Below are 72,089 nucleotides of genomic sequence, written 5' to 3'. Positions count from 1 at the left end.
GAAAGTCAAAAGGAGAAGCTGAAGTTCGATCGCATGTTAGAGGATCACAAAACAAAGTTGTACCCCAGTTGTGAAGATGGCAACACAAAGCTGGGTACCGTACTGGAATTGCTGCAGTGGAAGGCAGAGAATGCTGTGCCTAACAAAGGATTTGAGAAGCTACTGAACATATTGAAGAAGAAGCTTCCAAAGGATGATGAATTGCCCGACAGTACGTACGTAGCAAAGAAGGTCGTATGCCCTCTAGGATTGGAGGTGCAGAAGATACATGCATGCCCTAATGACTGCATCCTCTACCGCGGTGCGTACGAGGGTTTGAACGCATGCCCGGTGTGCGGTGCATTGCAGTATAAGTTCAGACGAGATGACCCTGGTGATGTTGACGGCGAGCCCCGTAGGAAGAGATTTCCTGCGAAGGTGATGTGGTATGCTCCTATAATACCATGGTTGAAACGACTATTCAGAAACAAAGAGCATGCCAAGTTGATGCGATGGCACAGTGAGGACCGTAAGAAAGACGGGAAGTTGAGAGCACCCGCTGACGGGTTGCAGTGGAGAAAAATCGAGAGAGAGTACTGGGCTGGGTTTGCACGTGACCCAAGGAATGTATGGTTTGGTTTAAGCGCGGATGACATTAATCCTTTCGGGGAGCAGAGCAGCAATCACAGCACCTAGCCCGTGACTCTATGTATGTATAACCTTCCTCCTTGGATGTGCATGAAGCGAAAGTTCATTATGATGCCAGTTCTCATCCAAGGCCCTAAGCAACCCGGCAACGACATTGATGTGTACCTAAGGCCATTAGTTGAAGAACTTTTACAGTTGTGGAATGGAAACGGTGTATGTGCGTGGGATGAGCACAAACATGAGGTATTTAACCTGCACGCGTTGCTGTTTGTAACCATCAATGATTGGCCCGCTCTCAGTAACCTTTCAGGACAGACAAACAAGGGATAACACGCATGCACGCACTATTTAGCTGACACTGAAAGTATATACCTGGGAAGCTGTAGGAAGAATGTGTACCTGGGCCATCGTCGATTTCTTCCAACCAACCATCAATGTTGAAAGAAAGGCAAGCATTTCAAAGGCGAGGCAGATCACCGGAAGAAGCCCGCCATGCGTACTGGTGATCACGTACTTGCTATGGTCAATGATTTACACGTAATCTTTGGAGAGGGTCCCGACGGACTAGCTGTTCTGAGTGACTCTGGGGGACACGCACCCATGTGGAAGAAGAAATCTATATTTTGGGACCTACCCTACTGGAAATACCTAGAGGTCCTCTCTTCGATCGACGTGATGCACGTGACGAAGAACCTTTGCATCAACCTGCTAGGCTTCTTGGGCGTGTATGGGAAGACAAAAGATACAGGTGAGGCACGGGAGGACCTGCAACATTTGCACAAAAAAGACGGCATGCCTCCAAAGCAGTATGAAGGTCCTGCCAGCTACACTCTTACCAAAGAAGAGAAGGAAATATTCTTTGAATGCCTGCTTACTATGAAGGTCCCGACTGGCTTCTTGTCGAATATAAAGGAAATAATAAATATGGCAGAGAAAAAGTTTCAGAACCTAAAGTCTCATGACTGCCACATGATTATGACACAACTACTTCCAGTTGCATTGAGGGGGCTTCTACCGAAAAACGTCCGATTAGCCATTGTGAATCTATGTGCATTCCTCAATGCAATCTCTCAAAAGGTGATCGATCCAGAAATCATACCAAGGCTAAGAAGTGATGTGGTGCAATGTCTTGTCAGTTTCGAGCTGGTGTTCCCACCATCCTTCTTCGACATCTTGACGCGTGTCCTAGTTCATCTAGTTGACGAGATTGTCATTCTGGGCCCCGTATTTCTACACAATATGTACCCCTTTGAGAGGTTCATGGGAGTCCTAAAGAAATATGTCCGTAACTGTGCTAGGCCAGAAGGAAGCATCTCCATGGGCCATCAAACAAAGGATGTCATTGGGTTTTGTGTTGACTTCATTCCTGACCTTAAGAAGATAGGTCTCCCTAAATCGCGGTATGAGGGGAGACTGACTGGAAAAGGCACGCTTGGAGGGGAGACAATAATATACAGGGATGGATATTCTTGGTCTCAAGCACATTGCACAGTTCTATAGAACTCTACCTTGGTGACCCCTTATGTCGATGAACACAAGAACAGTCTGCGCTCCAAACACCCGGAGCAGTGCGATGATTGGATTACATGTGAACACATCAGGACTTTCAGCAGTTGGTTGGAAACACGTCTCAGAGATGAAAACACTGTTTGTGATGAGCTGTACTCGTTGTCCAGGGGACCATCTTCGACTGTTATGATTTGGAAAGGATACGAGATAAATGGGAATACATTTTACACGATCGCCCAAGATCAAAAGAGCACCAACCAAAATAGCGGTGTCTGCTTTGATGCAGCCACCGAGAGGGGAAAGGACACATATTATGGTTACATAGTGGACATATGGGAACTTGACTATGGAGTAGATTTTAAGGTCCCTTTGTTTAAGTGCAAATAGGTCAATCTGTCAGGAGGCGGGGTACAGGTAGACCCATAGTACGGAATGACAACAGTGGATCTGAACAATCTTGGGTACACTGACGAACCGTTCGTCCTAGCCAATGATGTGGCACAAGTTATCTATGTGAAGTACATGTCTACCAAATCGAGAAAAAGAAAAAAATAAGGAAGCGAATACATCATACGATGAGCCAAAGCGCCACATAGTTCTTTCAGGAAAAAGGGACATCGTGGGAGTGGAGGGCAAGACAGACATGTCTGAAGATTATGAAAAGTTTCATGAAATTCCTCCCTTCAAAGTCAAGGCTGACCCAAGCATCCTGATAAATGATGAAGATTATCCATGGTTACGGCGCAATAAGGAAAGGACAAAAGCGAAGAAAAAGTGAAGACTTTCTCCACAACTATTATGATGATACCATGGCAACTTTCAACCTTTTTGTAGTTCATTTGAAATGCATGTTGTAACAGACAAGTTTCCATATGAAATCCTGATACAGTTTCCATATGAAATCCTGATACTTCGAAAAAGATTGTCCGTTTTGCACACGAAGTGCATCCAGTTTTTTTCGTAACCCTCTCAACTTTCTTACATATGCTATGTGGATGAAATGATGATACCATGCCAAAATAAAAGAGAGGCGCAATGCTCACCTGCATGTTGCTTAGCTTCAGACCAACGTGCAGGTGAGCACTGCGCTTCTCCCTTCATCGTCTCTACACTCAGGGCTTATAAACCGCTGCGAGTGCCTCTCGCTTGGCGAGGTGGGACTAAAAAACAGTTGTAGAAAGAATCAACTAAAAAACTCTTTTACCGCTTCATGCCACGAATCGGTACTAAAAGGTGCCCGTGGGGCCCCAGCCTTAAAACCTGTACCAAATGAAATGCCTTTGTACAGCCTTAGAACTGGTACTAAAGGAATCAACTAAAAAGCTTTTATAAACCTCTAGTATTATTGAAACTAAAATTATATAGGATTTTTTTACAAACTTTAATAGCAAAAAGAATTATCAGAAAAGAAAATAAATAAGTAATTAGAATTTTGTTCAAAACATTAAAAGCAAAAAGAATTACCATAAAAGAAAATAAATAAGTATTTAGAATTTTGTTACAAACTTTAATAGAAAAAAGAATTATCGTAAAAGAAAATAAATAAGTAATTAGAAACAAAAAAGAAAGCAAAAAAACTGGGAAAAAATTAAAAAAAGTGCCACCTACACGGCCACCACGGCCTGCATACGACTAGAAACCCATTACTAGGGCCAGGATGCAGGCCCGCAGTAAGTCCACAAGCACAGAGGGTGATTTTAGGCTCGTAAGCCTGCAGTAGAGAGGAGTTCGAAGTGGTTGGTTCAGCAGGGCTTATAAACCACTCCGAGCCCCTCTCGGCTAGCAAGGTGGGACTAAACATAGCACCGCACCGCGCCAGTTCCAGCACACGATCTTTGGTCCCAGTTGGTGCCACCAACCGGGACTAAAGGGGTGCATTGATTGGTCCACCAACCGGTACCAATGCCCCTCTTTTGTCCCGGTTTGTGGCACCAACCGGGACCAAAGGTCTCTGTTTCCCGCCCTTTGGGCTGCTAAAAAGAGGCATTTGGTCCCGGTTGGTGCCACCAACCGGGACTAAAGGGGTGCATCGATCCTGGTTGGTGCCATGAACCGGGACCAACGCTCTGCCTATATAAGCAGCACTCGCGAAAATTTGGTTCAGTTCGTTCTTCCCTGCCGCCCGACGCCGCCAGGCTGCCCGTTCGTCTCCGCCTCGCCGTTGCCGTCGTCGCCCCGCGCCATCCCGCGCTGCCCCGACGCCGTCGCCGCACCCCGCCCCGCGCCCCGTGCCCCGCGACGCCGCCGGCCCCTGCCTGTCGCCGCCCCGCCCCGGCCCCCGCCGCACCGCCTCACCGTCGACCGTCGCCGCCCCGCCCCGCCCCGCGCCGCACCTCGCCGTCGCCGTCGTCGTCCCCGACACGCTCGCCGTGAGCAAAAATTTTGCTAATTTAATTTGATGTTATTAGTAGTTAATTTAGATGTGTAGTATAATTTAGATGTGTAGTTAATTGAGTTAGATTTTGTTAGATTTTTTTTAAAAAAAATTTGTAATTCATAGATTTTTTTGTTAGATGTGTAGTAATTTAGTTGTGTAGTTTATAGATTTTTCTGTTAGATTTTTTTTCATATTGTGTAATTAATTTTTTCATATTGTGTTAGATTTTTTTCTGTTAATAGATTTTTTTGTGATATTATTGTTGAATATGCATGTTTGTATGTTCATATATATGCAAAGATCGAATATGTCAAATTTTTATGATTTTTTTCTGTTCATAGAATTTTTATGATTTTTTTCTGTTGTAATTTTGTTCATAGAATTTTAATGGTTTTTTTGTTCATAGTATTTTCTTTGTCAATTTATGTATATGTTCATATTGTGTATGTATAGGAAAATTGTGAATGATAGAAGTCATTTATGAATATGTTCCTATTTAGAATAGAGGAAAAAGGAAAAAATAAGAAGAGAAAGTGTTTAATATAATTAGTTAGAAAAAATAATAGAACTATAGTTAAACTAGTTTATTTTTAGTAAGTACTACTTTATTTTATTTATAGTAAGTGCTTCATATATAGTTGAACTAGCTAGTTGATTTAATAAACTACTTTATTTTACTATATATAGAAGTAGCTTGTTTTTAGTAAGTACTACTTTATTTATTTATAGTAAGTGCTTAGTAGTTGAACTAGTTGATTTAATTAATAAAACTACTTTATTTAACTATATATAGAAGTAGTTCCCGCATCGACGTCGACGATGCCTATCCCACATCCTCATCGTCGTCGACTCTGCGGTGGAGGCCTGCTTGATCAGGGCCATGTTCGGGACTGGGCTCCACCGGGCTGGTATTGGGAGGTGCTACCTTCCGGGGGACGTAGGTTGGTGAGGAGGCAGCCCGTGGTTGACCCGATCCTTGTTTGGTGGCGGTCGTGTGGGCTAGTGATGGTGCCGAGACTTCCGGACACCGCGGAGGTGGTACAGCACCGTGTCAGCGAGGAGGACGAGCACGTCCGTCGCTACATGGTTGCATTGGAGGGCAGTTTCGACAATACCTGCCAGGTTCTTCAGGGATCTCACTGGAGCTATGATCCTGTGATGGTTCCTTATCTTTGGGTGTCCACCGCCCGCGACGATACCCGTCGGGCGCTACGATTCTAGCTGTATTAATTAGCGATGCTATATGTATGATAGTATTCGAGGAGTATTAGTGATAATATTCGACGATGTACGGACATAAGAGATGATGTACTTTTGATTATAACTGAATGCATGCTAATTTGAATACTACTTTATTTTACGATTTGGTTTTGCTTATTGAATGCTCATATTGGAAAAGTACTCCTACTTTGAATGCTAAAATTGAAGAGCACTCTATGCAGAAATCTAGGAGCCCCCTCCATCATCCACGCCGTCGTGGGATAGCTTCTCCTTCATTCCCGTGAGCTAGACAATTTGGTGTAATAATGCACTCAGGAATGAAAGGAGGAGCTACGTACCATCACCGATAGTCAACCCGTTATTAATAATAATGATCTAATTTAGATTTTTTAGTACATACATTTAATTGTACAAGTTTAATATTTGAATTATGAATTTAGGCCGGAAATGTCGTACTCGGACGACGAAAACCGCCCGGAAGAGTGCGACTGGTGCCATGACGACCGAGGTATGTGCGACAGGTCCATTAAGCTGGATGAAGATCGGCGCTAAATGCCTAAACCACGAATATAACAAACAGTATTTGATTGTTCTACAATTTTTATTATCTACAATCTCTTTAGGACTTGTTGAGCAGCTAATCTTACATTCTTAAGAAGTTGATCCCCACTACTAGCAATTCTCTCTACATACACACTATCCACATCATCATGATGCCACATCAGCGTTCAGTTTTCATTCCACCAATCAGTCTCCAGCCCCTCTCGGTCTCTTTCCCTAGGCCTATCCACCTCATCGGTCCTTCCAAATCAGCAACTCCACATGCATGCAGATCAACAACTCTCCACATGGACGACCACATGCGTTTTGTTTCCAGCCGTAAACACCAATCAACTAATCTGTAACATGCAGCCTTCAATGTGAGCAAATCAATATGTTTTGTTTGCCTCTTCATCTGATGGTTCCTTCCATTTACCATCCACCATATCTTCCTGATTCTTCACCTTCCTTCTTTATTCGTGACACTCTTCATATTGCGATGCCGCTGGTCAAGCCTTCTCTGGTTGCCTTCACCAGAAATCTGCAGGCTTGAAGCGCAATTCGGCTTCCACATACATTCCACACGCTACTGTAGACATCTACATACAAATCATGAACGAATATAGTGCACTATGCCCATCGACCAGAGAAATAGGCTGGATGGCAATCAGTTTTGCAGAGGTAGCAGCAGGGCTTGGTGCCATGATCCGGAGACATCGATCGTCGACTGAACTCGCCAGAGCAGCGAAGGTAAGCCAGAAAATCAATCAAGCTCTTTATCAAAAAATTAGACTCCAAACCAGCAAATCATAGTGCAGATTAGTTTTCGATTGATTTGTTTGGTGATTTGGTTTATCTGATCAGACCATACAGATGATGTAATATTAGCAAAGCTCTACAGCCAGAAAATAAATTAAATTCTTTATCAAAAAATTAAACTCCAAACCAGCAAATCATAGTGCAGATTAGTTTTGGATTGATTTGTTTGGTGATTTGGTTTATCTGATCAAACCATACAGATGGTATAATATTAGCAAAGCTCTACTATTATATAACGCACAAAAAGGGAGGGGGGATATCCAACCGCACCGTACCGCGGGGGCATTACAGGGAGGCCACGGTTGCACGCACAGTAATCGAGGACATGCACTGCCGCTCTCAGGTCTGCGGGGGCATCAATTTATGACGGTAAGGTCCCCGTTGCTTCAAGCCTTGCCTAAGCCTCCATCGATGCCCTATGCTGGCCGGTCCTCAGTGGCGGAGCTAGCCGAAAAACTCTGGGGGGGGGGGGGGGGGGGGGCGAAACACAAATGGTCAGTGTCTGGGGGGGCAAATGCTAAAAATGTTCTAATCTAGGGGGGGGCAGCGCCCCCCCCCCCCCCCCCCCCGGCCCCAACATAGCTCCGCCTCTGCCGGTCCTAATGGCCAAATCTGGCTTATGTGGCTCAGGTGAACACTGTGATGTCCTAGCCACGCTGCACATGCGGCGGCCTGTGGAGGAGTCCGCATATGGCGGCCGTGACAGGTATCTCCTCTTGCCGCCGTTTGACCTGGGTCCCATCCTTATGTTGCGGGATCCAAAGTCACGGGTGCGTGGGTCTCATCTTAATTGGAGTAGTAGCATGGCAACCATCATGATGAGACGTGATCAGATGAGTATTTCTAATGGCCTCGCTAACAAGTAAGGGTTCGTTGAATTTTTTACTTTCATGTTTTGATCCCATCCACAGTTTCTCTGACATAACACATCTTCACTCCCGCTGATATACTAACACAGCTTCACGGTCGCATATATGCTTCTATCATCATCCAAACAGTCAGAAGTCCCAGACACACCGCATGAGCTCCATCAGTGTGTTTACCTCTCCCCTGATGCCTTAGAGTTTTTCTCTCGAGATCGAGTTTGTAAAAAGCATTATTTCATCAACTCACTTGATCACCAAGCAACTTCATTTGAGGAGATGCCATGAAAAAACTCTTATTGGAGGAGATGTTTACCGAATAGTCTCTTTGTTAATCCTTTCATGCAGGTTAGCAAACAAGTATCATTTTTTTCTTATTTTATTTCTGAGAAAAGTATGCTTTTCATCCCTTAACTTTTGACGAAGTCTAGATTTAGTCCCTTAACTACAAAACCGGACAAGTTGCATCCTCAACTATTGAAACCGGACAAGTTTAGTTCCTAGTCTCGGCTCACCCGGTATCGTTGCTGACTCAGGGTGGTTTTGACCGGTCTTGGTCCATGTGACAGCATATCTCTCTCCTTCCTTCTTCCTCCTCACATTGGCTTACTGAGACATTTCATCAAACACCTAGCACGCATTGCCTGTGCCGACCACGACCAAATAGCGGTGGCTAGCTACTCCCACCGGTGCTCACGTTGCTCGTGCAGGTGCAGTACGCAGTGGACGGCTCCTGGCCGACGCCCTGTGCGCCGGCGTGCTGCTTCGCTTAGGCCAAAAGAAAGCCACGCTTGGGGCCAATGCAGCTCAGCATCAACATCTCCGTCATGCTCTCCCCCATGTTGGTCGCAAACTCGCAACTCGCCAGGGAGCAGCGCAGCTCGGCATCGTCTCAGCTGCTGCGGTCCTCGCTGACGGAGCTCTTGCCGCAGCAACCGGGCGATATGGCTGTTTAGCTCGGCACGCGGCGTCCGAGGAAAACACCCGTTGTCCACCAGTCGTTGTCGCCTGATTTGATCGAGACTCCTTCATCAACCACGCCTCCATCCAGCTCCGTTGCACCACACAGCTTCATGCATGGCACTGTGGCACCATGCTATGTGCACAGGTATACACCAATGCACAGATGTGGATGGCTGCTTGCACCTCCTGCGTTGTGATAGGACAATAGTATTCGATCTAGATGTTGCTCTCTGAAGTAGTAGCTTAATACAGATCGATACAAGGAGCGGCGCTCGAATGGGGAACAACAGGAAGAACTAGGGTTCGGTAGGGGAAAGTATCAGCCGCCGATTCGTTCGTGATCCTCTGGATGGTGATGCCGAGTCGCACGCCTCCTTTAGTAGTCGCGCGGGGCGGGCTTCAGTTAGCCCACGTCGGCCCGATGACGAGCGGGTTGGGCCTCCTGGCCCGTGTTGGCCACTGAGCAGGGACGACGTGGCCTTGGCTGTCGCTGCTCGTTGGGTCCTGCTTGCCAGCACCGTTGACATCCCCCCTTCCTTGAAACGAAGCTTGTCCCCAAGCCTCCGCAAGCGGGTACCGATCCTGAAGACCGGCTTTGTCCTCCCAAGTGTCTCCCAGCATCTCCGAATTGGACCAACGAACTTTGACTTGTTCTCGCATCTTCCCCTTTGACATTCTCCACCTTGACTGAATGATCGACACAGGCACTACCAGTTCATCAGTGCAATGTGGAAGGTAAGGTTCGACAGACGTACCGGAGTTCAAAACACGGCGCAGCAGCGAGACATGAAACACAGGTTGAATTGTTGCTTGCGGTGGAAGTTGCAGTTTGTAAGCCACCTCATTGATCTTGGCCACTATCGAAAATGGTCTGTAGTACTTGTACGCTAACTTGTGATTCGCTCTTGGTGCCACCGAGGTTTGTATGTATGGTTGTAGTTTCAAGAACACTTGGTCCCCTACCTCAAACGCCCGAAACGCTCGTTTCTTGTCAGCTTGGCTCTTCATAAGCTGCCTGGCTCTGTTCAAATGCTGCTGAAGCACTTCTTGTACAGTATCTCGCTCCTCGATCCAAGACTTGAGAGCTGGTACAGAACAGATGTTCTCTGCTGTGATCCCCCAGTGCCTAGGTTCATATCCAAACATAGCTTTGAAAGGAGTCATTCCTATGGCCGAATGATGAGAGTTGTTATACCAGAATTGAGCAAGAGGTATCCAGAAACTCCATCGCCTGGGACACGCTTGCGTGAAGCAAAGCAGGAACGTTTCCACACATTGGTTGACCCTCTCGGTCTGGCCATCCGTCTGAGGATGGTTGGCCATGCTGAGTCTGAGTTGCGTGCCTGCTGCCTTGAACATTTCTTGCCAAAAAAGACTAGTGAATACCGGGTCCCGATCTGACACAATAGCTCCCGGGAGACCATGAATTTTGTATACTTGCTGGATGAACAACTGAGCCACTAACGCCGCTGTATATGGGTGAGCTAGGGGAAGAAAGTAACTGAACTTCGTTCTTTTGTCGACTATTACCAGCAGGCAATTGAAACGGCTGGATTGAGGGAGGCCTTCCACAAAGTCCATGGAAATCATGTCCCATGGTTTAGAAGGAATGGGCAGAGGTAGCAGGAGACCTGGTGCAGCCGCTCTGTCTGGTTTGGCTTGTTGGCAGACCGTACATCACTGCATGTAATGCTTGACTTGAGCCTTCATTTTGGGCCACGCGAACAAGCGTCTAATGCAACTGTAAGTCACCGGAAAACCTCAATGACCTCCCATTGGACTGTCATGAAAGGCTTGGATGATGCGCTGTTGAATGTGAGTTCCTCCTCCCAGCCAGATCCTCCCTCTGAACCTGAGAATGCCTTGTTGCAGTTGAAACCTGCCCTTGGGATCGTCACGTACTGCTAACTGCTACAAAAGCTTCTGGGCCTGAGGGTTGTTGTTGTAGCTGCTGAGAACATCTTCCAACCAGCTTGCTTGACATGACGTAACCAACGCCAGTGCTTCTGTTGGATCTGCCCGTGATAGTGCATCTGCACCGCTGTTGTTCGTCCCTTTTTTATACTTGATGCAGTATCTGAGTCCCAGGAGCTTCGTAAACACTTTCTGCTGCCACGGGGTATTCAACCTTTGCTCTTCCAGGTGGGTGAGGCTTTTTTGATCCGTATAGATGACGAATTCTGAATGTTGCAGATAAGGCCGCCACTGCTACAATGATGGCCAGGTATTCTTTTTCGTACATTGATAAACCCTGGTACCTTGGGCTCAGGGCCTTGCTCATGAAAGCTATGGGGTGCCCTTGCTGCTGTAGGATTGCTCCGATGCCACGATCGCATGCGTCAGTTTCCACAACGAACGGTTGTGCAAAGTTGGGCAGCGCCAGAACTGGGGCTGAGATGAGCTGCTTTTTCAACACCTGAAATGTTGTTTCGGTGATGGAAGTCCAGAGGAAGGGAACCCCTTTCTTCAACAAATTGAAGAGTGGCTTTGCAATTACTCCAAAATTTCGGACAAAACAACGATAGTATCCTGCGAGGCCCAAGAAACTGCGGACGCCCTTGACATCTTGCGGAGAGGTCCAGTTAGCCACTGCTGTTATCTTGGTTGGGTCTATGGCTACTCCATTCGCGTTGATGGCATGCCCCAGATAAGAGACCTTGCTTTGCCCAAAAGCACACTTGCTGTATTTTACTTTCCATTGGTCCTTGCACAGCAACTCCAGCACCTGCCTCACATGGCACTTGTGCTCTTCCAAAGAAGTACTGAAGATTAAGATGTCATCGAAGAAACAGAGGACACAGACTCTTGTGACTAGCTTAAGAGTTGTGGTTAACCCTTCAATGAAGGTAGGTGGCCCCCCTGCTAATCCAAAGGATAACACCTTGAACTCAAAATGTCCCTGGTGGGTAGAGAACGCTGTTTTGTACTCCTCCCCCGGCACGAGTCTGATCTGATGGTACCCCGCACGTAAATCCAACTTGGAAAACCAGGCTGCTTCATGTAATTCGTCCAACAGTTCCTCGATAACTGGAATAGGAAACTTGCCCACCACAGTGATGGCATTTAGTTGCCTGTAATCGATGCATAGTCGCCAAGTCCCATCTTTCTTCTTCACCAGAATGACTGGAGAGGAAAAAGGGCTGTTGCTGCGTCGAACAACACCAGATTTCAATAAGGCTTCGACTTGAGCTTCAATTTCTGTTTTCTGTTCTGGCTTGTAACGACACTGTCTGACATTGACTGGCCTTGCTCCTGGAATCAGGGGAATGTGATGATCGCACGCCCTCCTTGGAGGAAGTCCCACTGGTTCTTCGAACACGTCCGGGAATTGATTGACGATTTCCTGAATGCAATCTGGAGTTGGCTCCAGATCTTCTTGTGGAGGGGTAACTACACAGAGGTGTATGATATGAGAAATTGACCCTTTGTTGCGCAGGTTTTGCAGCTGCAAACTATTGATGGAATGGCAATCTGTGGAAGTTGCATCGTGTCCCACTAGCCGAAGCGGCCCTGCTGGTGTTGGGATTTCAATGACGCGCGCACGCCAGTCCACCTGCATCGGGCTGTGCTCCTCCAACCAGTCCATGCCCAAGATGACATCGTAAGTGCCCAGAGCCAGTACCTTCAGATCCGTGTAGAACTCGTGTCCTTGAGCATACCAAGCACATTGCGGGGCAATTTCCTTGCAAAGCAATTCCCCTCCGTCTACCACACGCACTTGGCTGGGCTTGTCCATTGGTTGGGTCCCTGAATGCTTACTTGACAATCTCTCATTGATGAAAGAGTTGGAACTGCCTGAGTCAACCAACATGAGTACCTCATGCCCCTGAAGCCAAGCTCGAAGTTGAAACGCCCTGGCTGACACTCCTCGTGTGACCGCAGAAACTGAAATGGCCATAGCAGTCTCTTGCACCCCCTCTTCTGAACTCACTTGTGTGTCGACGAAACTGTCGATGCCAAACATGTCCAGCAGCTCTTCTACAACATGCAGCTGCACTGAGGTGGGGCACACATGGTCGTGCCCCCACTTCTCACCGCACTTGAAGCATAAACCACGGGCTCTTCGATACTCATGCAGAGTCTTGAGCTTGGAGGCCTCCACGCGCGCTGTGTCAGTGCCACGGCGATCTGTTGCGACCGTGGCTGGGGGATGACACACTGGAGGAGCCGGAAGTGGTAGCGGAACGCCGATACGTTGAGGCAGCTCCTCGATGCGCACTGGTGGGGTACGCGCGCCATCGTCCACTTCTTCCTGCAGCAGCGCCAGAGCGCATGCTGTATCCAGATCAGGAGGGCGTTGCACCATTACCACCGCTCGTATGTCCGTCCGCAGGCCCTCGACAAAACGAGTCAAGAAATAGTAAGGATGCATAGTGTCTGAACAGGAACTCAAATGATTGATAATAATTTCAAACTTCTCAATATAATCTGCTACAGAAGTAGTTTGATGGATGGTAAACAATTGTCTAATGAGCATCTGGTGCCTATCCCTGCCAAAACGCGTACCCAAGAGAGAGGTGAACGCGTCCCAATCGAACTCGTTGAGACGTTTCTGAATAGATTGAAGCCATATGGCCGCAGGCCCCGAGAAATTGAGGGCGGCCATGGGAACCCAGAAGGATTGAGTTATCCCAAACATGCTAAAGTACTGCTCACACAAAGTTTTCCATAGGTTCGGATTTTCGCCTGAAAATTGGGGGAAAACGATGGAGGGATGCGCCTGACCCAAACCCGTGAGCATTTGACTCGCGTGTGTGAACGGCGACAGCGGGGTGGGGGAGTTCAGTAGGGTGGTCTGACCTTTTTGCCGGGGGCGGAGGTGGCGTCTCCAGCGACGCCACCAGATGCCCCCGTTGGAGATTGAACACGTCGTGGCCATCGGGCCCTTGCTGGTTGCTCGTTGCGCCCGCCGAGGTGCCCACGTGGTCCTCCAGCGGCTGCAACGTGGGTGCACGCTGGATCTCCTCCCCTTTGGGTGATGTAGGGGGAGCGGCTTGAAGGGCGGCCACCGCGTCACTGAGATCCGCGACGCGGCGCTCCAGATCTGGACGCCAACTGAGGAGATCATCGATTTTTGTTGATGTCGACTGGTGCACCTTGGTGAGGCCGTCGATGGCGGCCTCGATCTTCGCCTCGAACCGGGTGAGGAAGGCGGAGACTCCTGGATCCATGGCGTCGCGAGCTTGGCGGAGGCCGCGCGTCTCGATGAGATGCGCCAGGACGGAGAGGAGCGGCGAGGAGTGGTTGCCGGCGTCTCTGATACCAGATGATAGGACAATAGTATTCGATCTAGATGTTGCTCTCTGAAGTAGTAGCTTAATACAGATCGATACAAGGAGCGGCGCTCGAATGGGGAACAACAGGAAGAACTAGGGTTCGGTAGGGGAAAGTATCAGCCGCCGATTCGTTCGTGATCCTCTGGATGGTGATGCCGAGTCGCACGCCTCCTTTAGTAGTCGCGCGGGGCGGGCTTCAGTTAGCCCACGTCGGCCCGATGACGAGCGGGTTGGGCCTCCTGGCCCGTGTTGGCCGCTGAGCAGGGACGACGTGGCCTTGGCTGTCGCTGCTCGTTGGGTCCTGCTTGCCAGCACCGTTGACACGTTGGCCTGCTGGCTCACCAATCCGCGTACACCAACATCGTCCACGAGCCAGCTACGCGTACGCGACGCACCAGCCAAGCAGCATATCTACGGCGGATTCTCCTGGCTTCCTACATGGTGGCACGCCATGTGCAGCAGGAGTACGCTCTGGCCAATGCGCGTTCGTGATGCCGTGTGCAACGGAATGATCGCTGCCGTCTACACGCCCTGACTGCACCAGCGAGCGAATTGATCATCTGAGAGCACGGGAGTTCACACGCACGCCGGCACGCCGGCTAGTCCGCCACCAGCCGCACCACGCCCACCACCATCACCTTGGAGAGGCTGTACCGGAGCTCCGCGACCCAGCCCGACATGCCCGTGGTGCTGCCTCGTCCCGCTGCTACAGTGCCGCCCTTGCACTGGGTTCCACGTGCTCCCAGACAGTGGAGAAGAGGAAGTCGAGGATGAGCACGAGGTAGCACCACCGCGCGTGTGGCTTGCCTGCATCCTCCGTGGCCTGGCCGTGGGACGCAGTGCATGCAAGGTGTTCGATGACATACCTCAATAAGCCAATATGAGATGAAAGAAGATAGGAGAGAGAAATACTGCCACATGGACAAAGACCGGTCAAAACCATGCCGAGTCAGCAATGATACCGGGTTTGCGCAGACAATGGCCTGAACTTGTCCGGTTTCAAGAGTTTGAGATGCAAGTTGTCCGGTTTTGAAGTTGAGGGACTAAATGTAGACTTCACGAGGAGTTGAGGGACGAAAAGTATACTTTTCTCTTTCTTTTTTGATGTGCATCTCTCACATATGAGCTGATTGGTACAAAACGACCCGCTGCAACGCGCGGGGAATCAACTAGTTTCATTACCATTCACTGCCCTTGGGTGGAAACCCCACGGCCAAGCATGTGTAAATAAAATTATCTTCACAGTTCAATTTTGAATTGCAAAAACGTCTTATATTTTGGTACACGTAGTAAATGAGTGACCAAGGTTCACATAACAATAGAATCTCTCTCTTTTTTTCAGAGGGAAAGCCATCTTTATTGATTCTCAAATATAGTTTCATTACATCATCTACTACTGGATGAGAAACAATAAAGTCCGGCAGCTATGAAGACTACATCGTCATAGATCGTCGAAGCCTCCATGCAGATGTAGCACCTCTCCCTTCATGCAGTTTGAATCTCTGAATTGATGATCAGCTTTGTACTCCTCGTAGTTGGCCATCTATCCGGCTCTAACTCTCGGCCATGGCGGGCATGCTCCTGACGTCGTGCATGGCGTCGCACATGGTTCGGGAGGGGTCGTCGCGGGGGAAGTTGCCGTTGTAGTCTTGTAGATCACATCGAGGAAGCCGTCGTTATGTGCTGCGTCAGAGACGACGCGGGCGGCGAGCCAGAGCACGAGGCAATGCCCCGTCGGCAGGATCCCGGCGCGCGTGCGCACCTTCACCGTCATACCCTTCTTCACCCGGATCGACGGAGAGCGCGGCAGGGCCGCTGCGGATGGCATCTTCGCAGATAGCTCCAAGAATCGGGATGGTGGCGGAGTGGCAGTGGACTTGCTGGGAACTCCCGTGTTCACCTTGTCGGCGGAAACCTTCATCTTGGACGCGGTCGGGATGAGCGCGGATCGGCGCGGCGGGGCGGTGCACCTCTTTGTAACCTGTCCCTGCGGCGCAGAGGCGGCGATCTCCTTGGCGGCGGCGCTGTCTCCCTTGGCCACGGGGGCAAGCTGCTTGTTGGCGGCCGGCGCGTGCTGCAGGTTCGACGCAGGCGACATCGCGAGTGCAGCTCGCGGGCGTGGCGTCGGCATGGACGGCGGCTTGCTGGTCGCCGGTCCGGCTGGCTCGTCCACAGACGCATTGTGGATCGACGCGGCGGAACTCTGCTGCCCAGATAACTTCTTCACGATCCCTCCACTGGGCGCGGCGGCGAGCTTCCTGCACCGGTGGAGCTCGCGGCGGATCGCGCAGCGCTCCGAGGAAGAGCGCTTCGCCATGAGAGCCGCCATGGCTTGGACTACTCTTTGGTGGTGGTGGTGGTTGCGGAGCAGGAGCTGATCGGCGACAAGATTACGATGAGAAGATGGGAGGCGCTATGCATGAGGCGGTGGCGGGCCGCGGGAGGCAGAGCGAGCTCGCCTCGGCGTCGGAGTGGGAAGGAAGCTTAGGAACTAAGCTGCAGGGTGACACAAACCGAACTGGCGGGGAAGACTAATTAATAACTCCCAATGAAATTTGGATCCGACTGTACGCGGATTGCTTATTGGAGCTCACAATCAACTTGGAAGGCAATTATCATGGATATGATTCAGCATTTAACAATGTTTTCTTAACATCTGTACCAAAGACTATTTAGGAGTCGACTTCCCAGGTGGTTATAGCTAGTCCTTCTGAGACGGGATGTGTGGACCGGTTGCAGAGTCAAATTGCCCCTAAGCGCAAGGGGAAACGGAAGGTCTACCTGATGTCCACGGTGCGTAGGAGTGCTAGGATTCGAACGGCTACTAAATTCCATGATGAACTATGAAGGGAATCTTTTGGAATAGCAGAGGTCTAAAGGACTTGGCTAAAAGAAGATTTCTTGCTGAGGCGACTGTCGAGCATCGATTAGACTTTATTGCTCTATCGGAGACCGGTAGAGACAATTTTGCGCCTCAATTTCTGAATTCTTTGTCGGGAGGGGTTGATTTCGATTGGCTTTGCCTGCCACCGAGAGGGAGATTGGGTGGGATCTTACTCGGGGTTAGATGCGATGCGCTAGAGGTTCGAAGTGTGGTAATGGGTGACTTTGTTGTCAAGTTTCGGGTTCGGTCCAAGGAGGACGGTCTTAATTGGGCTTTGGTTGCGGTATATGGTGCCGCACAGCCTGAACTTAAACCCGAGTTCTTGGTTGATCTCGTTAGGATTTGCGGCTCCGAGCTGCTTCCTATCCCGGTGGGGGTGATTTCAATATCATTAGACAGCGTGAGGATAAGAACAATGATAACTTTGACGGCAGATGGTCGTTCATGTTTAATACTATCATTGAAAGTCTTGATCCAAGGGAGATTGAGCTCTCGGGTAGGAATTTCACCTGGGCTAACGCGCTGCCAAATCCGACGTATGAGAAGTTGGATCGAGTGTTGGCAAGCGTGGAGTGGGAACATAAGTTCCCGTTAGTTACAGTTCAGGCTTTGACCCGTGGTATTTCTGATCACACGCCGCTTTTTGTGGACTCCGGTGAGGCCACCCACCTGGGTAACAAAAATTCCTTCTCCTTTGAGCTGGCTTGGTTTGAACGAGAAGGTTTTTTTGATCTCGTAGCCAGAGAATGGGCTAAGGATTCAGGAGGGAAGACTGCACTTTAGCGCTGGCAGAATAAGATTAGGCACTTGAGAAGTTTCTTGCGTGAGTGGGCTAAGCATCTTAGCGGGATTTATAAGGTCGCAAAGGAAAGGCTTCTCTCCCTTATTCAGTCCCTACATGTCAAGGCCGAAACCACGGTTTTGTCGGCCGCGGAGCTTCATGCCAAGTTTGACGCAGAGATGAGGCTGAAGGAGCTTCTTCGAGAAGAGGAATTGAAGTGGGCGTTGCGGGCAAAGGTCCGGCGGGTAATTGTCACGCCCAATATGCGACCCTATCCAAAAGGAACTCGAAGGTCCCACCAAGGATAGACCCGCATATTGAAACGCTTTTGCAAGGTGGATATCAATTACATCAACATTACAAATAGATGGGGATACATACAAGAGGCATACAATGCCACATGAATACAACATCACAATACATAAGAGCATCATCCGACTATGGATGAAACACAAACTGAAACTCAAACGACATCCACCCTGCTAGCCCAGGCTGCCGACCTGAAACCTATCCCCTGATCAAAGAAGAAGCAGAAGAAGAACTCCAATGCAAGCAAACATCGCTCTCGCTCATGATCATCGCATAACCTGTACCTGCAACTGATGTTGTAGTAATCTGTGAGCCACGAGGACTCAGCAATCCCATTACCATGGGTATCAAGACTAGCAAAGCTAAATGGGAAAGGAAAGGATAAAGTGGTGAGGCTGCAGCAGCGACTAAGCATATATGGTGGCTAACATACGCAAATAAGAGCGAGAAGAGAGCAAGCGGAACGGTCGTGAAGCTAGCAATGATCAAGAAGTGATCCTGAACTCCTACTTACGTCAAACATAACCCAGGAACCGTGTTCACTTTCCGTACTCCGCCGAAAAGAGACCATCACGGCTACACACGCGGTTGATGCGTTTTAATTCGGATCTGGTGTCAAGTTATCTACAACCGGACATTAACAAATTCCCATCTGCCTATAACCGCAGGCACGGCTTTCGAAAGATTATACCCTGTAGGGGTGTCCCAACTTAGCCCATGACAAGCTCTCGCGATCAACGAAGGATATACCTTCTCCCAGGAAGACCCGATCAGACTCGGAATCCCGGTTTACAAGACATTTCGACAATGGTAAAACAAGACCAGCAAAGCCGCCCGATGCGCCGACAAATCCCGATAGGAGCTGCACATATCTCGTTCTCAGGGCAACACCGGATGAGACATCCTACGAGTAAAACCAGACCTCGAGTTGCCCCGAGGTGGCCCCGCAGTCTACTTGGTTCGGACCAACACTTAGACAAGTACTGGCCCGGGGGGGCTAAAATAAAGATGACCCTCGGGTTGGCCGACCCAAGGGAAAGGGATAGGTGGTGGTGAGGCAAATGGTAAAACCAACGTTGGGCCTTGCTGGAGGAGTTTTATTCAAAGCGAACTGTCAAGGGGGTCCCATAAATCACCCGACCGTGTAAGGAACGCAAAATCCGGGAACATAACACCGGTATGACGGAAACTAGGGCGGCAAGAGTGGAACAAAACACTAGGCAAAAGGCCGAGTCTTCCACCCTTTACCAAGTATATAGATGCATTAATAATATAAGAGATATTGTGATATCCCAACAAATCCTGTCCACCATGGAGCAATCTTCAACTTCACCTACAACTAGCAACGCTATAAGAGGGCTGAGAAAAAGCGGTAACATAGCCAAACAACGGTTTGCATAGGAAAGGTGTCAAAGGTTAGAGGTTCATGGCAATTTGGGATGGCTTGATAAACAGGTGATAGGTAGCGCAGCAAAGCGATAGAACGAAGCAACTAGCATAGCAAAGATAATAGTGAGATCCAGGGTAGCGGTCATCTTGCCTGAAATCCCGCAAGGAAGAAGAACGAGTCCATGAAGAAGACGAAGCCACGAAGACGAACCAAGCGTAGATGAACGAATCCTCACGATCGCAACGAAACAGGAACTATCGAAAAGAAGCACACAACATAGGTAAATACACCACACATGAACATGGCATGATGCACAAACAAGTATGATGCATGACAAATCTAGATGAAGCTACTCATGGCAAGAGATGATGCAAATAAGAGCAACACATCAAGGCAAGTTTAAATGAGGCCGGAAACAACATATAACAATTCCTGTAAGTCCTCATATGCATATTTCGAAAATGGTCCAGATCTGAACAAACATTATGTTCAAGTAGTTAAACAACAAGTTAAGATGTACAAAGATGATCTACACGAGATTCTAGTCAAGTTACATATAAAGTTCATTTAGTTCGGAGCTACGGCCTAAAAGATATGAGCAAAACAAGATAAACATGGCATTGATGCAAAATGCATACAAACATCAAGCAAACACCTCAAAACAAGGATGCAATATGATAATATGAAACTACATGCAAAATCAAGCAAGTTTCATATAGAGCACACTCAAAACGGAGCAACGGTTCAACACACACACATGAAACAAGTTTAAAGGACAAGCTGTCCAAAACAGCAACTAGGCATATTGCAAGCATCAAAATAACATGCTACAGCACCCCAACATGATAACAAAAGGCATGGACATGATGTACAGGTAAAGCATTACAAAACATGAACACTGAGCTATCTCCAGAAATCACTAGAACATACTCAAACACACATGGTAAGATTGCAAGTTATAATAATTCAGACTTTGCAGAAAATAACATCACGATGCAATGTTTAGAGCTATCAAACAACATGTTACAGGAACTTATAATATCAAACAAAGGCATGGCATGAATCTACTAATTGCATAGATCAAGAGTCCCTTACTGACTATAAGCCAAAAAGGATCAGAAAATATGATGGCACCCACGTAAACATAGCAAGTTATAATACAGATTCATACATGGCAGAAACAGAATTATGAAGGCATGTAGATGAGGTTGTGCAACTCACTACAGAGCAATACATGGCATGCCAAGGCAACCAACAGTAAGAAGACATGTTTATGAAGCTAAGTATGGCAAGAGCAAGTTCATAGGGTACATGGAACACTAGCAACAATCATGGTAACAACTGAACTTAAAGTTAACAGGCTGACAGCAACATTATGAAGCAACTTTGGAGCAAGATATGAACAATCTACAGCAAGCTATAAATGCAACCAGGGGCATGAATGGTTAGAGGATGACATGTAGATCAAAACATATTTAGTGATCATCTCCATATTATACATAGAATGATTAGTAGAAGCAGGTTTACATAGCATCACGAAATAACAGATTCAGCCTAGCAAAACAGCAACAACGAGTACACTACTTAACAACCTCGATACACTCATCACAAGTCATTGCATGATAAGATATGTATAGCATCATCAAGAAGACATGTTTTTGAAATAAACCAAGTCAATAACAAGTTCATAGCATGCAAGGATCAATTATAGCAACCTTGGCAAAGTTGAATAACATGTAAACAATCTGCCAGGAAACATTTTGAAGCAAAAGTAGAGCACGAAAATGACATGCTAGACTACTCCATAAATGCAAACAAGGGCATGAATGGATAGACAATAACCATATGTTCAAAACACCCTTACTGAAGTATCTCAAAATATGCATGGATCTCTCTGTAGCATCAAGTTTACATGGCATCAAAATAACAGCAGAACAGGGACTGAAATCAGCAATATCACAATGCCTAGTTTGCATGCTTGTGCTAGTCACCACATTGATCACAAAAATACATGGCAAGCACCACTGTAAAGAAGACATGGCATAGTTCAAAACACATGTAGACATCAACCTCATAGGATGCACACATCAATCATGGCAAAAATGACAAAAGAGCTCGTTCTGTTAACAGACATCAGATAACATTATGAAGCACTCTTGCAACGATGATTCAGGCATCTAGATGACCCCAAATGAATATGATGCAATGGAATGAAATGATGTACTCTTCGAAACGAACAATTTGACATATTACATGCACGAAACGGAGCTACGGATGCAGAGATATGATGCGTCGAACATGGCATGAAAATTACACAGATTCAGGGACTCGGTGGAATTTCACCTCCGGGAAAAGTCAACCCGGGACGGAGGGATCCGGGACGGCGCGGTACAGGACGGGGACGAGGGCATTTGGTTCGGGGACTGGTGGATCTGGTCCCGATCCGGATACGATGAACTCTGGCAAGGTCGACGAGCTCCGGCGAGGCGGCGGCCGGCGGGGGAGGCGCGGGAGAGCTCCCTCCGGCCGGATATCGCCGGATCCGGACCGGAGCGGACGCGGGACGACGCGGCAGGGCGGAGGGCGACGACGTCCGGCGAGGGCACGCTCCGGGCGGGAGACGGACGACGATGGCGGCTGGCGGCGCTCCGGCGAGGGGCCGGCGCACTCGGGGCCGGGACGGCGGAGGCGAGGAGGTGGCGGCGCGGGGAGATGGCCGCGGGGCGCGGACGAGGCTGGCGGGGCGAGGCGCGACGGCGGGGCCTCGCCGGTGCCCGCGGCAGCGGAGGCGGCGGCCGGCCGGGCGGCGGCGGAGGCGACTCGCCGGCCGGGCGCGGGCGGCGCACGGGGGCTGGCGGGCAACGGGCGCGGGCGGCGCCGGCGGGCTTGCGCGGGCCCGCGATGGGCTCCGCGGGCCGGCGGCGCGGGGCTGGCGGCGCGGAGGCGACGTGGCAGACAGAGATTGGGCGAGGGGGTGCAGGGCGGATGTGTCCGGCCGGACCGGACGTGTCCGGCGGCGCGTCGTGGAAGAAGGCTAGGGTTTCGGGGGTTTGGACTGCGAAATTTCGGGGGAGGGGCTATTTATAGATTTTTGGGAGCTAGGAGAGTCCAAATGGAGCACGGTTTTCGCCCACACGATCGTGATCGAACGACCGAGAGCATGGAGGGAACTTAGATGGGTTTTGGGCCACTTTGGAAGGGTGTTGGGCTGCAAAGAGAGAGGGGCTTTACGGTTACCCGGTTAACCGTTGGAGTACCAAACGACCTCCAAATGGCACGAAACTTGACAGGCGTTCTACCGGTGCTATACCAAGGTCACTTGGCAAGCCTCGGGCCATTCCGAGAAAGTTTAACACCCGCTCACAACAAGAGACGAAAAGGGAACGCCGGAGGGCATAGGAGTGCCGGATCGCAAAACGGACAACGGGGAAAAAGCTCGGATGCATGAGACGAACACGTATGCAATGCAATGCACATGATGACATGATAAAATGCAACACGCAAGCAAATAACATGGCAACAACGGCGAATAACTGGCAGAGACCTGGCGCATCGAATCCGGGGCGTTACAGTAATCCAAGGGGATGCGAACACTCAATTCTTTCACATGATAGCTAATGGTAAATATAGAAAGAAGAGGATCTTTCAGCTTGAGCGAGATGAAGGCACTATTGTTGGACACGAGAACCTTAAGCTATATATTACTGAGTATTACAAGCAGTTGTTTGGTCCTCCAGAGGATAACTGTGTGTCTTTGGATGAGTCTAGGGTGGAGGATGTTCCTCAGCTCACTGCGGTGGAGAATGATATTCTGGTGGCTCCTTTTACTGAGAAAGAGGTGTTCGAGGCCATATCGCAAATGAAAAATAACAAGGCGCCGGGTCCCGATGGTTTTCCAGCGGAGTTTTATAAAAAGTGTTGGCATATTATTAAGGGAGATCTGTTGCCTCTGTTTGCTGATCTTTTCTTTGGGCAACTACAGCTTTTTCAGCTGAATTTTGGTACGATCACTCTTCTCCCTAAAAAAATAGAGGCGGTGAGAATTGAGCAATTCAAGCCTATCTGTCTTCTGAATGTTAGCTTCAAAATCTTTACCAAGGTCGGGACTAATAGGCTTACACAGATCACGCATGCTGTGGTGCAGCCTACCCAATCTGCTTTCATGCCGAACAGGAACATCCTTGAAGGGGTTGTAGTCCTTCATGAAATGCTCCATGAGATCCACACGAAAAAACTGGACGGGGTTATTTTCAAAGTGGATTTCGAGAAAGTGTACGACAAAGTAAAATGGCCCTTCCTTCAGCAGGCCTTACGTATGAAGGGATTTGATGAAGCTTGGCGACGCCAGGTAGAATCCTTCACGCAAAAAGAGAGTGTTGGAATTAAAGTGAATGATGATATAGGTCATTATTTCTAGAGACACAAAGGCCTGAGGCAAGGTGATCCAATGTCTCCTATTTTGTTCAACATTGTGGTGGATATGTTGGCAATTCTCATAGGAAGGGCAAAGGAGGCCGATCAGGTGGGTAGCTTGGTGCCTCATCTGGTTGATGGGGGTTTATCCATTTTGCAGTACGCTGATGATACAATTATATTTATGGAGCATGACTTGGTAAAAGCGAGAAATATGAAGCTGGTGTTATGCTTATTTGAACAATTGACCGGATTAAAGATCAACTTTCACAAAAATGAGTTGTCCTTCTTTGGTAGAGCCAAGGAGGAGCAAGAGGCTTATAAACAATTGTTTGGATGTGAATTAGGGGCTTTACCTTTTACTTACCTAGGTATACCTATTCATTATCGTAAGCTAACAAATAGAGAGTGGAAATGCATCGAAGATCGGTTTGAGAAAAAACTTAGTTGCTGGAAGGGCAAACTCATGTCGTATGAAGGTCGGCTGATTCTTATCAATTCGGTGCTCACGAGTATGCCGATGTTCCTACTATCTTTTTTCCAAGTTCCAGTTGGGGTCGGGAAAAGGCTGGACTTTTACCGATCAAGATTTTTTTGGCAGAGTGATGATTTAAAAAGAAAGTACCGACTCGCCAAATGGGATGTCATATGTCATCCAAAGGACCAAGGGGGTCTGGGCTTTGAGAATCTTGAGGTCAAGAATAGATGCCTTCTAAGTAAGTGGCTATATAAGTTATCTGTTGAGACCGACGCAACCTGGGCACAGATTCTTCGTAACAAGTATCTGCAGTCCAAGACTTTGTCTCAGGTGACAGTGAGACCAACTGACTCGCTGTTTTGGAAGGGGCTGATGAGAGTTAAGGCAGCCTTCTTCAATAGAACAAAGTATATTGTCGGTAATGGCAACAATACCCGTTTCTGGGAGGATACTTGGCTTGGTGATACGCCATTGGCGCTCCAGTACCCGTCCCTATATCGTATTGTTCAACGACGTGATGCGCTAGTTGCAAGATTATGCAGGCCATTCCCCTTAATATCCAGTTTCGAAGAGTGCTTGTTGGTGCTAGGTGAGAAGCTTGGCTTCATTTGGTGACTAGACTGATGGAGGTTCAGTTAGCTCATCAGCCCGGTCAGTTGTGTTGGAAACTTACTAGGTCTGGAGCGTTCATGGTTAAGTCGATGTATATCGATGTCATTAACTCTAGTGTCATTCCTAGTTCCAAGCATGTTTGGAAAGTTAAAGTTCCTTTGAAGATTAAAGTGTTTATGTGGTTTGTACATAAACAAGTAATTTTAACAAAGGACAATTTGGTTAGGCGCAACTGGACAGGACCTACTAGGTGTAGCTTCTGTGATCGGGACGAGACAATTAAGCACCTCTTCTTTGAATGCCCATTGGCGAGAGTCTTATGGCATACTGTGCAAATTGCCTTTAACATTACTCCTCCGAATTCGGTTGGTTCGTTGTTTGGAGCTTGGCTTGCTGGGATAGAGTCCAGTACAGCTAGTCACATTCGTGTAGGAGTATGTGCATTGTTATGGGCAATTTGGAACTGCAGGAATGATTTGGTTTTTAACAGATCAACTACTATTCACTTTTTGCAGGTTTTGTTCCGAGCTACGGCGTCGATCCGTTTGTGGTCCTTACTCACTCCGACGGAGTCCAGGGAGCATTTGGTTACTGGATCTGTCCGATGGGAGATGGTAGCGCGGGATATCTTCAACCGGTTTGGATGGCGGTCATATAATAGAATAGGCGATTAGTTTTCCTATCCTTATTTTGCCAGCCGGTTGTGGCTTTGTGGCTTATTGTCCTTGGCGTTGAGGCTCTTTGTGAGCTCGCCTTTTTTTACTTTTCCAGACTTTGAGACCTTGTTATACCTATTTTTTAATTATTGAGGCCGTATGCATCATGCTGATGCAGAGGCCGGGGTGCCCCCCCCCCCCCCCCCTTTTCTAAAAAAAAACCAAAGACTATTTATGTTTGTAAAATGAACACTTGGATCATTTCATTTCTTGAATGCTTCTTCGATCCTTTCATCTAAATGTAAGCAATGCTCATCTTTGCTTGGATTTCTTGAGTGTGTAGCTAGTGTTGTTAGTAAGGTGGTGTGGCCATGATGAGCATTGCTTACTTCAGGTGACACCTCTTGTATGAGAAGAAACCTGCTTTGTTGTCCCTTCCACGAGCAGATTAGCAACCCTCTGAGGGAGCTCTTGTTTATCATTGATCTAATGATCCTGGTCTGCTGCTACTTCCATTTTCTTGGGTGTTGTTTCCCTTCATTTTTTTAGATGGCCACAATTTTGGCCGATAGTGGATATGCATTGATGCACAAGTCTCTTTTTTATTGCAGTATAGACTGTGAGATAGAAACACAATTGTCCTTTCATGTTTTCATGTGCTACTTATTTCTTGCTGCTTGTGAAAGAGATTGTAGAACAAACAAGCTGTTTATTTCTCTGAAAGCCCTTTCAACTATTGCGTATATTCATATGCGAAAAATGAGATTCCCTTTCAAATCTTAAACACAGGTGGGAGGCACAAGACAAAGGTTTTTCATTCTTTTACTTGTCCAGATTTGACGCGCGCGGGAGCTAAGAGGAATGGAAGACACACAAACTTGAAGTGTTGATCAAATCATTTATCCTGTTTTGAGAGATATTACCGTTCTCGAAATATTTATGTCTGGCCAGTTTATTTAGATTAAGTTATCATGTTATCTGGTGTCCTGATCATTTTGTTTCGGAGATATTTGAGGAATTTTTGCCCAAAATAATGTCCTTGTACCGTCAAAGCCATGCCTTGTAAATTACTTTTGATCAAGAAGCTCTGTTTCTATCAAATTATGTAAGCTATTCCCTCCGTTTCTAAATTTTTGTCTTTCTAGAGATTTCAACAAGTGACTACATACGGAGCAAAATGAGTGAATCTACACTCTAAAATATGTCTATATACATCTGTATGTGGTAGTCCATTTGATATCTCTAAAAAAAAACGAATATTTAGGAACGGAGGGTATGTTTGGTATATGCCTGACAATTTATTTTGATGGAAAATGCGAGGAGATGTCACCAAAAAGTTCTCGACTTCCATTTACATACTGTCTCCAGAACAACATTGTTTGAATTAAACAAACACTAAGCTACCGCCCTGAAATCATTGCAGCTTATTCGCCGCTGCTCTACTGTTTTGTCTAACTTTGAAAGGCTTGGATCAATGGAACAAGTTCTTCATGCTACTTAAACACTGAAAAGAAGCTATTGTTACACTGACCCTGTTAGAGCCCAGCATGCACATGGGGATGATGCTTACATGATATTTGTAGGTACTCCCTCCGTCCGGAAATACTTGTCGGAGAAATGGATGTATCTAGACGTATTTTAGTTCTGATACATCCATTTTTATCAATTTCTCCAACAAGTATTTTCGGACGGAGGGAGTAATATTTACGGGCATATGTAAGCACAAACTTTTCATTTGTGCAAAAGGTAGCACATCATAAACCTTGTGTAAAATTGAGGAGCTAATCCTTAATTAATAGCATTCTCTGACATTGGGTGGAAACCCCGCCACTACGTACCACACGTCTAAAATTGTACTAAATGACACTAGAATCTCCTTTGTTGAGAGAGAAGCATTATGGCAACTTTATTGATTCTCAAAAATAGGAGTAAAGTGCACCCTAGGTCCTCGAACTATTTTGAAGGTGTCACATAGGTCTTCGAATTATGAAAAGTGTCATCTAGGTCCTTAAAAATTCTTGAAGTGCAATAAGTGTGTACGTATGTGACACATTTGAAATAGTTTAAGGACCTACATGACACCTCTAAAATAGTTCGAGGACTTGGATGACACGCATATTGCACTTTGAGGACCTGAATGACCCTTTTCATAGTTCGAGGACCTACGTAACACCTTTTAAATAGTTTGAGGACCTTTGATGCACTTCACTCCAAAAATAGTTACATCATCTAACAGACAGCAAAGTCTGGGGGATCTCCTGTGCGGATACAAGTCTAGGATCCCTCGACATTGTCAGCTAACAAATGGGCTACAATATTACTCCCTAGGGAAGACTACACTCTTCATAGATCGTCGAAGCTTCTGTGGCCGAAAAGCATCCATCGTGCAGATGCAGACTGAAACTCTGAATTGATGATAAGCTTTGTACGTACTCCTCGTAGTTGGCCATCCATCCGGCTCTAACTCTCGGCCATGGCGGGCATGCTCCTGACGTCGTGCATGGCGACGCGCACGGTTCGGGAGGGATCCTCGCGGGGGAAGTTGCCGTTGTAGATCACGTCGAGGAAGCCATCGTCGTCCGCTGAGGCGGAGACGACGCGGGCGGCGAGCCAGAGCACGAGGCAGTGCCCCGTTGGCAGGACCCCGGCGCGCGTGCGCACCTTCACAGTCATGCCCTTCTTCACCCGGATCGACGGAGAGCGCGGCAGGGCCGCTGCGGATGGCATCTTCGCGGATAGCTCCAAGGATCGGGATGGTGGTGGCGGGGCAGCGGATTTCCTGGGAACTCCGGCGGAAACTTTCATCTTGGACGCGGCCGGGATGAGAGCGGATCGGCGCGGCGGGGCGGTGCACCTCTTGGCAGCCTGTCCCGGCGGCACACAGGCGGCGATCTCCTTGGCCACGGCTGCAATCTGCTTCTTGCTGGCCACTGCCGCTGGCGCGTGCTGCAGGATCGACGCAGGCGAGGTCGCGACTCCGGCTCGCGGGCGCGGCATCGGCATGGTCATGGACGACGGCTTCGTGGTCGCCGGTCCGGCTGGCTCGTCCGCGGACGGCTTCTTCTGGATCGACGCGGCAGCAGACGACTTGTTGGCGATCCCTCCACTGGGCGCGGCGGCGAGCTTCCTGCGCCGGTGGAGCTCGCGGCGGATCGCGCAGCGCTCCGAGGAAGAGCGCTTCGCCATGAGAGCTGGCATGGCTTGGTCTTTGCCTCTTTGGTGGTGGGTGGTTGCGGAGGAGGAGTTGATCGGCGAGGAGGAGATTACGATGAGAAGATGGGAGGCGCTATGCTATATATCAAGCCAGCATGAGGCGGTGGCGGGCCGCGGGAGGGAGGCAGAGCGAGCTCGCCTCGGCGTCGGAGTGGGAAGGGAAGGAAGCTTAGGAACTAAGCTGCAGGGTGACACAAACCGAACTGGCGGGGAAGACTCATTAATTATGAATTTTGGGTCCGACTGTATGTTAGATTTCGCTCATTCGCCGGATTAGCTGTGCTGCATGTAAATTTGGATCCGCCATAGTTACATCAAGTCTGCCGTCACATTTCGCTCATCCACATCCACATCCACATCACCCAAATGCTTCCCGCAAAAACAAAAAAAATGCTAGCATGCCTTTATCTCACTCATCCAAAAAGTGATTAATAAAAAATTTCCAAACATGGCCTGGAACTGTAATTTTACCTAATTCGTTTCTCTTTGGTCCTTGAAACTTATTTTCAACAGGGTGAATTTTATCAATGATAGCACCGAGAGGATCAAACCAAAGCACACCGATTGCTAGTAAGACACAACCAAGAATAAACACACTACAAAAATACGCAGAAATAGAAAGTTATAAAGATCAAAGTTGCATAGCGAAAAAAATGATCAAACCACGGAAATACAACATGACCTTATTCGCAACCATGTCCATGGCACCACAAGATACGATGTTCTTCGATAACAACGCCTTCAGGAATGGAGCGGCACTCAAACGTCACCGTCACTATCCAACCCGAGACCAGATTTAGGTTTTCACAAGAGCTCCGAAATCATCGAGCAATCAATTTCAAACACGCAAAAACATCGCCATTGCCAGGTTATAACAGGTTGGCGCAGACTAAGGCTTTCACCCTGAGCTCGAGACGAGGTGCTCGAGAGCACCACATCAAAGTTCAGTTAAATGTTGTTGCCACCACTTTTCCACTATCCCAGTAGCTACATGCGATTTTAGACCGCCACCGCTGCACAACTATACCCTCGGCGTCAAGCCATTGTTCGTAGATTGCATCTCATCGCCGAAAACAACCATTGGATCTGAATGGAGGAACCCTTACAAAGACCTTAAGATGGCCAGCGCAATCCAAAGTGAGGCCGCCGCCACAAGCCGAAGTGGTCACCACAAGGACCAACACCAACGGCATAGCACACCACCGGTGTCTGCCACCTTGCCAAAAAAAGCTTTGCCCATGCCCATCGACCCATGGGATGACATGGCCGGATCTAGAGCACGAAAGGCAGATCACCATCGCCGATGCGCGTCCGCACAGCCACTGCTAGATCAGAAGCACACCAGTTGCCAGAACGACGCCAGCACCGCACCCGCTATGATACCATGCCTCACGCAAATGCCTCACAGCCACGCCTCCGCCGAAAGCCCATGGTCGCACTGCTGTCAGAGGAAGGATGAAGGCCCCACCGACGCCATCCTTGGGAGCCTCGAGGGCTTGGCCTCCGGTTCTCTCTAGCAGCAGCGAGGGGAGGATGGGAAGGCTGGCGGCGGCGATTAGCCTGGTCGCCCCCCGCATGAGCGACATGGGGGCTCCAGATTTTTTAAATCAATCCTTGGTAAACTTATGGCATGCTTGACCCATGTCGTGTGAGTGTTGCTTCAGGTTTTTTCACTACTATCTGAGACAGTGAACTAGAGGATAGTGCACAAATGCACATATAAACTACACATCTTCTAGCATTTCAAAAAAGAAAACTACTCCCTCCGTTCCAAAATAGATGACCCGAGTTTGTACTACCTTTGTACTAAATTTAGTACGAAATTGAGTCATCTATTTTGGAACAGAGGGAGTACATATCTTCTAAATATTGCCATGTTTGTATGTGCACATCTTCCGAGACAAGCTTCGTTTTGTTTACTTCGTATCGATTGTACTTTAAGATGCCACGAGTACATACCTCAACGCGGGCCATACATTAACTGTACAAGAGCGATGATCAATGACCCCAAATTTAACAGTTTGGTCAAAATTGCAAGGTAGACAAAAAGAATAGAGCCTATATTTCACGCTCTGATCATCCCAACTCCTCTATACTCGTCCAACGTGCAGCTCCAGCGATCATCATATCGATGATCCAAATCGCGATGAGAAAAGGAACCACACGGCCCACAACGGAGATATGACGACGAGATACGCCTGCAGGTTGATCAAGGACTCTTGTGACGGTCCACAATAAAACTGATAACACCAACCAGAGTGGATGAAAAATACTACTACTACTACTACTACTACTACTCACCAAGCAGAATGTGACCGGCTCACTTGCTATACCTCTGCTGTATATGTTGGATCTCATTGCATCTTGGAGATACACTTGGACCTACAAATGTAATGGTAAATATATAACGAGTGAGTGTTTCCATATCATATTGTAGCAAGTCAAGTGCACAACACGAATGTCTAGCTCGTAACCTACATACAGTTCTAGAACTACAACCGATGAACTGGAGGCAAAACATATTCCAGATGTATTCCTTTCAAAGTCGATAGTAGACAAACTAAATTACCACTGTAAGTACAATTTCTACACAATGACGAGGCCACCATTCATAACACTAAAATCATGTTAGTATCTACATTTTCAGGTGGGAATGCTTGATACTTCCCCAGGTTATGATGTTCTGTCCCTGAAAGAAGAAGTCATGCCCTATATTATCAAAAGAACAATTACAATCCCCTTTGCGTTTGCCAAATATATTTCTTTTGGCTGGACATGCCGCCTCTCGCTGGAGATGAGATTCAGGCCAGCCTGAACCTGCTGATGGACGAATGCCTTGTCATCTTCCTGAACAGAAGGGATAAAAGCTCGCTGATGCCAACATGCAGGAGATCCTCATGTACTGGAAAGAAGAGCCGCTGAAATGGGCAGTGGTCGTCCTGTGGAAGCCGATGCATCACCGGAAGACACAACACAGAAAGAAAGGCCAAGCCCAGAGGCCACCAAGTAGGCCAACGAAGGAGGTTGAGATGGGCGGCGGCGGCCACTGCACACTATGTTTGCCAACTAAGACCCCCTTCACACCAACGCGGAAGAAGCGCAAGGAAAATATCGCCAGTGCAAGAACGGGAAACTGGTGCCATACAGAGGAATCGAAACCATGCAGTAGATCCAAAGAGGCCTGATTCACCACTACAAATCCAGCACCACCCTGGTGCCACTAGGAGAGGACGAAGAGGAGACCGGAGCAAGGGAAAGAAGGTGAGGGAGCAGTATCAGGGGGACACCAGATATGCCTCAGAGAAGTATGAAGATCTGAAGGGATCTCTTCCTATTCCTCCCTGGAACATGTCCGCTTCAACTCCATCTTCAGAGACCCAGAGAGGAGAGCAGGGAGGAGCCACTCCGGATCTCGGCACCGCTTTATTGGTTGCCTACCATGCCACCACTGTGGAAATAAGGAGGAGCAAGGCCACAAGCTTTATCTTCAGTCGTTTAAGTCCTTCCACAACTGATAATAAATAACCAGGGCATAAAGATAACAAACTATGAAACACGGCTATGATTTATGGTGAAATATCAATGCAGAACCATGCGAAACAGAAAGGATATTGTAGGTGGCTCAAGGTCTATAGAATGTGAACACAGTAGAGTAGCATAAGCTGGGCAGCTGAATGGTTCATTGCTGTTCTTTTATTGGTAGAGCACAGGCAACCAAAAGATGAAACCACTATTCTATTAGCAAAAATATGGTCATCCAAGATTTGAAATAAGAAATATAATTAGAACAGGCCGATAAAAGTTAGCTAAACATATAAAGGCAAATATATAGAACTCAGGTAAAGAAAAGCACAACCATACAGTGATCGCTTTTAAAGAGTAAAAAAATGGCACCTTATAGTGAATTTGTTGTGCTGATGAAATGGATATCTTGAATTGCTTATAAGGAAGAGAAATGCACGATCTTGAGATGGATCCACCCAAGAAGAAGGCATTAGGCACATCAACATCAGGAGAGCACTGGTACTGTATCGCTTTGTGGAACTTGGAAGCCTAGAAAAACATAAACATATTTCAAAAGCAATGGCACACAACTATTTTGGAAGAACTAGTTACTGGCCCTGCAGTACTATTAGAGTGGTAACAGCAAGTGTTATGTAACTACATGAGTTAAAAAAACAAACTTTACGAGTGCATACCCTGATGCTCAAGGTTATCCAACAATTTAATATGTTTTATCTTAGAGGTATGTTGTCTATCTTCGATGCACACAGGTGAGCACATGAATTTTGTACGTCATGCTTATTAATATTAACAAAGCACATGGATAAATATTCAGCGAGCACATATATAGTTTCACAAAGATGACAAATTAGTCAACTAGGCACCTTATGGTAGCATCTCTTCATTACTTGTATGAAACTCTTGCAGTGTTTGTAAGTATGAGAAACACAGGTCCTTGTGTGCGATACCCCCGCAAGAAACATGCCATGTAGATCAACATTCCTGACATACTGCACAATGAAACGTCAAAAAACAGCAGAGAGAAATTAGAATGGAAACAATGTCTTTTCTATATATCAGTACATATGATACATATTCTCAGTGCATCTTTTCTTCTTTGACCTATTCAATGCTATTTACAGCATATCATGAACTATTGGACGCAATTTGTGGGTTTTGGGGCAGCAGCTCCGGAAGGCGGTGTAGGCAGGTCCACTGGAAGCTGGAGCAGCGGTCCTGACAATGTGTTGGGGAGTTTTGGACAGCACAATGGAGGTGGTGTGTTGTAGCAGCCATCTTGGCTAGAATGGATCAGGTCTCCGTCCCTCCCAAGGTGGACCTGACTTCTCTCTGGGGGTGGCGGTGCTGTTTTGGTTGTGGGGATCATTGGGCATTGTGCTCCTCCTCGAGCCTGTTGAGGCCTCAGTCACCATCGCTGTGGCCTGTGTGGGTCATGCTAGATCTGGCCTACTCGGTGAGTGTGTCTAGTCGTGCTGAGCGTGTGCAGTCGTCTCAGCAACGCGAGGGTGTTCTTAATCATGGTGCTTGCCAGTATCCCCGGTCTTCTGTTTGTTTACTCTGGTGGTCGCAAGGCTTGGTGTCCCTTGTGGCCCTGTACTCTAGTGTTCTGTTTGGTGGTGAATCCATCGTTTGTGCTCACCGTGTTTTTTGAAACACTTGACAACATTCAACAAAATACATGCATTCTTTTCACAATTTACTCTTCAAAGAAGATTGGTTCACACTTTAAAGTATCAAAACATGTAACAAGATTCAAGAAAATATTGCAACAAAAGCATGAAATTCAGCAAAGTAAACATAGTATACTACTACAATACATATAGATTGGAGTTGAGCTCAGCAGCTGCTGAGCACAAATGGAGGCAATAGTGTGTGATAATAATACTATTTTATACAAACTGCAGAAGTACCTTCAGAAGTATGTCCTTTCCAGACCACTTGTAGGCACCCTCAGAGAACCTCCTTTTATGAACTTTCGAAGTCATCATCTGCATTCATTTCACTCAAGAATGAACAGTTTTACAAAACATGTATGGCAGGAGAAAAAACAAATCATGAATACCTTTGTTACCACAAATGCTTGTTCAAATTGCCTTATCTGGATCCATTGCTCTGTAATTATACTCTCGATCTGATTCAAAACATAACAAAAACAAAACATTGTCAAATTCACTTCCATGATTTATACAAGTCTAGACTCTAGTACCATACATAAAAAATGAGGTGATCGATCATGTGGATAAATGTATTCCATTACAATGTACTCCCTCCGTCCGGAAATACTTGTCGGAGAAATGGATGAAAATGAATGTATTTAGAACTAAATTGCGTCTAGATACATCCATTCCTCCGACAAGTATTTTCGGACGGAGGGAGTATATCAGTTCATCAAATAAGTCTGGAACTCATACTGTAGAAGGTAGATCAACCCAACCACACTTGTTTTTGCCCTTCTAGTAATAATCACGATCATCTAACTGACAAAGATCATTTTCACATTTCTCTCACTGCCTCTGAGCATAACTGCTCCAGGAGAATATGAGCTGTGGGAGTGGCGGTCATAGACTGCTGGTAACATTAGAAGGACAAACAGTGCATGCATTTTCCCGAAACAAATACAAAGCGACAGTGCTGATTATTGAAATGGTCAAGGAAGAGGCAACAGATTGTAGCGATGCAGGGTAGGAAGGGGCCATTGTTTGCATGCAAATTTTCCACGTAAATGCCCATTATAGTTTTCAATCTCCTATTTAACAATATGAAAAGGCACACAACATGGTCATCCAAAAACAAGTTCTGTAGTTATCCAAGTAGCTCTCTGTTCATTATAAGACATAGCATCTTCTTACAGCTACAAATTAACACTCCAGTTTGCTTAGAAAGCATTGCTCCAGAAAGTGGCAAAATATAAACTAAAAGTGGTCAACAAAAGAACATCAGTCAGGGCATACCTTTTTGACTTCTGAACTCAGGAACTCTACCCTTTTCTCAGCATCAATTGCCAGTGATTCTATGGTGTATGCAATGTTGTTTATCTTTCTGACCTCCTGCTGCAGGATTTGCGCCTGTAGAGCATACAAGCCATGAGCTGAATGAAGAATTTTCCCACATAAGTTCAGTGCAACTGCCTTCTTATATATTTTATTAGTATAAAACATTATGCTGAACATGTGTATATGATGTTGGCAGATTTTTAAAATGGAAGGCGGAACAGATGCACAAAGATTTACTGTAGCAACCTTCTCCCTGTGGGAACAGACACCTCTCCTAGTTCCCATCAATTTTTAAACCCGGGCCTTTGTAGAGAGAGCGAGAGAGGTACCTCATCCTCCATTATATATATGTTGCTTTCAGAGTAAGATTCTTCATTCCTTAAAAGCTGGTTGTCAGTTTCCATTGCCTCGGTGGGTTTGTTTCCCTCCTCCAAAGTGTAGGCTTTACTCCTCGAAGTTTTTGTGTTTTCCTCCAAAATAGATTCTGGAGATACAAATATATTTTGTAAAGATTCTGAGTTCTATACATTAATCAGTGAAACTGTACAAAGACTATTGGATCAATTAGTAGCAAAGAGCTTCAGGTGCAAATAAATTATCTTCTTTAGTACAACTTGGAGGCTCTCTCAAATATAAATTAGAAATTAAATAGTCAAAAGATGCATAATTTGTAAATCACTCACTGTAGAGTTATGATATGATATATCAACCTGCCAGGGGGTTTGACTCAGAGGGTCAATGACTAAAAACGAGGTTGATTTTTGTTTGCCCAACATAAATCATAATCAATTTAATTGTGAAATATTTAACAATCACAACTATAAGTTGAAAGTAAAAGAAGCATCTCTGCTTTGACCACAGGAATCGTTCAAGATTCATGAAAAAACCTACGTGCTGCAAGACTTCCCAGGAACTTGAACCTGAAGCGTGAATATACAGTTTGAATACCAATGGCAATCTACAACTAATTCAAAATCCCTCACACACAGAACCCTGACTTCTCAGTCAGATGCCAAATTTCCTTTTTCTGAATCTTGAATTCGTATTGCACATATACGACACCAGTATGGAACAATTCAGAATTTAGAAGTGCATCCGATCTTGCTTCCGGATTTGAAATCTAGATGAGATGGAGTCGTGTCTCTCAAAACCGTAACTAGTCTTAGAATGCTTCAGTTGGAAAATCACAAAACTGGGAGATTCACGAAATTCAGTGGTGTGACCATGTCAATGTCTTCTACTTTCTCAACTCAGGCTCTCACGTTGGCGTACAGCGACAATGTGTGCAAGAGACAGCACGTTTTAAACTGTCCTGCTATTCTGAAATGCCCCCAAATGGCCAAATAGCATTACTGACAGACAGCGAGGAGGCGACTCACCCAACCGCGCGAGCTTGAGCCTGAGCTCGCTGATCTCCGACCGGAGGGCTTCGGCGTCGGGGGCGGCGCTGGATCCCGCGTCGGGCATGGCGCATGTGACGGTGAGGAGCGCCGCGACGGTCAGCAGCGCCGCGGCGGAGCGGCGGGCCGGGGCGACGGGTGGGAAGGTGGGGAGGCGGAGGCTGAAGGCGAGTGAGAGGAGGCGGATGGGGAGGAGGAACGCCACGGTGACGAGGGGGGCTGCCCCGGCGGCGGCGGCGGCGGCCATAGCTAGGGTTTTACTCCGGCTTTGCGCTGTGCGCTCCGGTGTCCGCGGTGGCGGCTGGTTTGAGTCGTTTGACTTTCTATAGATTGCAAACATTGACTAGTGTGCTGCTTGCCAAGTAATAAAAGAAAAAAAATGTTTTTTAGAGTGCAAAAATGGAAACTTTTGATCCTCCCTTCGTTTCCAAATATAAAATATAAAAAAATTGCTGCATTCCAAAATAATCAAAAGCTCATAAAATATAAAAAAATTGCAAACATTGACTTGTGTCTGTCTTAGTGTCTTAAGTCAAACTGGTAAGTTTGACCCAATTTTTAGAATCTAATGAATCATTTTTGTTGTTTGTTTTCAGTTTGCTTGCCACATACACCATGTAGTGAAATCTAATGAAACCTTTGCTCCTTCTAGTACCTCAATTCATCAATCCGCCAAGGTTTAATCTCTACACTTTAAAGCCGGTCAACATTCATCCCCGACTTTCGAAACCGGACAACTCTTGACCTCGACACATCCGAAGCGGTTTCACCTATGGCATGACATAGTTTTTCATCAAAACTGGCACATGAGGTTCTAATTTGGATTTAAAATTTGTGGGTTTTTTTTTTTGCTTATTAGTTCTTCCTCCTCATTTGTCTCTCTTCTTCTTGACCCTAAGCATTTCGTCGAGCTGTTGTGGTGTGTGGTCTCCATCTCATTCCCAATGACCTGGCAACCTATGAGAGCTTCCATCCCCCGCGCCGACCTTCCTCTAAGCCTCGAACGATCCAATCGTCGACAACCTCCCCGTATCCTCCCGCGCCAGAATTCTTTAAATCTCATACTTCCCTCCACTGCAACTGATGCATTGTCCCTGGTTCTTAGTCGGTCCTATTCGAGGGCTCATCAGCGCCACCGCTTCGGTCTCGGTGCTTCGCCCAAAATCGACTAACACGATTTGAAATATCAGGCAACGGAGGAGCTGCAAAATTGTTTTGTTTTACATGGTTAAGTCCCTATTTCGGTTTCTTTTGTACTTCAGAATGACCGTCTCCAGACCAATGATAACATATAAAAAAGTGAATTCCTGGTTTTAACCTCTATTTTGACATTTGTGACATTAATTACCCCATTTAGTAGCTTTTCATCCGAACTACCCCATTTAGAGAAGGTTTTGCCAAAAGCGATATGTGTGTTCCGGCTGTTGGGTACCCATGGCATGACATGTCCCAGTTTTCCTCCCGTCTCTTTTTCACCGTGCACGAACCAGCTAAGTGGGGAAAAAGTCCAAAATAAACCTTGAAGTCATAGACAAAAGCTGAATCAAACCCTCAACTTTAAATCCCGAAAATTGGCACTCTGAACTTGTAATCCCGGTCTATTTTAGACCCTAGAACTGTTTGGAACACCGGAAACACTACAATCCGGACCGGGATAACCGGCTACTCTCACGGACAAGAATTTGGGCCGGCCCACTATAAGAATTTGTGAAGGTTAAAAAATGTTCGCACATTTCTAAAATTGTTCAGAAGTTAAAAAAATGTTCCTGTTATATGTTTTTAGCACGAATTCAATTCATTTTGTGTTTTTTAAAAAATATTTGGAATTCAGAAATTCTGTTCGCATTTTAAAAAACTGTTTGCGATTTCAAAAAAATAACTTTTGTCAAAAAATGTTCAGAATTACAACAGTTTTTCACATGCTATTAATATTTTTAAGATTTTCAGAATTGTGTCGCATTTTTTCAATAATGTTTTTGGAATTTCATAAATTATTTTGTAAATAATGTTTTTATTTTTTTATTGTTGGCTGCGGACTCGACTGGGCTGGCCCGCCAGACATAAAGCGAGTTTTTTTTCTTATCACGTGCCATAAAAATATTTATTTATTTTTCTTAAAACTCGACGTAATAAATCCAAGAGAGAGAAACATGTCGTGGAGTCGAACTTTGAACCTGGCAGGGTTGCCTGATTTCACTTGGCACTACAACAGACGACTATGACTTACATAATAAGAGGCCAAAAATAAAAGCGAAGTGTCGAATTTTGAAAACTTTTTTTAGGGGCAAACAAGTATTGAAAATGTATTTATTTCTGAATTCTTCGAACATTTTATAAAGTGCATTTTTGAAAATTTCGAATACTTTTATAAAACCAACAACTTTCATAAAGAGAACACCTTTTGAAACATAAGCATTTTCTTAAATCTGAACAACATTTTAAAGTGCAGACACTTTTTGAAACATAATTTTTTTCTTAAACCTGAACAAAATTTTAAGTGCGAACACTTTTGGTACAATGTAAAAAAATGTTTGCATGTTGTAAAAAATGTGTCATAACCTTAACAAAATATACGTGACATGTGTTTGAAAAAGTGTATGCAAATTTAAAAATGTTGAACCATGTAAAAGATTGTTCGTGTAGTTTTATAAAATGTTTATTGTCATTAAGAAAATGTAAAACATGTATTTGGAAAAATATTACCATGTATTCAAAAAAGTTTTGAAACATTTAATTTAAAAATATCCATAATGTATTTGAAAATATCAAAAGTTTATCAAATATTTAATGTGTGCATTAAAAATATATATTTGGTACTGAGAAAAATTAGACATGTGCAAAAAAGAAAAATGAAAAGAAAACGTGAAAGAGAAAAACTAAGAAAAACCAAATTAGTGCGCGCGCATGAGTGACTGCGCTACTGGGCTGGCCCAATCCACCAAATACCGGCGAAGTCCTCTCAAGGTTTAAAATAGACCTGGATTAGAGAGTTTGGTGTGTTGATTTCAGGGATTGAGAGTTTGGGGTTTGATTTAGCTTTCGCCTACAAATTCAAGGTTTGTTTTGAACTTTTTTCGCCAAGTGGCTTAGTTGTACAAGATTTTCTTTTCTCAAGGTCGAGTGGCGTCGTGCAGTCGGTCTGCTAATACTTCCAGGCGAGTGCGTGAGACGGGCCCGACTCGAACAGGTTTTAGGCACCGGTAAAAACACAAGTAGGCAAACTGCAACATGAAAAAGCTGCCAATTTTTGTGCTCTGTGAGCACACCAGCAAACGGTAAAGTGGTGACGGATCGTGCAGGATTGCACGATACGCAAATATACCATGGATTAAGGTTAAAACTGGTCGCCATATGCGAACCAATCTGTGGTTAGATGGTTAGAGGAACTGTGGCATCCCAGCCCACCAGGGTCTCGCATTTATTTCTGGATTTATTTCAGGATTTTCGGTGATGTGCATTCAGTGGAAGGAGTCGTTCCCGTCGACGACAAGGCGCCTATGGTGTCTTCGTAAATCTCAAGATGATATACCGGCTCAGTCTTTTCAAAACAAAACTGCCAAATTCTATTTTATTTTACTAAAATGAGGTAAAATTGGCAAAAGCATTCACTAAATGGGGTAAATTCGAAAGAAAAACTGCTAAGTGAGGTATATATATTGTAAAAAATGTCAAAACAACCCCGTAAAAAAAAGTCAAAACATGAGGTAATAAAAACTGGATTCAGTCTATCCTTTTTTTTACCTACACTAGTAAACGTGCACGTGCAACGCACGTCTGAATTAATATAAAATTAGTCAAACATGGCGGTCATCTAAATCGTTGCATGTCATGTCATGAAACATGACGGGTAGGGCTGCGGGCGGCGGCCCTGACCGAGGCCCCCTCGGCTGGTCGGGGTGGCGGTGCAGTGGCGGTGGCTCTAGTGGTGCGTGCCCGGCGGCTCCGGCGCTTGGAGCTCGCCGGGCGACGCGGATAGGCAGCGGCTGGGCGTGGCTCCTGCTCCGGCCGTGGGCGGCGGCAAGGGCAGGTCTCGGTAGCCTTCCGATGTCGTGGCGGCTTCACGGTGGCTCGATGGATCTGTCCGCGGCAACAGTCGGCTTCTCCGGCGTCGTTTTGTCTGGGTTCGGGCCGTCTCGACCTTCACCCTATCTCCTCGTCGCCCGGACGCTACTCCCATCAAAGGGCTGGTCCTCTCCCAGCTGCGGTCGACCGCTCGTCTCGCGCCCGATGCCGCAGGACAGAGCTCGTCTCGCGCACGATGCAGCAGGACCGAGCTCGTCTCGCGCACGATGCAGCAAGACTGACCTCGTCCCCCTCTCATTGCTGCAGGACCGAGCTCATCTCGCGCTTGGGGCAGCAGGATGGGTCGGTGGATACCAGTTCTGGCCGACCTATTGGGTCTCGACGCTGGTGGTCGCCCAGGGGTGCGAAAGGTGGGGTGCGGCGGGTCACGGGTGAGGTGATGTCGAGGTCTTGGATGCTGGGGCGGCGGCCCTGGTGGTGGTGGTTGCGCGGTGCTCTTGGACAAAGCCCGTGCCTTGGTGCTGCCCGGTCATCATGGTCGTGTGGGCGGCGTGGTTGCCGGGTTGTGGCGTTCGGTGGCGATGATTGTTGGCCGAGGTGAAAACCTGCTCTATCTTCGGACGGACCTGCGGCGGGGAAGATCGTTCCCTTCTTGAAGGCGTCGTCGCGGCTCTCATTGCCCGTCATGCGGCTCTGGGGGAAACTCTGATCCTTGGATCGGGCGATGGCGGCGCTCCGGCGTCGTATCCTTTCTGAAGGCGTCGCCTTGGAGCGCATGGTTCGTCATATGTAGCTTCATATCTTCGGGGCGGTAGCGCTAGGAGTGGTGTTGCTGCGCTCAGCGCCTATGTATCATGTCTTGGGTGTGTGCATGTGTTGCGGTGGCGTGGTGTGTGGTTGTACTGGATGCTTGTGGTTTGATGCTTTATATATAAAACGGGGCGAAAGCCTTTTTCGGTAATGAAGCAGGGCCTGCTTAATCATGCACATCTCATAATTTAGAAACTCTCCAGCCCATTAGGTAACACCATCCATGATTATGTCACTTTGCAGCCTACAAATGATGAAACACATTAAAGATCGTTAAATATGATGATTAAAGATCGTTTGCACACATATAAATTGAAAAATAAGGTTTTGGTGAAATAAATCAAAACAAAGCACCATATCCTTGATGAGATCGTGATGAGACATAATGATGTTCATAGGCATCTAAAATTGCTAGGTTTCCATAAATTGCACTTTTGGAATGTTACACAAGTGCGGGTGCCCAGTCACACCATATATGCATCAATATATGTCTCAATTATTCATGAGATAGGATTGTGCCACGAGGATCGAATACATTACAATTAGGGGCATGGTGTTGCGTAACATCTCACAAAGTCACTGAAAAAACTCTTTATTGTTACTAAATTATTCAAATGTGGAAATTTCAATGTAGAAACCAATAGTAGCACTAAGTTATTTGTGCATAGAGAATGCCTTCATTGGTTCACAAAGAGGTTCAGTAACCAGCCTAAATGAGCAAGGAAACATACCTTGAATTACTCTAGCAAAGAGGATGGTTGCAGAGGGAAGTCCAACCCTTATCAATTGTACCATTATTCCTCAGTCAGATATTGCAAAAAATGGTCATCCATCATCTAATGGTTCCATATTAAGAACCTTGACATACGTGCGGATCTACTCAGTATTAGACAAACCATTTGACAATAATCATGCACCAAAATGTGCATGATTAAAAGACAATACACATGCAATGCATCTCTTCTATTGTTATGTGTTTCAACACCTGCCCATTATATCAAAGAAACAATGTAGATATCAATTAAAATCTAAAAAAACCGTACTCTTCCTAAATGTATCAAATGGAACCACCTTCTAAATAATGTGCAATGAGAAATATTATATATGCATATATTGGAAAAGATAATAACCCGAGTTGTAAGAGTAAATATTGGAACTATCAGTCACCCTTTTATTAGTAGTAAAGCTTCGCACGCTATTGCACTTGCCCAAACAAAACATAAACTAAATCAGTTCTCTTCAATCCGCTAAAAAGATTATAAGAAAATAAAATTCAATATTCACACCTCGAATAGCTTCAAATGAGAACATGTGTGAATGAAGAGAGGCCATTTGCTCAATCCATTGCAAGTATGCCGATGACCCGCAAAGGCGTGATTATCATGTGCCTGAAGATGGTATCATATATCGACTCGACAGGTTCATGGCTGCAATTATCATTTCTGTATTTACCTGTTATAATGCTAATTTAGAGATGAGGGGTACAAGCTGATGGAGCAGTGGGCAGCATCATTCGGACACTGTGGTAGATCAGAGGACTCTGCTACTCCATCTTCAGTCCAGTTTGCTATGTGCCGGCGCCACTGCCTCCTCCTTCCACCGACACTCCAAATCGAATCTAATTGCAGATGATGATTTCAAAACTGTTGCAGTGAGAACAATGACCTGCAAGCACTCTTAGGGCTCAGATTATAGTGTAGAACGGGTATATAAATAAGGCATTAAGTTAACCATGGTTGGCAAAAAATTGTAACAAAACATGCAAATAAATTAAGATAGTTATAATAGAATAATTGATATTCAAGCTACAGTACAAATAAATAATTTCTTGCCATTGCTTTGAATCACTCCCAATATGTAATGCACCAAGCATATCCCGGGTTATCATATTTAAGCTAGATGGCAAGATAAGGATATACAAAAAAGTTAATGTTCTTATAGAACTTCTTTTGTACACGGTTATATAAAATTCTTGCAGATTTATTTTATGATATTTTTTAGGAAAAAAAAGACTACAGGAGGCGGTGGTGATGCGCTACCAATTTCTCCATAACAGAAGAGGCCTACACTAATCAGTAAATCACCCAACGATGAATCTTGTTGAGTCTCAACAATAGCACGCAGAGATGCTAGTGGAGAAAAGAAGGTCCTGCAATGCATCAACGCCTAACCACTGCCTCCATCAGCCTGCCGGGCGATCGAGATCTGGCCGCAGGCCCGACCACTGTGAGCAACTTATCGCTGGGACGCTCAAACCACCGCACGCCCTCCTTCACGACCTGTACGCGCGCCAATCCGCGAGAATCAGCGCCTAGTCGCAGATCTGGCCTGCAGCCAACGAAATCAGCGCCCGGACCGGATTTGACCGGCGGCGCAAACCGCGCCAGCACCTCCGCATCGCCCTCGTGCAGGGTGCAGCCTAGCCGCCTGCATCACGCCGCCACTGGGCTACGACCTCCGGCTACCCGCCCGCGCCACCGCTGAGCCAGGCAACTACTCACTCCAGGCCTGTGTAGCGCACCCCGTGCATCCACGCCACCCGAGGAGGCCAGAGCCACCACACCAAGCGCTCGCCACGCACCCGCGCCCGCGCCATGGCGGCAGGAACCAGATGCCCCGCCGTCGCCCTCCATTGGACCGGACCCAGCTCCGCCGCAGGGCGCCAGGGAGGAGGTAGGGGAAGGAAGGATCGGCTATGGTTCTCCCCCGAGCGGCCAGGGAGGCGATGCGGGCGTCGCTAGACGGAAAGCCCTTTTCGCCCTGTTTTGTTATGATTTTGCGTTGACGAAGGGTTGTATGCGGGCGCAACGCGTGGATTCCTCCGTGGGTGGAGTGCGGTCAGTCGTAATAAATTGCTAATTGCACACATAGCTCGGGATTAAATTAATTTTAACCATTAGATTTTATTCAGTGAGGCTAATCTGACGGTGGTAATTAGGTTGGGTACATCTGCGGGGTGGTTTTAAGAAAGAATTAGTTTGATTGTTTAATAGTACTAGTAACTAGTAAATATGCACGTGCAACGCACGTCTATTTAGACTAATAAGTGTGCACGTGCAACACACGTCTATTTGAATTAACACATTATACTATACTTAATACAAGACAATTTATTCATAAATTTGAAATTTCCCTATAAAGTACACAATCTCTTATTCCCAACTCATACAAATAATTTGAAATATCGTTTCTCCTTAATCAACATGTCTCCTGTATTAAAAGATCACCCACTTTTCCCAATGTATAAAACTCAAAATTATTTAGAAGATTCATCATGATTCTCCATATGCACACATTTATGCAAGTATAATCACACATGAAAATGTCACTTAGGACAAGCTAAGGAACCGTTTCAGTGCCAACAAACTTCAGTCAAGAATTATTATTACAATTGAGTGTCAACCACACAATAGCGGGAAGAGACCTCTATGGTTTGTTGAAAAGAGGAAGCCATTGTCAGATAGAGAAGTGTAGAGATGTCTTGACTGCATAGAATCAGCTGTGAAACAAGACAAAAAATGCTAGTTGGACCATCCGATTCTACTATTACACCACAAGTGTTGTAATGTCTAGAAGCAAAAAAAGTGACTTACTTTATTATGAAAATAGAACATGTAAACCAAAAAAAAATTACATTGATAAATTGCGTAATTATACTTGTTAATCATTGGACAAAAGCATTAATATGACAACTTGGAACAGTTACTTGAGTACTACACATTTTTTTAAGGACTCAACATTCTAAAATTTTGACAATATAACAAATATCCTCTCAGTTTATAGTAATAATGATATGTAGGCTACCACTTGTAAGAATAATAGTGGCAAAAAAGGGCTAACAAATGCCGGTTTAGAAAGAAAAAACTGCAGATATACTTCCAATTTTAGCAACTCTAGTGGATAAAACATACCTTACCTCCCAAGTCAGGATCATGATTCAAGATATTCGGAGAAATATGGTTGGTCTCTCTGTATGATGCGAAGTCGTTGCAGTCAGTAGAAGAGTGAACTGCCCTCCAGGCAGAAGACGAAGGCGGCGACGGCACGTGTGCGTGTTCGGAGGAAGCCGCAGCTCCTCTTCGCATGTCTCCCATTGTGGCTCGCGTGGGTGGTGGGCTGGTGACGACAGGCGACTCGCGATCGCGATTCCCTGATAGGAGACGATAGGATGCGCTCGCGATTAATTTCCTAATAATTAGATGCGTTCGTGATTAGTTATCTAATAGGATGCGTCCGTGATTAGTTTCCTAATAATTAGATGTGTTCGTGATTAATTTCCTAATAGGATGCGCTCGTGATTATTTTCCTAATAATAGGATGCACCCGTGATTAGTTTCCTAATAATAGGATGCGTTGTGATTAGTTTCCTAATAATTAGATACGTCCGTGATTAGTTTCTTAATAGGATGTGTCCGTGATTATAGTTTCCTAATTGACCAGGCGTGGACTTCATATTTTCCTCCACGGTGGAGTACGGTCAGTCAATGTAAATTGCTAAGTGCACACAGAGAACAGATAAAGTTAAGGCTAGCCGTTAGATTGAGTTTAGTGGGACTAATCATGCGATGGTAATGTATCCGTGTACGTTTTGTGGGGTGCACTTAAAGAAGATCATGTTTGCTCTTTTATAAGTAGTATAGATATAGAATATAGATAATATAGATATAGAAGAAAGGTATTCAACGAAAGTTTAACCTCTTATGAATAATAAATATATAAGAGGACTAAAATTCAAAAGGTTAGGCAAGCGCATACGCTGCCATATGCCAGGGGATAACTAATGTCTTGAACAAAGAGGAATTTGTGATTATACTGGATTTAATTAGGAGTGCGTTAAGCCCTGGCAATCTGTTGAGGCTCGATCTGGTCACGAACACGGAGCACCGAGCACCCACCCCCATTGGCAATGGACCTAAGCACGGCGCCGGTGGTAGACGCGCGGTTCTGCTCGCCCGACGCCACGGCGTTCACCGTGGCCAGGACGCCCGGCCGCTGGTCGCGGCGCGACTTGACTGTCACGGACGCCCGCGGCGCGGCGGTGATGCAGGCGGAGGCGTCCGGCTTCGGCTTCCACCGCCACTCCCTCCTGCTGGACGCGGCGTCGCGCTGCCCCCTGCTCACCGTGAAGCGCAGGCCGTCCCTGTTCGCGACCGGCCGGAGGTGGGACGCGTTCAGGGGGCACAGCACGAGCCCGACGGAGCTGCTGTTCGCCGCCGTCGCGATGCCTGCGCTGTTCGGCCGGGGCGACGTCCACGTGTACCTTGGCCGCGGCGGCCCCAGCGATAGGCACCCCGACTTCGTCGTCGTCCGGCGCGGACACTACGGGCGCGAGTCCGCCGTGTCCCACGCTGGCGCCACCGTTGCTCGGGTTAACCGGAAGCCGGGACTGTTCCAGCCGCTGGAGTATGATGTTAGTGTTAACGGAGGCATCGACCATGCTTTCGTCGTGGCGCTCGCAGTGATCCTGGATGAGATACATCGCGACGACAATAGACAATAGTGGTCCCCGTTAGACGCTAGTATTTTCATATAGTATTTTCCATGCAAGATGTTTTGCTCTTGTTTTCCAATCAGCCAAATTAGATAAACCCTGGCTAGAGTACGTATAGATCGATCTAGTTTGTGTGTTACTGCCTAGTAGAGTATAGTAATGTGAGAAAAAAAAATGTGAAACACGCCCTTAGGTCCTTTTTAGTCTGTATATAAATTTTGTTCAAAGTTAAAGTATCTCTACTTTGACGGACTTTATCTAAAAAAATATCAACAGTCACAATGCCAAATCAATATTGTTTGATTCATTATGAAATGTAGTTTCGTAGTATATATATTTGGTATTGTAGATGTTGATGTTTTTTAATATAAATTTGGTCAAACTTTAAAAAGTTTCCAAGATCTAAGGGCAAGTCCAACAGTTCCCCTAAAATTTCTCCCCTATATCTCAAAACAGGGGACTCCCTTAAAAAGATTCTCCCGTAAAAATTGCTCAACTCCAGCAGTTCCCCTAAACATCTCCCTTATTCTATATTTTAAGAATATTTCATAACTACCAACGGCTAGTTTCCAATGGCTAGTTTTCCAACGGTTAGTTTCAGCCCTATAAATACATGATCACCCCTCATATCTATCACAATCCTGATCGTGCCTCCTCTTCTACTTCTCTTTCGCCATCTCTCTGCCATCTCTCCACAACAAAATGAGTCACCGTCGAAGTTTGGCCCGACAGTTTTGCGAAGATTCCTCCTCCGAAGATGAGGAACTCATGATGGCTGCAATTGTAGCAGAGGAAGAAGAAGCCCGGTTGGATGCTCCACGACATGGAGGTTCACAACCGGGACGTCAATCTCTTCAGCGCGATTTTGCGGAACGCTTTCAGAATCTCCACAAAGACTATTTTGCAGAGAACCCCACCTTCAAGGCAAGGATGTTTCGCAATAGGTATGAAATTGGTGCATCTGTTTCGTTTTCATCATAGTAGTCGCTCTTCATGTCTCATTTAAGTTTTTCTTCACAGGTATAGAATGCATCGTCCTCTTTTTCTGCGCATAGCAAGTGCTATAGAGGCACATGATAGCTATTTTTCCCTGAGAAGAAATAGTGCTGGTGTTCCTGGTTTACATCCTTATCAAAAATTGACCTCAGTATTTCGAATCCTAGCTTATGGGATAGCAGCTGATCTTACTGATGAGTATTGTCGGCTAGCAAAGTCCACCGCTTTAGAAAATCTTAGAAGATTTGTGCGTGCTGTTATCGAGGTCTTTGGGGGTCAATACCTGAGATCTCCAAATGCTGAAGATACTGCTGGATTACTTGCAATTGGAGAGCAAAGGGGGTTTCCGGGTATGCTCGGAAGCATCGACTGCATGCATTGGAAGTGAAAAAATTGCCCTACTGCACACAAAGGTTTTTTTGTTGTCCATAAACGCGTACCCACGGTCATTCTTGAAGCCGTTGCTTCACAAGACCTTTGGATTTGGCATTCTTTCTTTGGTTTACCAGGATCTCATAATGATATAAATGTCCTCCACCGTTCACCCGTGTTTGCAAACCTAGTTGAAGGGCATGCTCCACAAGTGAATTATACCATCAATGGTCACAACTACAACACAGGGTATTACCTTGCAGATGGCATATATCCGCAGTGGGCAACATTTGTGAAGACAATTCCAAATCCAAAAGGTGAGAAGAACAAAAATTTCTCCCGGTTTCAAGAAGCATGTCGGAAGGATGTCAAACGAGCCTTTGGTGTTCTGCAAGCTCGTTTTGCTATTGTACGTGGGCCGGCAAGGTATTGGGATCTGGAGACACTCGGAGAAGTGATGACAGCTTGTATCATCCTGCATAACATGATAATAGAAGATGAGTGTGGAAGTCATGTAGACTACCGCTACGATAACATGGGAGAACTAGTGATACCTTCTCACCGAGAGGCGGCTACATTGACTCAGTTTCTTCAAGCTCAGAGTGATATTCGAGACAAACAAGTTCACTGTTAGCGTCAAGTTGATCTAGTTGAGCACCTGTGGCAGATCCGTGGACTGATGTAGCTTTCAATAATGTAGTCTATGTCATCATTTTAGATTATGCAAGTGTGTACTGTTTTTCAATTATAATGGGAGTGTAAGCACTATCTGTATCATTTTCTAAGTAATGGAAGCAATTATCTAGCTAACATAGTCAGCCAAATGTTTCAGAGGCATAGTACAGATTACTACACATAGTTCATCCAAATGGTTCAAAGATAATAATTAGTACAGATTACAAGACACATTTCATCCAAATGGTTCGAAGATAATAAGTAGTACAGACTACAAGACACATTTCATCCAAATGGTTCGAAGATAATAAGTAGTACAGATTACAAGACACATTTCATTCAAATGGTTCGAAGATAATAAGTAGTACAGATTACAACACATAGCTCAAGCCGACGAGTTACGATGTCGATTGATGATCTGGCTCTTCCTTAATTTGTAGAATTCTTGTTCTTGCTCATCCATGCCACTAAGGTCCATGCTCATTATTTTGCTTTCTTCAGCCCTCATCATGCGTTCTTCCGCCATTCTCATGATTCGTATCTTTTCTTCTTCTAATTCCCTCTTTTTTTCTTGTATTGCAAGTTTGTTTCTTTCTTCTACCAACCTATCTTCTTTTCTCTGTTTGTCCATTGCAATCATGAGCTCAAATCGCTCTTGTCTTTTTTACTCCCTTGTCTCCAAGATACCCCCAAATGATTCAATGGCACTACTATTACCTGTACTGGAAGAACTTTGAGCCCGCCATGCTGCATCTTTAGCCCTCTTGATTCCAGGTGGCCTTTTCTTGGGAACAACTTTAGAGGGAGATGTAGCTTCATCCTCAAACAAACTAGCAGATGATGAATTAGGAGTATCCAAGGAGGATGTCTTCTGTTTTTTCTGGGGCCGAGATTTCCACTTCTCGGTGTCTTCCAACTTATTAAAGCAATGCATCAATCCAAATGATTTATTTGCCTTGTCTCCATTGGCATAGAGAACAAACGTTTGACATAGCTACATTAATACATATGCATCAGCACAACAAAGATATGAACAAAACAGGAACCATGCAAAGCATATTTGTTACCTTATTTTCACGTGTCATCCCACTTTGGTTCCTATTCTGGACCTGACTATAACATGCACAAAACCTATTCACTTGTTCTTGAATAATAGCCCAACGATGCTGAAGAGAACCTTGTGTGCGACCATGGTCTTCAGATTTATTGGCATGGAAGTAAGCATCGATTCTTTTCCAATAACAATCACGAGATTGGTCTACTCCTATGATTGGATCTTGAGTTATCTCGAGGTACGCATCCACCAAAGTTAAGTCTTCAGCCTTGCTGAAATTCTTTTGCCTCTTCGAAGCGCTTGCTTTCTTCGCCTTTGCTTTCGAAGACCTTGCTTTCACAGGGGTAGGCTCTTCAGTCTCTTCGAGATCAGTTTGTTGTTCTTCATGCCCTTCGAGATCAATTTCTTGTTCTACATGCCCTTCAAGATCGACATGTTGTTCTTCAGTCCAGTGCAAATCATTCAATCCGGCATCACTATGCAATAGATCAAAATAACTCTGATCGTCCATTACCAAAATCTGAAATAGAAACAAGAAACAATAAGCTTCAACACAAATAAATAGTAGTAGCAGTAGCAAAAATTTCTAGCAAGCTCTCTCTATGTTCTGTATGTAAAAATGTGCAGCAATCTCTCTCTGCTTGCTGCTCTCTATGTCACATCTGTGTGCTATTTCGTCCTGCACGAGTATATCTCTCTTTCTCACATCTCTGTACTCTTTCTCAAATAAATAGCAATAGTAGTAGCACTGAAGATGCACAAGCAATCTGGAACATCACCTTTGTCTATCCATATTTGCACGCATGCAACAACTCCACTAGCCAGTCCACACCAGCATCCAACCCTGTCTCTCCCTCTCTGTTCTTCCTCCACATGCAACAACAGCTCCTCCCTTCAATCCCCTCCAGTAGCAGCTGCTGGCAGACCTCCTCCCGCTCTGCTCTCTACCCGAGCAGGAGCTCCTCCCTCCTCCCTTCAATCCCCTCCAGCAGCAGCTGCTAGTAGACCCCCTCCCGCTCTGCTCTCTACCCCGAGCAGGAGCTCCTCCCTTCGAGCCCATCCTCATCTTCAGCCACGACGGCCATGCCCGTCCCCCTGTATCCAATGCCCGACGGCTCTTCAAGCAAGCCACAACGGCCGCGCCCCCGTATCCACTGCCCGACGGCGATCTCTCTCCCTCCCTAGATTTGCTACTTTGCTCGGATCTGAGAGAAAATCAGTGAATGAACGAAGCTGGGATGCAGTGGCGGCGGCGGCGTGGTGGCGGGAGGGAGATTTCCGGACGCAGCCGTTGCCTCCACCAGCGAGTCAGGGAGGGGATCGTGGACGTGTCGTTCCCCTAGATAGAGGGTAGAGAGAGGGCGATTTGGGGGAGACCAGAAAAACAGGGAGGGGATCGCTGCTGGAGGCGTTTTTTTGCTGTTCTCCCCTAAAATAACGATCGGGGAGGGTTTGGGGCGCTGCTGGACTTGCTCTAATACACGGAGTAAAAAGGACCGGAGGGACTATATATACTACTCCCCAAATGTTAAATTATGATCTAAATTCTAGTACCGTATGGACTAGACGTAGTACATACGGTGTGGGCCTTTGCGTTGGTACCGACGCGTACGAGTACAACTCGTTTACTTGTCCTCCAAGGACTCTCATGTATTGCCCTCTTATATACCCCATGTAGTCGCACCTCAGACGGTCTGTCGTCTCGTGCTTGTAATACTCCTCCTCATAGTGATTGCACCTTCGTGCGTCCGTGGTTTTCTCCCGCAAGGGTTTCCACGTAAAAATCCGTGTTTCTTTGTCTCGTTTATTCTCGTTATTATCTAACAAGTGGTATACAGAGCCAAGTTACAGATACGAGATTTGAGACGAAAGAATTAGGGTTGCGCGCCGCCGCCGGCATGTGACCAGGAGATCCGAGGCAGGATCGATTTCCGCGTGCTGCTAGTCTGTACGACGCCGAGACCGACAACAGTCCGTACGCGTTCATATCAGCAAGGGAGCAGCCGCTTTCTCCGATCAACCGAGACGCTGCTTCAAGTCTCGAGGGCATCACGTGTGGTGCTGCTTCCCCCGATCGTGACGTGAAGACAGAAGCCAAGTACTACTAGTACTCACTTGTTTTCCAAGATCGATCTTGGTAGTAGCCTTGCTACTTTTCATGTGAAGGCAAAGTTAACCATCAGTACTACGTGCCACGTGAAGTCATCCACGTCAGAATTTTTTTTGTCTTTGGTTGCTACGTGCACACGAGTATACTACCAGGTGCTATCTGTTTTAGTTTTTGATTCGCATATTAAATTCTGTCAAGAATTTTTTCTACCGGCTTGTACTACTTTGTGTACACAGATTTAATCTACTCATGGCATCCATGAAGTAGAATTTTCCGCTGCTGGACCGTGACACAAGGTTTACTCTATGGCAAGTCAAGATGCGGGCGTTGTTGGCACATGTCGACTATGATGTAGCACTGGATAGTTTGGGGAAGAACCGAGTTCAAGATTGGACTGATGAGGAGAAAAGAATTGATTGTAAGGCTTTGTCACAAATTCAACTCCATTTGCATAATAATATTTTGCAGAAAGTTTTGAGTGAGAAAACTGCCGCCGCTCTATGGTTAAAGCTGGAAGGGATTTGCATGACTAAGGATCTCACCAGCAAGATGCATCTGAAGCAAAAATTATTCCTGCACAGGTTACCCGAGGGAGGTAATGTTTTGAATCATATTTCAGAATTTAAAGAGATCATATCTGATCTAGCTGCAATGGAGGTTAAGTATGAAGAGGAAGATACTGCTTTAATGTTACTTTGTTCACTGCCAAGTTCTTATACCAATTTTAGAGACACCATATTATACAGTCGTGATACTCTCACGCTTAATGAAGTTTATGAAGCTTTGAACTCTAAGGAGAAGATGAAATTAATGGTGCCTCATGATGGTTCGAGTTCATCCCAAGCCGAGGGATTATCTGTTCGTGGCAGGACAAAGGAGAAGAACTCCAATAATGGAAACAGAGGCAAAAGTAAAAACGGCTACAGGGGCCGGTCGCAATCCAGAGACAAGAAGTATTGCAGGTATTGCAAGAGAGACGGGCATGACATCTCTGAGTGTTTCAAGTTGCAGAACAAGGAAAAGAGGAAAGGTAACAAACAAGGTGAAAATTCTGCTAACGTTGCTCGTGATGATAGTTCCGATGATGCTCTTGTCGTTATTGCTGGATGTGCTGAGACCAATGATGAGTGGGTACTTGACACTGCATGCACTTTTCATATGTGTCCACATAGAGATTGGTTTAATACTTTTGATTCCACTACTTCTGCTGGTTCCGTTTTGGGTTTTGATAATTCACCATGCAAGATTGAAGGCATAGGTTCTATTCGAATCAAGATGTTTGATGGCATAATCAGAACTTTGACAGATGTTCGGTATATTCCGAAGATGAAGAGAAATCTTATTTCTATGAGTGCCCTTGATGCAAAGGGGTACAAGTATTCAGGTGGAGATAGTGTTTTGAAAGTCACCAAAGGTTCCCTTATTGTGATGAAAGGCGACTTAAGTTCGACCAATGGTCTTTATTACCTTCGAGGTTCTACCGTTTCAGGTAACGCTACTCTAGTTGTTTCAAAGAATTTTGATTGTGATGCTGCTAACCTTTGGCATATGCGTCTTGGACATATGAGTGAACTTGGTTTAGCAGAGTTAAATAAGAGAGGTCTTCTTGATGGATATGAACCTGGTAAATTGAAATTTTGTGAGCATTGTATCTTCGGCAAGCACAAGAGGGTGAAGTTCAATACTTCGACTCATACAACTGAAGGTATTCTTGATTATGTGCATTCTGATTTATGGGGACCATCTCGCAAGAAGTCACTAGGTGGTGCTAGCTACATGCTGACTATTATTGATGATTATTCGAGAAAAGTTTGGCCTTATTTCTTGAAGCATAAATATGAAGCATTCTCAGCTTTTAAGGAGTGGAAGATTATGGTTGAAAGACAAACTGAAAGGAAGGTAAAAATACTTCGCACTGATAATGGTATGGAATTCTGTTCTAAGCAATTTAAGAATTATTGCAAGTCTGAAGGCATTGTCAGACATTACACCGTTCCTTATACTCCTCAACAAAACGGTGTTGCTGAGCGTATGAACAGGACCATTATTTCCAGAGCCCGTTGCATGTTGTCCAATGCAGGTTTGCATAGGCGTTTTTGGGCTGAGGCCGCTTCCACTGCTTGTTATCTCATTAATCGTTCACCATCTATTGCTCTTAATAAGAAAACTCCAATTGAGGTATGGTCTGGTTCACCTGCTGATTATTCACAGTTGAGAGTTTTTGGTTGCACTGCTTATGCTCATGTTGATAATGGAAAGTTGGAGCCTAGGGCTGTTAAGTGCATCTTTCTTGGTTATAAGTCTGGTGTTAAAGGTTTTAAATTGTGGAATCCTGAAACCCAGAAGGTTGTTATTAGCAGAAATGTTATCTTTAATGAATCTGCTATGTTACATGATGTTTCATCTACTAATGTTCCCGTTGAGAGTGAACAGCAGCCTACTATTCAGCAGCCTACTGTTCAGGTGGAGCATGTTATTGATTCAGGTGATACATCTGGTAATGAAATTGTTGATGCACATGATGAACCCGTCGTTAATGATGATCATGTCACTCCCACTCCAAATCAGCCTATTGTTCCACCCAGTTGGAATCTTGCACGTGACAGAGTTAGACGGGGTATTAATAAACCTGACAGGTTAATTGAAGAGTGCAATATTGTTTCTTTTGCTTTATCTGTTGCAGAAGAAATTGAAGGTAATGCTGAGCCTTCTTCATATTCCGAGGCTATTATTTCTGGTGATAGTAATAAGTGGATGACCGCTATGCATGATGAGATGGAATCACTTGAAAAGAATGGCACTTGGGATTTAGTAAAATTGCCTAGAGAGAAGAAACCTATTCGTTGCAAGTGGGTTTTCAAGAGGAAAGAAGGTGTTTCTCCTAATGATGAGACAAGATATAAAGCAAGGTTAGTTGCTAAAGGTTATAGCCAGATTCCAGGTATTGACTATAACGAAGTCTTTTCTCCTGTTGTGAAGCATAGCTCTATTCGCACTTTACTCAGTATTGTTGCCATGCATGATCTTGAGCTTGAACAATTGGATGTTAAAACTGCATTCTTACATGGAGAATTAGAAGAGGATATTTATATGGAACAACCTGAAGGTTTTGTTATTCCTGGAAAAGAAAAGCTTGTCTGTAAGTTAAAGAAATCTCTTTATGGATTGAAGCAATCCCCTAGACAGTGGTACAAGAGATTTGACACCTTTATGCTCTCTCAAGGTTTCAAAAGGTCTAATTATGATAGTTGTGTTTATTTGAAAACTGTCAATGGTTCAACTATTTATTTGCTCCTTTATGTTGATGATATGCTTATTGCTGCAAAGAGTATGTCAGAGATTAATGAACTAAAGAAGCAATTGAGTAATGAATTTGAGATGAAGGATTTGGGTGCAGCAAAGAAAATACTTGGCATGGAAATATCCAGAGATAGACCGTCTGGAAAAGTATATCTAAGTCAGAAGGATATATTGATAAAGTTCTTCGTCGTTTTAATATGCATAATGCCAAGCCGGTGAGTACACCGTTAGCTGCACACTTCAAATTGTCATCAGCTTTATGTCCTAAGTCAGATGCAGATATTGAGTACATGTCTAGAGTTCCCTATTCAAGTGCAGTTGGTTCACTTATGTATGCCATGGTTTGTTCTCGTCCTGACTTATCATATGCATTGAGTGTTGTCAGTAGATACATGGCTAATCCTGGAAAAGAGCATTGGAAAGCAGTTCAGTGGATTTTGAGATACCTGCGTGGTACTTCTAATGCTTATTTACAGTTTGAGAAAACTAGAGATGGACTTGTTGGTTTTGTTGATTCTGATTTTGCTGGTGATTTGGATAAGAGAAGATCGCTCACAGGTTATGTTTTCACCATTGGTGGTTGTGCTGTGAGTTGGAGAGCAACTTTGCAGTCTATTGTGGCATGTTCCACTACTGATGCCGAGTATATGGCTATTTCTGAGGCTTGCAAAGAAGCTATCTGGTTGAGAGGTTTATACACTGAGCTTTATGGAGATTCATCTTGCCCTACCGTATTTTCTGATAGTCAAAGTGCCATATATCTTACAAAGAATCCAATGTATCATGAGAGGACAAAGCACATTGATGTCAGATTTCATTATATTCGAGATGCTGTTGCTGAAGGCAATTTGAAGGTATGCAAGATAAGTACTCATGATAATCTTACTGATATGATGACAAAGTCAGTTCCGACCAATAAGTTTGAGCTTTGCTCAGGCTAAGTTGGTATTTCTTATTAGTCCTATGAACTTTGACGCACAAGGTGTTTATGCTGATTTGGATGGAGTTATTCACTTTCTTCGACTACTGGAGGGAATTTGGATCAAGGTGGAGATTGTTAAATTATGATTTAAATTCTAGTATCGTATGGACTAGACGTAGTACATACGGTGTGGGCCTTTACGTTGGTACCGACGCGTACGAGTACAACTCGTTTACTTGTCCTCCAAGGACTCTCATGTATTGCCCTCTTATATACCCCATGTAGTCGCACCTCAGACGGTCTGTCGTCTCGTGCTTGTAATACTCCTCCTCATAGTGATTGCGCCTTCGTGCGTCCGTGGTTTTCTCCCGCAAGGGTTTTCACATAAAAATCCGTGTCTCTTTGTCTCGTTTATTCTCGTTATTATCTAACATCAAAGTTACAAAGTTGAGACACTTATTTTGGAACGGAGGGAGTACTATCTATCGAGTAGTATCCTCGTTGGGTCTTCAGGAGACGAAAATTGATCAAACCTTCACCTCTGAATTCTTGAAATCGTATTCTCTGATCCTGGTTTAAAGCAACCTTGAGGCTGTTTTAGGAGTGAATTTGCCCCTGATGTCTCCCTCCATGGGGTGCGGCATGAGCTAGTCGCCGCCGCCGAGCTTCGCAAAATACGGCAGGAGCTCGTCGTCATGAACGGTGGGAACCCTCCGGGACACGACATCAACGGAGGCAAGGGAGATGTCTGAGCTTTGGCCCGAGGACGACATGGTGTTCCGCATATGGAGCGTGCGACGCCAACGTGCACAACACCAACTTAAACGTCTCCTACGCATGGGGCGAGGCGGTGCTCCGCTTGCTGCTGTCGCTGCGCGCTGCCGTAATTCAAATCAGGTCATTACCCGCACCAAGGGTAGGTTCTCGTGTTGCTCATCATGCTACATCAAAAGGCAGTTGCACACCACTGTATACTTACATCCATGCAAAATTGCAGACACCACTAAACTAACTCTAACTAGAATAGGCTGGACAGCTAATTAACGATCATTGGCCACACAACGTACACTTATTACAAGCCGACTCAAATACAAAGAAATAGTTTGAACAGTAGTACAAATAGGCTACCACACTATCTGATTACTTGTAGCAGGGAGATTCGGATGTTGACACCCGCGCGTCTTTCTCGGCACACGGAGAGCCACCTTGCACGGTCGCGGTCAAGCTTCCTCCGGCAGCACCAATCAACGCCGGCTCCTCGGCCGCCACCGACGACGACGGCTGTGCCTGCCCGTTCTCGCCGGGCAGCCCCGCCTGGGCACGGCAGAGAGGGCACGTCGTCCTGGTGCGCAGCCAGGCGTCGACGCACTCCAAGTGGAACAGGTGGCCGCAGTTGGGCAGCTCCCGAGCCTGGTCTCCGTCGGCGAGCTCGGCCAGGCACACAGCGCACTCAGCCCTCGCGGCTGCGCCGCTCTCCTTCCGGTACGCGGTGACCGGCAGCGCCGAGAGAGCGGACGCGTCCAACCCGTGCCGCCGGCTGCCGATCATGCCAACGGACCGGAGGATGCCGCCGGCGAGGCCGTGGCCGCCGCTTCTGCGTGAGCGAGTGATCATCAGGTAAACCATGAGAGGGATGACGACGACGACGACGGTGATCATCAGGAGGACCAAAGAGACGGTGAGCGCGAGGCGGGCGCTGAAGTTGTAGGTCGCCTGCGGCACATACGGCTCGGCGGCACCCGGCCCGCCGGCCACTGGGTTCCCTGACATGGCACGGCTCGACAAGCTCTCTGGCTGGTACTACAAATCAAGTACACTAGGAAAACAATGTGAAAGTGCAGAAGGATTTATCTCAGAGCTTAGCTTGGGCAAGACGCTGCTCGTGTCAACTGTGGTGTCAGTGTCACATACACTAGGATATGTTTGATGCGACGCTGACACACGGGGTGACGAGGAACAAATTGTCACTGAGACGATCATTGTTCCTTTGGATTAATTTGAGCGGCGCGGTTTGACTAAAAGGCATTTTTAAGGCTTACCCGAGCTTTCGGTAAACAGAGAATTTTCTCCCATCTCCAGCGGACCCTTAAACCGCGGAACTGAAAATGCGTTTTTCAGCTCGCGGAAAACGTATTTTAAGGATTGATTTAAGCTGCGGCCGAACAGATCCCACAAATTTAAACGGAAAACCCGAATATTCGCTTATATTTTTTCCCATGCCTTCTTCTTCCTCGCCCCCTGTGTCCACGGTCAGCTAGAGATGCTCTGAACATGCATATGTACATTTGATTTCGACAAATTTAACGCATGCGCACGACGCGTACGTACGTTCATCCGTGCAACACTAGTGCACCACGACTCAGTCGAGTGCCGAGACCCCTGAGACGGCGAGCGTGCCGGCGGCGGCGAGCCCCGCGGGCCAGCATGGCGGGCATGAGCACCAGACTGAAAAGAAGGACGAGAGGCGCCGTCGAGATGGACGGGCGGCGGCGGCGGTCCGGAGGGGTGGGGCGGCTTCCCGGATGAGCAGGGCGGCGGCTGGGGACAGACGGGGCGACGGCCGGGAGCGAGCCATGAAGGTTCCGATGGCAGTTGGACTCCCGTCAATGGTCTTTTGCATAATACAGGGCACCCTCGGGTTGGCTCCGTAATCCTTATTTTCAGAGGTTCAGTGGGGATGTTTTCCGCGCCCCTTAAAAAAATTTACAGGTCGGAATCGTTTACGGGTTCTATTCATGTTGTTTTTTCTGCCTAAAACTGTAAACTGGCAGTTATTTTACAGTTTTCTATGTTTTAAAGGGTCCTAGAGATGCTCTAAGCTTGTCAAGTTTAATGGGCTAATATGAACGGTGTGGGTGGCATTTCACGTTATATTGTGATAGGCACTATATAGCATGTAATGGTGCTCTACATATATGTAATTAAAATAAAAGGGTACACATCAATGCACCCACAATAAGTTTTTATTTGCTCCCGTAAAAAAACTTTTCGTTTGCTCTAGACATGTGCCGTTTACTTGTAGGGTTTGTTTGACTCGAAGAAATTTCATAGCAATTTTAGAGGTTCCATTTCTTAGGATTTATTCTTCTATAAAGCTTGTTTGGTTTATAGGAGTGGAAATGATAGGAATTTTCCCATGGTCTGCTTTGCATACAACTCCAAACGAACAATTCCATTGTGTCCAACCTCATAATTTTCTTTGTTTTTCTGACAACTCTGGCTTGCACCTAACGCTTTGGGAAATTTCCTCCGTATTTTCTTGATGCAACCAAACAACTTCTATTATCTTTGACTTCCCATGACATCTAAATCTATGATTACCACTGACACGGTCGGTTATTGTTCCTGTGGATTAATTTGATCGGCGTGGTTTGACTACAAGGCATTTTTAAGGCTATCTGAGCTGTCGGTACACAGAGAATTTTCTGCCGTGTAAACTTGTCCAAGTTTGGTCAGATGAATGGTGTGCGTGGGCGGCATTTCACGTTATAATATGATAGACAAGAGCATATATGTAATAGTACTCTACATGTCCCTAGTAAAATAAAAATGTGTACATCAATGCACCCACAATAACTTTTCATTTGGTCTAGACATGTGTGGTTTACTTGTAATATCTGTTTGGTTCAAAGAAATTCCATAGGAATTTGAGAGGATTCCATTTCTTAGGATTTTTTTATCTATAAAGCTTGTTTGGTTTATAGGAATGAAAACCACACTAATTTTCTTATGGTCTGCCTTGCTTAACAAATCCAAAGGAAAAAGTCCATTGAGTCCAACCTCATAATTTTCTTCTATTTTGTCACAACTCTGGCACGCGCCTAATGTTGGGAAAGTTCCTCCATATTTTCTATGCACTCAAACAACTTATATTATTTCTAACTTCCGGCGTTTTTGATTCCTATAGGATTCAACATGACATGGACATGACATCCAAATTCTATGTTTTTTCATATTTCTGTTTTTTTAATCACATGAACCTGAGAGCCCCTAACCTTTTTGTTTTGCAGCATCGCACTGGTATTTTTCAAAGGACTTTTATAACTACCAAACGTTCGGATTTAAGCAATAGGCAAGAACGATCCTTATTTCACTCTAGTTATATACATGCATGCATTAGAATAACTAATTTTCTTTTCACGTGCACTATTTCCTTTAATTACATGCATATGTGCACTAGAAGACGAAAAACTGATGTCACCTAGATTCTTTTTTTTCAAACTTTGAAATGTTTTGTAGCTTAAACCGTCGCTCCGATTAAAAAAACGTCTTCGCAAAAAAAACCCGTCTCGACGAGATCTTCAAAACTAGATCCCAGGTTGATATGTTCTGATGACTTTTTTTTGGATCAAAAAGTTACCACATCTGGGCTACGTAAGTTATCACGTCCGTCGTACATAAGTTACCATGTCATTTACATAGAAGTAACTCGGAGTATATTTTCGACAAACTTTTATCATGGGTTCAAAAAATGATTATGGTGTTTGCAGTGAGTTATTAGCTTTGTTGTGTATATTACCATGTTGCACAAAAGTTATCGGGGCTATTTTTTCATTAATTTTCATTCCCTCTGTCAAAAAATTACCTCGATATTTGTATATGAGTTATCAGCTCTGATGTGCGTATATTATCATGTTGTTTACATATGAGTTATTGGGAGGTACTTTTTAACAACATTTTTCCCTGGTCAAAAAGTTACCACGGCTGGATAGAGTAAGTTATCAGCTCTATTGTATGTATATTACCATGTTATTTACACACAAGTTATGAAGTTATTTACACACCAGGGTCAAAAGTTACCGTGGGGTTTGTAGTGAGTTATCAACTTTATTTTTGTGTATAATACCGTGTTATTTGCACAGAAGGTTCCGTGAATATGTTTTACAACAACTCCCCACCCAGCCCCCCCCCCCCCCCCCCCCCCCCCCCCGCGGTTCACCTAAGTATCAAGTATGCAGTGCTTCTCTTACCATGATATTTCCACAAACGTTACCGAGGTTATCTTTTGCAAAAGAAAAATCCTCAGGTTCAAGTTATCATGATGTTTGTAACTAAGTTATCATGTATATGATTCGTTATTACCATGATGTTTATACAAAATGTTACCGGGGTATATTTTTGACAACTTTTTCCCTTCAGGTCAAAGTTGTCGCTAAGTTATCAGGTTTGCCATGTAGAAATTACCGTGTTGTTTACACATAAATTATCGGGGAGATGTTTTAATAATTTTTTCACTCCAGTCGAAGTTACCATGACATTTATACGTAAGTTATCGGATCCCAGGTGCACAAATTACCATGGCATTTCCACATAAGTTATCGAGGTATTAAGCAAGATGTTCAACAAAGCTCCTAAAAATCAATACATTCGCCAAATAAGTTCTAAAATTCAAAGGGGTGAATGGATAAGCGTTGTTGGTTCACCGATTCACTAGGTTCGGGTAAAAACATACTTAAGTGCTAAAAAATGGGAAACCAAATTAAGTTGTTCGTGTGCAAACGTAGTAGAGTATACCTGTTAAATAGCATATTTGCTTTTTTTACATCAACACAAAGAACCTAGGTGAGGTGGCTAACTAGATGAGTACTTTGATAAGAGGTACAAAGTTCGAATCCTGCTCTTCACAATAGTTTTGCACTTTAATCAAAGTACTCGAGGAAGCAGAGGAAGAAATTGAAATCAGATCCAATCTAATCAGCAAACAGAGTTAACTAAGGTGGTTAGTTGGGAGATGTCCCGAACTACAGGTGGGAGGTTCGATTCCCATCACCGTAGCTTTTTTGCATGGAAATGGAGAACGAGGAAAGAGTTGTGGGAAGTGGAGAGAGAACAAGGAGAGAGTTGATCTCGATCGCGAAGGAATATCGAGTCGGTCGTATCTATTATAAAGATGAGAACGTTCGGAAGTTACATTTGCCGTTTTTCAAAAGTATACAAGTGTGACAAAACCACAAGCCATTTTTCATCATATACCCTAACAGTTGCATAAAACTAAAAACCATATACGCAACTTGTTTTTTACCCACAAAAATTTATAATAGATGACCAACATATGTGTTTGTGATAAAAAAACATGGTTGTCCTATAAACTGGCTTTTCATGATACAAAGGTTTTTTTCTTCCAAAACTACAAGTGCATGACCTCAAAATTGTGATGACGGCAAATGTTTCTTTTAGTGATATACAAGTAACTATATAATTTTTTTTGCGAGAAACTTTCAATCTATTCATCTTCAATCATGGCAATACAACAAACAGTAGAAATAATAAAAATTACATCCAGATTCGTAGACCACCTAGTGACGACTACAAGCACTGAAGCGAGCCGAAGGCGCCGCCTCATTGTCCCTCCCTTGTTGGAGCCAGACACAACTTGTTGTAGTAGACAGTCAGGAAGTCGTCATGCTAAGGCACCATACACTAGTAGAAAAGGGGGCAATGGTCCAGACCGGGTCAGCCCATTAGTCCCAGTTCAATCCAGAACCGGGACCAATGGGGGCATTGGACCCGGTTCGTGAGCCCGGGGGGGCGGCCGGGCCACGTGGGCCATTGATCCCGGTTCGTCTGAACCTTTTGGTCCCGGTTGGTGGGACGAACCGGGACCAATGTGCCTTGGTCCTGGCCCACCACCATTGGTCCCGGTTGGTGGCCTGAACCGGGACCAAAAGGCTTCCCTTTAGTCCCGGTTCAAGCCACGAACCGGGACCAATTAATTGCCTATATATACCCCTCGCCCGCAGGCAGAGCACTCTCACTGCTCTGTTTTTCGTGGCCGGCGAGGAGAGAGCTTTGTGGTGCTCTAGCTCACCTCATATGCACACGATGTGTTCGATGGAATGCCTGAGCCACACTACTTAAGCTTTCTCCTCTCCAAGCTCGACCTCCAAGCTCCATTTTCCTCAATATTTGTCTAGGTGCGGTCCGTCACGTCCCGTCCCCGTCTTCACCGCCGTCGATCGCCCGTGCCGATCTCGTCGCCGGCACCACCGTGGTGAGCCTCTTGTTCTTATCTTCTTTCTGAAAGGAAAAAAAATTCTTACTTGTATGTTTATATAGATACTTGTATAATTTTCTTACTTTTATTATTGCATCTTATATAGTGCGATGGTTTTGGTATCCGCCCCCGTCGGCCCTCGTCCTGTCTATGATTCGGATGTGGTATATATTATCTTTTCATAACTATTGGTTCATCTATTGTTTATGACAGTTATGCCGACCAACGTGACATAGATTTTATTTATCTAGGAGGTTGTTGAACCGGAAATTCCAACCGACCCTATTGTCGAGAGGTTAAATTTAGTTGAAGAAGAAAACAATTTCTTGAAGGAAAAAATTAGAAAAATTGAGGAGGAGAAGATGATATTGGAGTTGCATGTTGCGGATGTCGTGGATGATCACAAGATCAAGATGGATGCAATGCGCTTGAAGATTAGAAAGATTAGAAAATATGCCATTCATACCGAGGCTTGGTATCATTATGCTGTTGGATCAGTTGTTACATTGGTTGCGATTATGATCACATTTTTTTTCGCATTGAAATGTTTTACATAGTTTCAATGTATGGTTTAATTAATTTAGATGCTCAGCAGAGCTTTATGTTGTTAGATGAGAACTATGTATGTACTTTGGTTTTAATGTGATGATGAACTTCTATTAATTTGGTCACTTAATTATCTATTCATGATGTTACCCAAGCGAAGAAAAAGTGAAAAAAATGACACAAGCGAAGAAAAAGTGAAGACTTTCTCCCGCAACTATTATGATGATACCATGCCAACTTTGTAACACATGAGTATGATACCATTGTCCGTTTTGTACATGCACATGCTATGTGGGTGAATTTATGATACCATGCCAACTTTCAACTTTTTCATAGTTTATTTGAAATGCTTTAATGTCTTATGGTTCGGCCCTCGTAATAATTAAAAATAGCAACAATAAGTATTTTGTTGTAAGTAGAAACAAAATAAAATAAATAAAGCAAGAAAAAATAAAAAAACAAAAAAATGTTTTCAAATTTGAAAACTAATGGCACTAACAGAAAGTTTATAATTTTTCTAAAACTAAAAGCAAAAAGAATTAAAAAATAAAGCAAAAAACAAAAGAAAATAAATAATGCAAAAAACAAAACAAAAAAACAATTAAAAATAGCAACAATAAGTATTTTGTTGTAAGTACAAACAAAATAAAATAAATAAAGCAAGAAAGAAAACAAAAAATAAAAAAAGTGTTTTCAAATTTGAAAACTAATGGCACTAACAGAAAGTTTATAATTTTTCTAAAACTAAAAGCAAAAAGAATTAAAAAATAAAGCAAAAAACAAAAGAAAATAAATAATGCAGAAAACAAAATAGAAAAACTGGAAAACAATTAAAAATAGCAACAATAAGTATTTTGTTGTAAGTAGAAACAAAATAAAATAAATAAAGCAAGAAAGAAAACAAAAAAATGCCTCCTACTGGGCCCCCACGGCTTGAATACGACTAGAAACCATACCATGGGCCAGGATTCAGGCCCGCAGTAGGCCCAGAAGGCCCATCAGGCAAAGCAGTAGCAAATAGGCCCGCAAGCCTACGGTGGAGAGGAGCTCGAGAGGGGTGCGGCAGTGGGGCTTATAAACCACTGCGCCCCCTCTCAACTAGTGAGGTGGGACTAAATTTTGGCCCGACGCGGGCAGCACAGGGTCCTTTGGTCCCGGTTGGTGGCACCAACCGGGACTAAAGGGGGGCATTGGTACCGGTTCGTGGCACCAACCGGTACCAATGCCCACCCTTTAGTCCCGGTTGGTGCCACCAACCGGGACCAAAGGTCGCCGCTTCCCGCCCTTTGGGCTGCTGAAAAGAGGCCTTTGGTCCCGGTTGGTGGTACCAACCGGGACTAAAGGGGCATTAGTCCCGGTTGGACTCACGAACCGGGACCAATGCTCTTGCTATATATACAACACTTAGGAAAATTTGACGAACACATCGCCAGTTGCCCCTGGCCCGCCCGACGACGCCGAGCTCATCGACGCCGCTAGGCTGCCCAGATCGACGCCGTCCGCTGCCCTAACACCGCCCGCCACCCAGACGCCGTCCGCGCGCCGCCCCGACGCCGTCCGCGCGCCCCCGTCGTCGCCCCTGCCCCGTCGCCGCCAGGCGCTACCCCGATGCCGCCCGTCGGCCGCCCCCGCCGACGCCGTCGTCGTCGCCCGTGCCCGTCGTCGCCGTCACCGTCGCCCCTAAGCGCGCCCGGTCGCGCCCCTGTTGGGGAATGTAGCAGAAATTCAAAATTTTCCTACGCGTCACCAAGATCTATCTATGGAGAAACCAGCTACGAGTAGAAGGAGAGTGCATCTACATACCCTTGTAGATCGCTAAGCGGAAGCGTTCAAGTGAACGGGGTTGATGGAGTCATACTCGTCGTGATTCAGATCACCGATGATCCTAGTGCCGAACGGACGGCACCTCCGCGTTCAACACACGTACAGCCCAGTGACGTCTCCCACGCCTTGATCCAGCAAGGAGAGAGGGAGAGGTTGAGGAAGACTCCATCCAACAGCAGCACAACGGCGTGGTGGTGGTGGAGGAGCGTGGCAATCCCGCAGGGCTTCGCCAAGCACCATGGGAGAGGAGGAGGAGGAAGAGAGGTAGGGCTGCGCCAAGAGAGATCGAATCGCCACTTATGGGCAGCCCTATGCCTCACTATTTATAGGGGGAGAGGGGGCTGCGCCCCCCTCTAGGGTTTCCCACCCCCAAGGGGTGCGGCCAGCCCTAGATGGCAAAGGGGGCGGTGGCCAGGAGGGGGAGAGAGGGGAGGCGCCCACTAGGTGGGCCTTAAGGCCCATCTGGACTAGGGTTTGCCCCCTCCCACTCTCCCTTGCGCCTTGGCCCCTTGTGGGGGGCGCACCAGCCCACCTAGGGGCTGGTCCCCTCCCACATATGGCCCACGCAGCCTTCTGGGGCAGGTGGCCCCACTTGGTGGACCCCCGGGACCCTCCCGGTGGTCCCGGTACAATACCGATATCGCCCGAAACTTTTCCGGTGACCAAAACAGGACTTCCCATATATAAATCTTTACCTCCGGACCATTCCGGAACTCCTCTTGATGTCCGGGATCTCATCCGGGACTCCGAACAACATTCGGTAACCACATACAAGCTTCCTTTATAACCCTAGCGTCATTGAACCTTAAGTGTGTAGACCCTACGGGTTCGGGAGACATGTAGACATGACCGAGACGTTCTCCGGTCAATAACCAACAGCGGGATCTGGATACCCATGTTGGCTCCCACATGTTCCACGATGATCTCATCGGATGAACTACGATGTCAAGGACTCAATCGATCCCGTATTCAATTCCCTTTGTCTAGCGGTATTTTACTTGCCCGAGATTCGATCGTCGGTATCCAATACCTTGTTCAATCTCGTTACCGGCAAGTCACTTTACTCGTTCCGTAACACATCATCCCGTGATCAACTCCTTGGTCACATTGCGCATATGATGATGTCCTACCGAGTGGGCCCAGAGATACCTCTCCGTTTACACGGAGTGACAAATCCCAGTCTCGATCCGCATAAAACAATAGATACTTTCGGAGATACCTGTAATGCACCTTTATAGCCACCCAGTTACGTTGTGACGTTTGATACACCCAAAGCACTCCTACGGTATCCAGGAGTTACACGATCTCATGGTCAAAAGAAGAGATACTTGACATTGGCAAAGCTCTAGAAAACGAACTACACGATCTTTGTGCTATGCTTAGGATTGGGTCTTGTCCATCACATCATTCTCCTAATGATGTGATCCCGTTATCAACGACATCCAATGTCCATAGCCAGGAAACCATGACTATCTGTTGATCACAACGAGCTAGTCAACTAGAGGCTCACTAGGGACATATTGTGGTCTATGTATTCACACGTGTATTACGATTTCCGGATAATACAGTTATAGCATGAATAAAAGACAATTATCATGAACAAGGAAATATAATAATAATACTTTTTTTATTGCCTCTAGGGCAGATTTCCAACAGCCCCTGCCCCACGACCCGCCCCCACCGTCGCCGTCGTCGCCGGCCACGCCCCTGCCCCGGCTCGCCATGGTCGTCGCCGACGCCCTCGCCGCCGCCGCCGTCGCCCTCGCCGGCCGCCCCCGTTGTGAGCCGCCGCCGTCGAGGCTCTGTGTTCAGTGCTTTTTTTCATACATACATGTGTATTTTTTTTGTTCATTGCATTTTTTCATATATGTAATTAATGTATATATGTATGTGGTAGCTATATTATGAATGGATGTGGCTATGTATGTATGAATGTAATGTTCATAGAATTTTTTTGTTTATATATGTTTTTTCAGATATGTATTAATTTTTTATTTAGGTTGTTAGTAGATATCGATTTTAGGTTAGTGCATTTTAATTAGGTTAGTGTAGAGGAAAAAGTAAAATAAGGAAAAGGAAGAAAAGAGGAAGAAGGGAGAAGGAAGAAGAAGAAGAAAAAGAATGAGAGGAAAAAGGAAAATAAGAAGAGGAAGAAAGGAGAAGAAGAGGAGAGGAAAAGAAGAGGAGAAATAAATAAGAAGAAGAAAAAAGAAGAAAAAGAAGAGGAGAAGAAGAAAGGAATAGAGGAGAAGAAGAAAAAATAGAAAAAAAAATTCTATTTTTTCTTCTTGTCCTCTATTGCTTTCTTCTTCTTCTTCCTTCTTCCTTCTTCCTCTTTTCTTCCTTTTCCTTAATTATTTTCCTTTCTCGAGGGAGAAGAAGAAAAAGAAGAGGAGAAGAAGAAAGAAAGGAATAGAGGAGAAATAAATAAGAAGAACAAAAAAGAAGAAAAGGAAGAGGAGAAGAAGAAAGGAATAGAGGAGAAGAAGAAAAAATAGAAAAAATCTATTTTTTCTTCTTCTCCTCTAAATCTATTTTTTCTTCTTCTCCTCTATTCCTTTCTTCTTCTCCTCTTTTTTTTTCTTCTTTTTTTTCTTCGATCTTCTCCTCTATTCCTTTCTTCTTCTCCTCTTTTTATTTCTTTTTCATTTTCTTATGTTTTATCGGATCTGTCGCCGTCAGGCTGCTCGCCTTCGCCCTCGCCGCCCCCTCGAGATAACTTCGACGTACATGAGGGGCGGTCGATATATATACCCCCTCTCGACCGTGATAACCTGTACAACGGCAGCACCCCCTCGGACCTCTCGCTAGACCAAAACTCTCGAGGCCACCCAAATTTACCAAGTTAAAAGAGTGTTGTCGTCGAGGCCACCCCAAACCCTTGAAGCGTTGTGTCGAGGCGATCCCAAACCCTAGAGAAGCAGCGTCGAGGCCACTAACATGATTCCTTATTGTGATTAGCTAGCTAGTTCTACGTTTGCCACTAATATATATATATATATCCATCTGTACCATGTTTGAATAATAATTGACATGTTGTAAATATTTGCAGAAACTATGGAGCACTCCCGAGACGAAGCAACAGAAGCGATGTTGGGGCACATAATCGCACAAGGAAGTGATGAAGTTGCGTCATATCTCAACGACACCGATGGTCAGCTGGAAGGACTGGGTGAAGAAGAGGGCTATGTTCATGATGGCTTCGGCCCATTAATGCCGGTACAAGAAGAGGGCTATGTTCATGATGGCTCCGGTGACACAATGGAGGTACAAGAAGGAGACCGTGCTGACTGCTCCGGTGACCGAACCGAGTCCGGCCAGGTATATATATATTAGTTAAGCCCGTGCTGACTAGTTAATTGATGCATCCATTGTTTTGGTATATGTACACATATTAATTACTCTCGTCTTTCTTCCTTTTAATTTCTAGCCCTCCGGATCGAGCACAACGTCGGTAAGGAGACGAGGCCCGAAGAAAAAGTTGAGCTCGGATGAAAGGTTTGAGATCATAGAAATCGCGCCCGACGGCGAACCGATTGAACCCATCCGGACAAAGAACGCATTTTCTGCTCAGTGCGGGGTTCTTGTTAGGGACAAGATCCCGATCAGCATCCAGCAATGGTGTAAGCCTAAGGATGACCCTGAGGTGTCTTATGTCAATGATATGTAGAAAGAAGATCTTTGGACTCAGCTGAAGGCAAATTTCACCCTACCGCCAGAGGAGGATCCAGAGAAGCCAGTTAAAGAGCAATTAATCAAGTCTTGTGCTCTTAAGAAGATGGAAACCCTATTCAGGAGCTGGAGGAAAGCGTTGAACCATTTTGTCGGAAAAAAAGACACCAGAATTCATCGGAAAATATGAGAAGATCAAAGATCACTGGCCCGCATTTGTGGCCCACAAGACATCGGAAAAGAGTAAGAAGATGTCGGCGACGAACAAGCAAAATGCTGCGAAGAAGAAGCTTCACCATCGCACGGGGTTAGGTGGCTACCTCAAAGCCCGGCCTAAGTGGTCCAAGGAGGAGAATGATCTGCTTGAAAAAGGGATCGAACGAGAGACAATGAGATGGCCAGACCGTTGCCGGACTTGGTTCTTTGGGGCTGGGGAACCTCGGACCCTGTATCAGGGGAGTGCCGTTGGACGGACGAGCAACTGCAAATACCCCTCAAGAACCTTCGACACTATATCAATGCAGCGCAGCAAGGGACGTTCGTTCCAGACAGGGAGAAGGACGAGCTCACGATGGCCCTCGGGAATCCTGAGCACCCTGGACGGATACGAGGCACGCCAGGCTCCATTCCGTGGAAGGTTGGTTTTCCGGACGCAGGGGGTTACAAAACCCACGAGAGCAGGAAGAAACTGGAGCAGGGCGAACTGCAGGCGCTGCACAAAAGGGTAATGGGGCTAGAGGAACGAGAAGAGGAACGAGAAGTAGCAGATCGCAGCAAACGACCTGCCGAAGCTTCCCCCGAAGCTACCCCGCCATCTCAGCGGAGAAGTAGCGTGGCTTCCACCGAGCTGCTTCAGCCGGAGCATGTCTTGACGGCTCCTGCCAGCTATCTCGTGGATGCTATCACGGAGTCTCAACATTGCCACATTATGGCGCGATGGATGAATTGGAAGGTCAAGGCGGTTGTTGGCTCTGTTTATCCTACTGGATCCGGAGCAACTTATCACTGCTGGCCGATTCCAGAAGGATATGCTAAGGTGATGGTGGATGAAATAACAGAGGGATTTGAGGACCTCCTGCTTGACCACCCTACCGGTGAAGGGGAGACTAGGCTGGCTTCTGCTCTGAAGACTCCATGCCTATGGCGGAAGGAGCTCATCAACCTTCCGAACTGGACGCCTCCGCCTCCTCCTCCTCCTCCTCCGGCGAGTCAGGGCACTCCGCCTCCTCCACCGCCTCCTCCTCCGGCGAGTGACGATCAGGGCACGTGTGGCGGCACTCCACCTCCTTCTCCGGCGCGTGGCGGCACTCTGCCTCCTTCTCCGTCTGCGCCGGCGCTCCCGAGCAGCCAGCAGCCTCCTCCTTCTCCACCTCGCCAGCAAGGGCGGAAGAGATCCGCCGCCGCCCCGACTGCTCCGGCGCGTCATACTCCTTCTCCTCCGCCTCGTAAGCAAGCACGAAACAAGACAGACGCCGCAGCCGCTCCATCTGCTCCGGCGTCTAGCAGCACAACCAGAGGCGGGAGGCAATACAGATACGGTCCACCTCAAGCCTCTAGAGAAGTTACCGTACGAGAGGACTGAGGAGGAAAACGATATGATTGTGCGGACCCACGTGAAGGAGTTCTTTGAAGGGGTGAAAGCAAAGAGACATCCAGCTCCGGAGGAGAAGGTAGATCCGGTGAAAGCAAAGCGCACTATCGATGCCCTAAGGAAACCACCAAAGTGTCCACCGAGAACCAACTATCAGCGCATTACTAAACAGACATACCTCCAAGCCCAGCGGTCGGGAACTACTGTCAGTGATAAAAGGTTAAAAGAACGAGCAAAGGGGAAAAAATTGCCCAGCTCGGCGAACAAGCACAACAATCGTGCCCCCCCGCTCAATGTGTCTAATGCTCCGGGGACGGTGGCCGGTTATGGCAATCTTACAGATTACCTGCCTGACGATCAACTTCTTGATTTCTTGGAGGTGGACAAACACAGATACGAGTACGGAAAGCCTCTCGTCAAAGATGAAAAATCTCTGACAACAATGATGCGAAGATTCCATAATTGGTACATGGAAACCTGCAGAGAGTCTGGGGGGACGAATGCTTTGTATCTGAATATTAAAGAGGAGCACGACCTCGTTGCAACTGATCTGTTGACTATTCCATTTGATGAGTTCTTCGCATTCTTCAGTCAAAAGGCCCTCGATAAACTAATGGTCTTTTGCTACTATCTGTAAGTACTATTTCTATCATTAAGTCTCTATATATAGCTCGACTCTTTCATTTCATGTATTTATAATTAATTATCCTCAATATATTATGCAGATTGAAGACCGTCGAGTGCAAAAAACAAGAAATTTATGATATTGGGTTCATTAACACAAATATCATAGATGAATTTCTGGTTAAAAAGGACGTCAAAGAGGCCGAGGACAACTTGCTACGATCGTTGATAAAAAA

General features: G+C 45.8%; 2 protein-coding genes, 1 long non-coding RNA gene and 1 pseudogene across 4 annotated transcripts; 1 reads left to right on the top strand and 3 right to left on the bottom strand.

Annotated features, from left to right (window-relative positions):
• The first annotated feature begins 26,085 nt into the window (after positions 1 to 26,085).
• On the top strand, positions 26,086 to 26,188 carry LOC123118214 (uncharacterized; annotated as a pseudogene).
• A 4,628-nt stretch (positions 26,189 to 30,816) lies between these two features.
• Positions 30,817 to 37,171, bottom strand: LOC123113938 (uncharacterized). The gene is made up of 9 exons (XM_044535272.1): positions 36,829 to 37,171; positions 35,779 to 35,933; positions 35,408 to 35,521; positions 34,519 to 34,587; positions 34,367 to 34,444; positions 33,320 to 33,445; positions 32,826 to 32,984; positions 31,233 to 31,313; positions 30,817 to 31,129 (listed from the first exon to the last, which is right to left on the bottom strand). The coding sequence occupies exons 1-9, from the start codon at positions 37,094 to 37,096 to the stop codon at positions 31,055 to 31,057; spliced, it is 1,125 nt and encodes a 374-aa protein (XP_044391207.1). The 5' UTR covers positions 37,097 to 37,171; the 3' UTR covers positions 30,817 to 31,054.
• Positions 37,172 to 40,600: 3,429 nt separating this feature from the next.
• Positions 40,601 to 44,486, bottom strand: LOC123113937 (uncharacterized). 2 transcript variants are annotated; one of them, XR_006456304.1, is made up of 3 exons: positions 44,264 to 44,486; positions 42,414 to 43,347; positions 40,601 to 41,926 (listed from the first exon to the last, which is right to left on the bottom strand). It is a non-coding gene; the product is annotated as an uncharacterized lncRNA (long non-coding RNA). The 2 variants fall into 2 exon arrangements; XR_006456305.1 differs by having other exon boundaries at positions 40,601 to 42,667; positions 42,969 to 43,347.
• Positions 44,487 to 57,489: 13,003 nt separating this feature from the next.
• On the bottom strand, positions 57,490 to 58,397 carry LOC123117439 (E3 ubiquitin-protein ligase EL5-like). Its single transcript, XM_044538192.1, has one exon. The coding sequence runs from the start codon at positions 58,370 to 58,372 to the stop codon at positions 57,743 to 57,745; it is 630 nt and encodes a 209-aa protein (XP_044394127.1). The 5' UTR covers positions 58,373 to 58,397; the 3' UTR covers positions 57,490 to 57,742.
• Between the last annotated feature and the right edge of the window lie 13,692 nt (positions 58,398 to 72,089).

The sequence above is a fragment of the Triticum aestivum genome, chromosome 5B, assembly GCF_018294505.1.
Source record: "Triticum aestivum cultivar Chinese Spring chromosome 5B, IWGSC CS RefSeq v2.1, whole genome shotgun sequence".
Taxonomy (NCBI): domain Eukaryota; kingdom Viridiplantae; phylum Streptophyta; class Magnoliopsida; order Poales; family Poaceae; genus Triticum; species Triticum aestivum.
The sequence above is the reverse complement of the archived record's forward strand: the minus strand, read 5'-3'. Positions and strand labels throughout refer to the sequence as shown.

Excerpts from the sequence above, each read along its gene's own strand:
- LOC123113938 (XM_044535272.1), bottom strand. The coding sequence starts at position 37,096 with ATGGCCGCCGCCGCCGCCGCCGGGGCAGCCCCCCTCGTCACCGTGGCG. Across the intron at positions 35,934-36,828 it reads GCTCAAGCTCGCGCGGTTGG|AATCTATTTTGGAGGAAAAC; the intron begins GTGAGTCGCCTC and ends TTGTATCTCCAG. Across the intron at positions 34,588-35,407 it reads TGAGTTCAGAAGTCAAAAAG|ATCGAGAGTATAATTACAGA; the intron begins GTATGCCCTGAC and ends GTTTTGAATCAG.
- LOC123117439 (XM_044538192.1), bottom strand. The coding sequence starts at position 58,372 with ATGTCAGGGAACCCAGTGGCCGGCGGGCCGGGTGCCGCCGAGCCGTAT.